At 42.3% G+C, this 55781-nt stretch overlaps 1 protein-coding gene across 1 annotated transcript; it reads right to left on the bottom strand.

Moving 5' to 3' along the window:
* Nucleotides 1-16557: 16557 nt before the first annotated feature.
* On the bottom strand, nucleotides 16558-38797 carry LOC139471186 (cyclin-dependent kinase 11B-like). Its single transcript, XM_071253472.1, has 16 exons — nucleotides 38701-38797; nucleotides 37253-37416; nucleotides 35670-35821; nucleotides 34830-35088; nucleotides 29442-29560; nucleotides 28386-28514; nucleotides 27729-27938; nucleotides 26487-26555; nucleotides 26135-26298; nucleotides 23537-23749; nucleotides 21963-22068; nucleotides 20805-21034; nucleotides 20230-20346; nucleotides 19378-19526; nucleotides 18720-18909; nucleotides 16558-16744 (listed from the first exon to the last, which is right to left on the bottom strand). The coding sequence occupies exons 2-16, from the start codon at nucleotides 37414-37416 to the stop codon at nucleotides 16649-16651; spliced, it is 2367 nt and encodes a 788-aa protein (XP_071109573.1). The 5' UTR covers nucleotides 38701-38797; the 3' UTR covers nucleotides 16558-16648.
* Nucleotides 38798-55781: the final 16984 nt, after the last annotated feature.

Below are 55781 nucleotides of genomic sequence, written 5' to 3' on the forward strand. Positions count from 1 at the left end.
GTTGGAAGAAAATATTTCGAGCTGAGTTACGCTACGTGGAGGCATAGCGAGAGTAAACCAAAGAACCGTTTTAACTTTCAGAGTGATAATTGTTTATTTGTCTTAAGACGGCATATACAAATAAAAACATACAAGACATAAACACAATGCCAACTTCCGGCCTTCTTGGGCTTATAAAACATGAACATTAAAATACAAATCATAAGACATGAAATAAAAATAAAATAAAAAAATGATAATGATAACGATAATATACACAACACAATAAATACTAAAAAGACACATACACACACACACACACACACACACACACACACACACACACACACACATACACACACACACTCACACAAACACACACTCGCACGCATACAAAGCATACACAGGCACATACCAAATGCACAGGTGTGCGTAATAAAATGCACGCGTGCGCTCACGTGGTATCGTACAAATCCTTGTACAAGCTCATGCACGCATTTACATACAAAACAACTTCCTGTGGGCAATCATTTTTACACACATTTTGCCAAGGGTAGGAATGAGACTGTCATCTTGAAGCAGACTTGGTAGGTCGCACTGGTCACGGAGTTCTGGGAAGAGGCTGGGCAAAAATTGGTTTCTGGTGTCATCATAAAAATGACAGTATAGGAGGAAATGACTTTCATCTTCGACACGAGAGTCGTGACAGAGTTTACAGATTCTCAGAAGACAAATTATACAATTAGCATCGCTACGGATATCTAACCCCCTGGCATTGTGTCTGTCTGCTAATAACTTGCCCTTGTGATTTTCACGAGCCCCGGGGTAGCATTTTTATCACACGCTGTAGTCTGAAATAATATCGTAAACAATATCAGTTGAATGATATCACTGTGCAACATTTAGACAAGTTTGTTTGTTGTTGAACGCCGCAATCAGCAATATTCCACCTATATGACGACGGTCTGTAAATAATCGAGCCTGGACCAGACAATCCAGTGATTGACATCATGAGCATCGATCCACACAATTGGGGTGCGATGACATGCATCAACCAAGTGAAAAGAACATCGCAATGTGTACGAACCGATTAATGTGCTCAACGCGTATGGAAGCTCTACGTCTTTTACTGTCAGCAATCGCCCAAGAATGTTTAATCACTAAAATCCTTTCGAAAACAGCACCAGATTCGTCAAAGTGTTCTAAGCGCTACAACTGTTGTAACTTTCATTTACATGTTTAGAAAAACAGCATAGCTCTCTCAATTGTGTTCACAGACATTTATACAGAATTGCAAATTATTACACATCTTCAAACTTTACAAATATATCATGTGACTGTAATTATCTTTATCACACAACCTACACGTTATCTTTGACAGGTTGCCACTAAAACAAAGGGGGCGATTATCGTCGCCAGTAGGAATGTTTCGAAGACATACGGTTCATGGAAGATTTAAAGCCACCACGCTACTTGCATATAAGTCTTTCCCAGCCATGATATGTTCCCGTTATGTGAGTTTTATCCGATTCTTGGAAATTTTGCAAATAGCGCCCCCTCCCCTCCCCTCCCCACCCCCCAAAACAAACAAACAAACAACAAAACAAAAAAACAACCCCCAAACCACCATTCATTCATTCAAAACCCACCAACTCAGTAACTAACCCAAACTCACTCACCCACTCACAAACCCATCCACCCACCCACTCACTCACTCATCCACACACCTTCAAACCCATCCACTCACTCACCCACACACCTTCAAACCCATCCATTCACTCACTCACTCACACACCTACAAACCTATCCACTCACTCTATCACCCACACACCTACAAACCCATCCACTCACTCACTCACCCACACACCTTCAAACCCATCCACTTACTCACTCACCCACACACCTACAAACCCATACACTCACTCTCACTCACACACCTACACACCCATCCACTCACTCACTCACTCACACACCTTCAAACCCATCCACTCACTCACTCACTCACACACTTACAAACCCATCCACTCACTCACCCCCACACTTACACACCAATCCACTCACTCACTCACTCACACACCTTCAAACCCATCCACTCACTCACTCACTCACCCACACACCTTCAAACCCATCCACTCACTCACTCACCCACACACCTTCAAACCCATCCGCTCACTCACCCACACACTTACACACCCATCCACTCACTCACTCACCCACACACATACAAACCCATCCACTCACCCACTCACTCACTCCAGGAAAACTTTGTAACATACAGACAAACACATCTTTGAATTCTGGTTTTAAGAAACATCTGGTGTGGACTTGAGTTAGATCACTGCCGGTTTCCCCAGCCTGGTGCTGTTAGCTATTCATGATTTGTATCATTGATGACCCGATGTCGTGCTGCACGCAGGGTATCCGACAGCCATGCCCCGACGATCGATTGTCGAAACCCAGAACTTCACAAGCTAACAAGCTTAGGCCACTGTCTGCTTGTCCATCGTCCGTCTGTCCCTCCCGTCCGTCTGTCCCTCCCAACCCTTTTTACACATAGCAATGACATTAACCGACACACTATTCCTTGGTATTATTGAAACAATCAATCATCGGTATTTGTGTTAGGTTTTAAAAACAATTGAACTTACAGCAGTATAATTTACATATTAATATAAGAAATAGCAAACATAAGTGATCTTTTTAAGAAAAAACTAACCATGACAAAATCCTGGAACCAAGATGAATACATATTTACATTCCTGTTTCTCGTAAAAGGCGACTAACGGGATTGGGTGGTCAGGCTCGCTGACTTGGTTGATGCATGTCATCGTATCCCAATTGCAGGAATGTTTTGTTGCTGTTGCTTGACGCCGAACTCAGCAATATTCCAGCCATATGACGGCCGTCTTTAATAATCGAGTCTGAACCAGACAATCCAGTGATTGACACCATAAGCATCGATCCACGTAATTGAGATACGATGACAAGCATCAACCAAGTCAGAGAGCCTGACCACCCGATCCCGTTAGTCGATTCTAACGCTCTCCTTATGTGAAACGTTAATATTTGGATCAATGCATGGTGTAATATTTTACGGGAAATCTGACTAGAAGAAGAAATGAGTAAATATATGTGATGCTGTTAATGTGTAGCCACCCCACAAAACATATTATACCAACTTTCAACACAAGTCATATTTGCTGTTTGCAGCCTCTGTTTGAACCAATTAATAGAGAAGTTAGGGTTGGTAGAATATGCATGACGTTCCCGTTTTAATTACAGATAGCATGAACAAACTGAATAGAATTGTCTGGCCAGGTGTATAAATGTCTTCCTTATTCTAACCGCCTCCGTGTTCAAGTGGATAGAGCGTCTGTCAGGAGAGCGGAGGTCGTGGGTTCGATTCCCGGCCGCGTCATACCAACAGACGTTAAAAGATGGTACTTGTTGTTACCCTGTCTGGCGCTCTGTATTAAGGGGCTAAAGTCGGCTCGGAGTCAGTTTTCTGTGTCTGAGTGGTGTATCCGTGTTAAACTGCGGCTTGGTATCAGTGGGCTAGCACTATAAATCGACATCAGTCCGGACTAGTACACACACACACACACACACACACACAGCCACACAGCCACACACACAGCCACACACACACACACACACACACACACACACACACACACACACACACACACACACACACACACACACACACACACACACACACACACTGTATAAATGCAATAATCTTAAACACCACGTTAAACCCCATTTCACCTCACCTCACCTTCCGTACTATATTGACAGACATCTTGCTGAATAGGAAGTCATGAAACTTAGTCGTCAAGTAGAAATTTAAATTTAAAATGTGCAGTGTGGAAATTAAAATGTCTGTCCCCAAGACCACGCAGACACCCCGAGGACAGTGTACCCTCACGCTTAGCCAACTGTCAAGTTCTGGGTTAGAATTGGTCTTCAGTAGCCTATGCTTGTTATAAGAGGCGACCTACAGGATCGGTGGTCAGGCTCGCTGACTTGGTTGATGCTTAGATGGAATACTGCTGAGTGCGACGTTAAACAACAACAACAACAACAACAACATCAACAACAACAAAACATTTATGCAATAGGGATCGATGACATGCATCAACCCAGCCAGCGAGCCAGACCACCCGATCCCGTTAGTTGCCTCTTACGAGAAACAGGAATGTAAATATGTATATATTATTAGAATAAGAGTACTTACATTTTGGGCTTCTTGCTCAACAGAATATTCCAAAGATACCACATTTCAATTGTGAGCTTAATGTTAAAAGATATGTACGCAAAAACTTGGAACGATCTTATTTTCTCCTCACCCAAATATACCACTGTCATGATTTTTATAACTACGTTTGTCATAGAAAATTATCTGATACAGCTTCCAGAACCATTATATATCCAGTTAATTAAGATATTCTGCCTAGAGAATGTCCGCTTTACAACTTAGAGACAGCGAAGACAATTTTGCTTACCTTTTAAATGTTCATAATGAACGTAACTTAACATCAGCAATAGACTCATTACTAGACCAACACCATCCAATTCTGGAAACTATTTGTTTGTAATAAGTTCAGTGTTAGAAACGCTTTGTATGTTCATTAAGATAATCAATAATGTATTATATACTATTTACAAAACATAATCTGTGTTCATTAACATTTTTTAAGCCAATTTTCCGTTTGTCACCGTGAACCCCTCCTGTGGCGCAGCTTGGTGATTTATGAGCGAAAAAAGATGTCAGTCAAACCACCCTTATCAGGTATAGTTTATTCTGGAACTAGAGACCGACATACAATATGGGGGTTGGTATATGTTAGGTCAAGCATAAGCTGAACTATATATATTAAGGACTGTGTTAATATTTGGTTTACGGAATTGTATAAAATACCAGTGGGCCTTTGTCACAAAAAGAAATATGAAATCAATAATGAACGAAAGAAACTTGCAAATTGCATTTTTGTGGTAAAAAGCTAGTAAAAAAGTTACCGCCTTTCCAAAATGTTCTTTTGTATACCTGAACACGGTGCAGGCTTCTATTGACTTTAAGATGCTATTGAAAAAGTACATTTATATGTTTTTAAGAACTTGTTGGGAGTCAAATCTAGCACACATAATATCAATGGCCTATGGTGAATGCAGGAGATATCCGAAGCACATATATAGTGATAAAATAAAATATTAGATAATATTGCTATACATTCCGTTTCTTAGATACACTAGAATATGTCACTATGTGATGCTGAATCGTCGCCAGGACGGGCTTTAACACAAACATTAAAAAATGCTCTTTCAGAAATGGCCTCATACTCTCTTTATTTAAAAGACCACCCATGTTTATTAATCTATTGTAATGTTATCACCGAGCAGTATTCCTTACAAAAATAAGGCTCGGCGGTGCAGCCTAGAGGTTACATCGTTCGCTCGTCACGCCGAAGACTAGGTTTGATTCCCCAAATGGGTACAATGTGTGAAGCCCATTTCTGGTGTCCCCCGCCGTGATATTGCTAAAGCCGTCGTAAAACCATACTCACTCTTCAATGAAAGTGCTATTCAAATCCTGTCAATAATAATAACAGCTAAAACATATTTCATCTCTGGGTGTGGGTGTGTGGGTTGTGTCCCTTAACAATGCCAGGATCTAGTGGTTGTGTTAAGCTAGTCCACTCCCAAAAATGATTGACTGAGTCTGATTTTCAGACAGCAAGTAGGATTTGCTAGATGTTAATAGATTATTTAAAAAAACATAATCTTGACATGTGCTGTTTTATTTTTATGAATTTGTGAAGAAAAGGTAAAAAGGAGGTTATCCTTAATTCCTTACTGCTGATGTACATACGACATATACACATGCACAAAAGTTAAGCGCCACCCACCATATTTGTGAGCTGTTACTTTTGGCACTTAATGATGACATGATGCATATAACTTGTTTTCTCCTCCAGGACCTAGGGCTACTGGAGGATCGTCAGTGTTGGTGAGACAGGGTGTTACACATAGCGCTGTTCCACTTAATACACCACTTCAAGCTGTTGCAGTCCGTTTAAGCCTCAACATTATTTTCACATTGTGTTCGCTTTATGTACCTCCATCTTCTACTCTTCAACAAACTGATCTTCAGGCACTCTATGACCAGCTCCCCAAGCCCTGTATCATTATGGGCGATTTGAATGGGCATAGTCCACTTTGGGGTAGTGCTGATACGAACAGTAAAGGTAAGATATTAGAAGATTTCATTTCGAACAACGATTTATGCATCTTTAATGATAACTCTAAAACATATTTACATCCTGGGACAGGCACATAGTCTTCTCTCGATTTATCACTTAATAACTCTGATCTGTTCAATGAATTCGAATGGCCAGTCCACGACGACCTTTGTGGAAGTGACCATTTTCCGACCATTCTTCAAACAATAATTCCAACTGATGTTCCTCCATCATCACGAAGGAACTTAACAAAGGCTAACTGGCCTTTGTTCAAATTACTCTGTATGAACATATTAAATCCTGCTCCTTTTATTGATGTTCCTGATTTTTTTAAGGTGTTCACTGATGAACTGTACAAAATAGCTGATGAATGTATTCCAAAGTCCTCTGCAAATCCACACATCCGTAAGCCATGGTTTGCCAATGAGTGCAAACAAACTAGAAAGGCGCGGAAAAAGGCTGAGCGCTATTTCCGTCGCCATCCCATGGTCCATAATTTGAATCAATTTAAAATTTTAAATGCCAAAGCCAGGCGTACTTTTAAACATAAAAAACGCCAATCTTGGCGAGATTATGTTTCAAAAATAAATTCACGAACGCCCATGTCCAAGGTATGGAACATGATACAGAAAATTAAAGGTAAGGGTTCTAAATGTAGCGTCCACCACCTTAAGAATGGGGATGAACTATTAACTAACAAATCGGATATTGCAAATAAACTCGATGAAACGTTAGCAAAACATTCTTCCTCCTCAAACTATGTCCCTCAATTCCAAATATACCCAAAACAGCAGGAAAAGAAATCTATTAATTTTAAATCAGATAATGGGGAAGATTATAATGAAGTATTTTCAATCCATGAGCTTCATACTGCTCTTGATCAGGCTCACGATACTGCTACAGGAGCTGATCATATACATCATCAACTCCTGAAGCACTTACCAGAATCGAGTTTAGAAACCCTTTTGTTCATTTTTGATGATATCTGGACATCAGGTAAATTTCCTTCTTCATGGCGTGATGCCATAGTTATACCCATACCGAAACCTGGACGGGATCACAGTGATCCCTCAAATTATAGGCCAATTTCATTCACCAGTTGCGTTGCAAAACCATGGAACGCATGGTCAACAATAGATTAACATGGTACTTAGAATCTAATAATTTACATACAAATATTCAGTGTGGTTTTAGAAAGAATCGGAATACTGTTGAATATTTAGTCCGGTTAGAGTCATTTGTAAAAAATGCAATAATTAATAACCAGCATGCAGTGTCTATCTTTTTCGACTTAGAAAAAGCATATGACACTACCTGGAAACACGGGATTTTAAAAGATTTTCATGATTTTGGATTGAGAGGCCGTTTGCCTCAATTCATATCCAGATTTTTAACTGACAGACAATTTCAAGTCCACGTGGACTCAACCCTGTCTGATCATTATAATCAGGATCAGGGTGTCCTACAGGGCAGTATTTTGTCTGTTACACTATTTAGTATTAAGATAAATAGTCTCTCTAAGGTTTTAAATGATTCTATAGACGGATCGCTTTTTGTGGATGATTTTAACATATCTTGTGGTAAAAATATGCATTCAATAGAAAGACAATTACAACTATGTCTAAATAAAATTCAAAAATGGTCGCTAGAAAATGGCTTTAAATTTTCTAAAGCCAAGACAAATTCTTTACATTTTTGTCGAAAATATAGGCCACATCAAGATCCTGAACTATATCTGGATGGCGCACCTATCAAGATTGTAAAGGAAGCCAAATTCTTGGGTCTTATTTTTGATAGCCATTTGACATTTAAACCCCATTTAAACTACCTGAAAGCAAAGTGCCTAAAGGCGCTCGACTTATTAAAAGTCGTTTCAAATTCAAAGTGGGGAGGTGATCAGAAGACCCTCCTCCAACTGTATAGAGCTCGCATACGTTCAAAACCTCGATTACGGCTCCATCGTTTATGGAGGAGCATGCAGAAGTAATCTGAAAATACTTGATTCTATTCATCATCAAGGACTAAGACTCTGCCCGGGATCCTTCAGAACGTCTCCAATAAATAGTCTCTATGTAGAGGCTGACGAGCCATCGCTTGACCTCCGCCGTATAACATTATCTTTACAGTATATCACTAAATTATCTTCAAAGCGATCTAATCCTGCATACGACTGCGTTTTTAATCCCCTCTATGAGAAACTTTATCAGAAGAAATCCACTCTCATTCCCCCTCTTGGAATACGAATAAAACCTGCCATTTCTGCTGCATCTATAAACCTTGCTAATATTTCTCCTCATCGTCTTTTGTCTTCATCTCCTTGGCAACTGATAAAGCCAGAGGTAGACCTGACTTTAACAACACTAAAGAAATCACAAACCAATCCACTAATTTATCAACAAGAATACAACCAACTGCGAAATAAATATTAAACATATAAATCTGTTTTTACTGATGGATCCAAGGATGGTGACGCAGTTTCTAGCACTACTATCATTGGATCCAGAACCATATCGTCCAGGTTATCACATGACAGTTCAATTTTCACCGCAGAATCACATGCCATCTTAACAGCTCTTAAATACATTCAAAATCAATCATAAGCAGTCCATAATATTTTCCCACTCTCTTTCGTGTCTTCAGGCTATCAAAAATATGTCATGTACGCATCCACTGTTAATCGACGTCGTTGAATTATATAATGATCTTGCTACTGGCCAATACGACATCATTTTCTGTTGGTTACCAAGCCATGTTGGTATTATTGGTAACACAATGGCTGATGCTGCTGCAAAGGCAGCACTCAACAAATCTGTGACACCACTTCTAATCCCATATAGTGATTATAAGCCTGCTATTAGATATTACATCAGAGATCTAATGCAAATGGAGTGGGACACCCAAGTAGGTATCAATAAGTTCCATGAAATTAAACCAACTATAGGTTACACCTACCTGGGCTGTCAGTCCAGATTTGAAGAGGTCATTCTAAGACGATGCCGTATTGGCCATCCCCGATACACCCACGAGTATTTATTGAAAGGTGAGGATCCTCCGTTTTGCATCCCTTGTGATGAGAGAATCACGGTCAAGCATGTCCTGCTTGACTGTATTGATTTTGCCATCACAAGGGATCAATATTTCAACGTTTCATCACTCAAGGATCTTTTTAACTCTCATTTAATTCTTGGATTTTTAAAAGAAATTGAAATTTTGATGTAGAAAGTTATATATTCTATAAATTGGTAGTATATGATTATGAACTGAGATTGTTGGTGGTTGTACCCTTGATGGGGATTGAAGTAGCGAAAATTATTGTCCCCCTTAGAGGGTGCGTAAACCCACTTCATTCAAAGTATTTTATATATACCAGGTTTTTAATCGTAATTTTTGTTTGTTTTAATTTTTGCTAAACTTCTCCATAATCACCAGTAACTAAAGGGATGGTATAAATCCTGCCGGGGTCCATGCAGGTAGCAAAGGTACTGTAAGTCCCCATGGTCCCCAGTATGGTGGCCTACCTTTCGGTTGCTGGTGATATATAGCCCAGTTTTACATTGTATTGTAGTGGATGAATTGTAAAGTTTTATGGTCATTTACTAGTTTTAAACCGACATCTGAGATAATCTAGTACTTATACTGTCCTTTGTCGACAGGTTTATATTCTAAATTGATGTATTGTATAATTTGTATAATTTCACTATATGGCTGAAATATTGCCGATGTGACTTTAAATATTAACTCACTCACTATTTCTGATTCCCACACGTGAAATCAAGAGACTATGAATGTGGTGGCGCTTAACTTTTGTGCATGTGTATACAATACAACCTCACTCAAGCGTGATGTCAGTGGACCGAACACAGTAAATATTTCATACCTTTGTAAATCATTGTTACAGGTCATTTTCTGTAAATAACCATTAAACATTTCATGAACTTCGTACTGTTATAGTGTCTTGTTAAATTTGACAATGCCTAGAGCGTTTGAGTGCCGTGTAGAGGGCAAAGGGGTCACTGACCTACTTGTAATGGGCATGATGCCATTCACCAGACCCGTGAAGATCCAGGGTGGAATAGGTCTTCAGTAACCCATGCTTGCCATCAAAGGCGACTATGCTTGTAAGGGGCGTCTAACGGGATCAGGTGGTCAGGCTCGCTGACTTGGTTCATGCATGTCATCGATCCGAATTGCGTGGATCGATGCTCATGATATCAATCACTGGATTGTCTAGTCCAGACTCGATTATTTACAGACCGCCGTCATATAGCTGTAATAATGCTGAGTACACCGTTAAACTACAAACAAATAAACGTTATACAATAATGCATTTTTTACATAACAGAATAGTAGAAATATACGATGCATAATTTGAGTATGGTTTGCTTAACGCCGCTTTGATGCAAGTGATGCAGGTTATGATCATCACAGTGTCATTATTGTATGGCAGTAAATGCCAACTCATCCTTATGAAACAGGGGAATTCCGTTCTTACCATATCTTCAAGAAACTGCACGGTCCAGTAATGGACCAGTAATCAGTGTCAACGTGACAACGAGATAAGGGTCGTTTCACATACCACTGACAGCATCTTTAGTCCAAAAGCATCAGACCGACAAGGTGTGGCGACCCCGAGAAATAAAATGTGTAACAGTAGATGCTGAGCATGAACTGGGTCAGTGTTTGTACTGGTGGGCTGAAGCTACCGACTTTCACCTTAAGCCCAGTAGCATCAGTTATCTTGAGTAAACTACAAAAGAAATATTTGGGCCGTGACATGAAAACTTTGACGCAAATCTTAAAGGGATATCAAAGCCTACATTACTGTGTCACAGACATCCAGATTATCTTATGGTCAGACCAGTGTTCTTCTAAAGTTGGTCAATAACACACACACACACACACACACACACACACACACACGCGCGCGCGCGCACGCACGCACTCAACACACACAGACACACGCACACACACACACACACACACACACTGGACAAAGTATATAGCTGACTTATTTTTTATTTGCCAACATATCAAGTTAATTAAGTATTATGTGTTCAATATTTTAAAAAAAACAACCAATCATCAAAGGGCACCAGTTCATCACGTCACTGATCTGTAGAGCAAGTTTCATCTAGTAAGATGACAGAGTGATCTGTATAGCAAGCCTCGTAAAACACATTCAATATTTTGGAGTTCTGCTCCGGAAACGAGCACTACCCTCATTTTCAGATTTAATCCAACTTGTCATGAAAATAATAAAATAGAAATATCCCAAATCGTCAAAATGCACCAGTCACACTAATCTGTATAGCAAGTTTCAACAAGAAATATTCAACGGTTTTGAAGTTTTGCTCCGGAAACGGGAAACGGAAGGAGGACAGATGGACGGACATGCTATACGCCCCCGTTTTTCAAACTGGGGAAATACAAATTCAAACAGAATACATAAAATCATCACTCACTATTTTTCTTACATCTTTGCCATTCCGTTTAAAATAGGATATATAGGATTGTTATTTTTGACATCAGACAAATGCTGCACTTATGCTTCTGAAGACATCTGGCTCCTTAAATTATGCGCTCAGCTGTTATGAGCAATACACGCTATCGTCATCTTACGCGATAAGTTTGTTTGTTTGTTAAACGCCGCACTCGGCAAAATTCCAGGTATATGACGAGTCTGGACCAGAGAATCCAGTTATCAATATCCAGTTATCAATATCATCAGCCAATTCAGCGAGCCTGACTACCCGATCCCGTTAGTCGCCTCTTACGACAAGCTGGGTTGCTGAAGACCTATTCTAACCCGGATCTTCACGGGTTCCGCGATAAGTACCTGTGAGGTAATGACGATCGTTTCTCGCCCCAGTTGTCTAAATCTTGGAGCGAATGTTTAAGTACCACAATATTTTCAGTAAACATTTCACAGTTAATTTGAGATTTCCCTCCACCTTGTGCAACAGCCGCCCACTGAGGCAGACAGGGAAAGTTACGATAGTGATTTATTGCCTCGGGAAAATCCTATGCTGTATTAGTTTTGATACAGACTCAAATTGTACAAAGAGAATTCCACAGATCGTAAATCCTTTACCCGTAGTTGTTTTTGTTTAAGTAAATCCACCCATCACGACCTTTTGTACTTGTCCAGCAGCTGGCCAAAGGATAATCTCCATCCTGTTTGTTTATTTATTCGTCACCACTCGCCCCTTTCCATAACCTGCATGAAGACTCGTTCCCCTATCGATGAATGTTATGTGCGAAAATACGACAAACCAATCAAAATGCGCGTATGATTTCAAGTTCTTCGTCAAAGAATCCCTCAGAAATAGTTTTTGATTTTACATATGTCTTGCATCTAAAAATATATCCAAGACACAGTTGAATGTGTTCAACCATACTGTATAACTTCGCATGTCCCGATGTGCTTTAAATTGCATCTGAAATATATATAATATATGGGGAAAGATAAGTGAACCATCACGCAACGAGTTAATTGTTTTAGGTGTGCCCGTTTGCGCTAAGACGGAACCCGGTCGCAAAAATGTCAACGAGAGGGGCACGAGTCGCTATTCGGCTTGTCCCGGAATAACACGAGTTGGTCACGAATGTAGATCCCCAAGATATGCCAGCGGAAAGAGCCGACCACACAGATCGGGTGGGCAGACTCGGAGACTTTATTGATGGCATGTCATGGTATCCAAAAATCAATCACTGGTTTATCTGGTCAAGACTTCATTATTTATAGACCACCGTCAAATTGCTGAAATGTTGCTGACATGTGTTGAACAAATGAACACAAGGTTAAAGCAGTTTACTGGCTACCCACAAGAAATGTTTGGCTAATAATTATGCCAACATGTATTTGTTTAACAATACTCTCAGCAATAGCTAAAGGATAAACGGTGGCGGCCTGTTAAAAATCGAGGCTTGACGAAACAATCAAATGGTTGATACCATGTGCATCGATCTACACAATTGGGATACGATGACATGCATCCACCACCAATTTGACTTTTGATTATATTTTAAAACTACAGCATCTTCGGAACGCAAAAACATAATTCACAAACATAGATACATGACATCAAACCCTTGGACTCATTTTCCGGAGTTATTACAGTTTATGTAATAATTGCAGTTTTTAGACATAATATCTGATGAATTGAAAGTAGACATGTATGCTGAAAGGTTGGAAATAATGTTTTCATTACTAACGAGAGAAAACTAATATTGTTTTTACAGTCCGCACTTTCAAGACAATAACCCTTATGTCAGCCGTAGCTAACTCCAGCAGCAAGCCATCATCACGATGCAATGAGTCCTGTCCTTCCCCACACAGAGACTTGTGAAGATCCGGGGTAGAATAGGTCTTCAGCAACCAATACTTGTCGTAAAAGGCGACTATGCTTGTCGTAAGAGGCGACTAACGGGAACGGGTAGTCAGGCTCGCTGACTTGGTTGATGCATGTCATCGATCCCAATTACATGGATAGATGCTCATGATATTAATCACAGGATTGTCTGGTCCAGACTTGATTATTTACAGACTGCCGTCATATAGCTGGAATATTGCTGAGTGCGGCGTTAAACAACAAACCAACCAACCCCACACAGAGGACATATGGGAAGAAATCGGGAGGCGTTTTGAAAGACAAATGGAGGACCAGCATGAGGCAAACAGTATGTTGTCTTGATAATGATAGTACTGCCCAGTGACACTTCGTTGACAATAAGTAGTGGACTTATGGCAGCCAAAGTGATCCCAAGCCTAAATTTGCCATGTTGCTTTACCTTAAGCTGTCATGAGTTCGGGATTTACTCCACCATGACGTGTTATATCCATTGCTGTGCTTTGTAGCTACCCGACGTGCACATACGGAGGTTAGATTTGCTTTAGATGTGAGGGGAGCAAGTCTTGGTTAAGGCTTATGCATTACTGTTCACAGTGTTTGTCGACCATTGTGTAGACCATGTTGTGGAAGTGGGTTAGTCTGTTTCCCAGAATACAGTGCTTCTACATCTTGTAACAATCTACCAACAGAACTTAAGGTCTCACCATCACTCCTATCCTTCAAGGCAAATCCGGACACATACCTTTTCAAGCAGTCTAAATTCAACAAAAGGCGTTGTGCGCCAAAAGGCGATTATGCTTGTCGTAAGAGGTGACTACCCTATGGGTGGATTGAAAGGTCAGACTCGCTGACTTGGTTGATGCATGTCATCGAATATCACCATTGCGTAGAATGATCTCATGATATCAATCACTGGATTGTCTGTTCCAGATTCGATTATTTACAGACCGCCGTCATATGGCTGCAATATTGGTGAGTGCAGCAAACAAACAACCTGCTTCAATGTAGCGCCATGAGTAATAACTTGGTGAATGGTTAGTTTGGTTGATTTGTTGTTTTACGCTGCACTCAGCAATATTCCAGCTATATGACAGCGGTCTGTAAATACATGTAATCAAGTCTGGACCCGACATTCCAGTGATTGATATCATGAGCATCAATCCACACAATAATTGGAATTGATGACATGCATGAACCAAGTTAGCGAGCCTGACCACCCGATCCTGTTAGTTGCCCCTTACAAGCATAGTCCCCTTTGATGGCAAGCATGGGTTACTGAAGACCTATTCCACCCCGGATCTTCACGGGTCTGGTGAATGGCATCATGCCCATTACAAGTAGGTCAGTGACCCCTTTGCCCATGACACGGCACTCAAACACTCAAGGCATTGTCAAAATTAACAAGACACTATAACAGTACGAAGTTCATCATGTTCATGAAATGTTTAATGGTTATTTACAGAAAATGACCTGTAACAATGATTTACAAAGGTATGAAATATTTACAGTGTTCAGTCCACTGACATCACGCTTGAGTGAGGTTGTGTTGTATGTTGTATATACAGCAGCAGTTAGGAATGAAGGATAACATGTTTTTAATTTTTTCTTCACAAATTCATGAAAATAAAACAGCACATGTCCAAATAATGGTTTTTGAAATAATCTGTTAACAGCTTGCAAATCCTACTTGCTGTCTGAAAAGCAGTCTCAGTCAATCATTTTTGATACAGATGACAGTGAGTGGACTGGCTTAACACAACCACTAGATCCTGGCATATTAAAGGGACACAACCCATGCACCCACAAGCAGAGATGAAATATTTTGTAGCTGTTAATATTATTGGTAGGATTTGAATAGCATTTTCATTGAAGAGTGAGTATGGTTTTACACCGTTTATAGCAATATTCCAGCAATATCACGCCGAGGGACACCAGAAATCGGTTTCACACATTGTACCCATGTCGGGAGTCGAACCCAGGTCTTCGGCGTGACAAGCGAACGCTTTAACCACTAGGCTACCCGACCGCCCCCTTTCCCCCTTTCATTGAAGACATATGTCTGTCTGAATTCAGTGTTGTAACATGTGATATTATACAAGCCTTTGAAAGGCATGCATTGTTTCAGTCGCTCACATAAGAAGCAGCACTGCAGGAATATGACCGAGGTTGGTCTCATGCCATTCTAGCAGCCCATAAGCTTTAGGTTGGAGAAAAGCCTGGAGTGATGCTGGTCTTGGATGTTGACCACACTGGTGAAACCCACGGTCACAGGTATGGTGCTGACATACCTACAAACTTAATTAAGGCGAACCTTGGATTGGAACTGAGATTGTTTCTGGCATCCCTAATGTGTAACATGAGCGCAGGTATGGTGCTGACGAACCTAAAAACCAAAGCAAGCCAAATCCGGGATTCAAACTGAGATCCTTTCTGGCACACCTAAGGGCCATAACTCTGCACAGACTGCCTTTGCAGGCGTATGGTGGCAAAGACTCGCATGTATACTGTACAAATGGTCCCTCACGTTTTAATCATGTCATGAAAATCAGGAGAGGGTAGGCTCTCAGTATGAACTTGTACCCTCCAATATTTATGGTTGGTTTGGAGCAGATCACGCCGCGATGATGTGAGGTTCACTGAAGGCACATTGTTGATGTTCAGTATCCTACAGCCTGTGCTGGAATGACTAAAGAGGCTCAATGACGTGGGACTCTTGTTCTCAAAATTAAACCAAACAGCCTCTTTCATAAAGCTGCAACTGACTTTACATCAAGGCGTTCACCAATGGCATCAATCGATTCAAATGCTGATTCAAATGCAGATTCAAACCCAGGACTCAAGTTTCAAAGGCAATACTCTACCTACTGGGCCACCCAAAAGATAAAGACACTTAAACCATGCCTATAAACCTTGTTCAATGTGTCTGTTCTGGCATGTCAGAAACTGCCAAGAGGATCTTGGTGCTTGTTAACTTCTTAGTGGTACCAGGTACCGTTGAAGGAAATCGTGGTGCCCATTGTTGAGCCTGTGTTTTTGGGTACGTGATGTTGTCATCGCTGTCACAAACTTAAATCCCTAGTGTCCAAACTTAAGGAGGAATCCTGGTCCCTGTGCTGAGGCCCCCTTGACTGGGTTGGCCATGTGGAAGCCGAGGGATTCGTCATCATCACCCTGAAACAATCAATACAGATTACTGAGTGAGTGAGTGAGTGAGTGAGTGAGTGAGTGAGTGAGTGACCTGGTTTAACGCCACTTTTAGTGGCATTTCATTTTAATGTGGGAGAAAGTGTTGACTAATATGTCTCCATCTTCCTGATGCAAGGGAATTAACTAACTATAAAAGTCCAGTTTCTACCCTTGCGGAACTAGGCCAAAGTTTCTGGGATCAATTGTAGGGCTATTACAAGTTATGTCACTTCTATATCCCTCCTATTGCCCAATCCGATTTTGCCTCTCATATCACTTGCATTAGTTTTAATCAAAATGGCGGCACTGAGTCAGGACGATCTGATCCATAATAAAAATCTATATTGTGATGAAACAGGTCTTACTTTGCGAAGTGCATCAAATCATGTGATCACCTTGATTATAAACATGAAAGATTTGGAAAATGTCTGTTGACACCGAGTTGGCGGTACACGCTGTTTCAAATCCTGCAATTGACTGAAATCTGAATGCTAGTTTATGACCCGGATGTCGATTTTGTCACATGATTTTGATTTGACTATGCATAACCCCGTTCGTCCAGCCAAAACGTAACTAAATAATTCCAGGCTTGTTCAGCAAGGCCGAAATTGGACTTTTACAGTCATTTAACTCCCTTGCCTCTGGAAGATGTATGTCTCAGATGTCTACCAATGTGCGACAACCAACATGTACGAGTATGGACCTGAGAAAACATGATAGATCTACATTAATACCTCGATCAACGGATCAGTGTGAGCTTGATTTTCATTCTCCCAGCTCCTGGGGAGTACACAACTCAAGCTCTAGAAAGCTAACAGTCTCATTTCCAGTTCATACTACTGGGTACCCATTCACTGCTGGGTGAACAGAGGCCTAAGGCGACACCACATGTGCCACAGTGAGGGGCCCTAGAATCTCTCGGGTGTCAGGCTGCCGAACGCGGTCACCCATCCAACTAATCACGACCAATGTTTCCTGGACTTTGCCTGAGTTCTGACCTTTGTGCTTCATATTTGCCACCACATGAGTGATATGCAACTTTTCTAACCCTTACACCACAGGGTCCTCACTTGCGTCAACTCTAAGGACAAACTTATATTTTTTACATTTGGATACTTATCCTCCATTACTACCCTTATGGTTTTATTGCTGTTTTTCGACTAGAGTGAGCGAGTGAGTATGGTTTTACGCAGCTTTTAGCAATATTTCAGCACTATCTCGGTGGGGGACACCAGAAATGGGCTTCACACATTGTACCCATGTCGGGAATCGAACCACGGTCTTCGGCATGACGAGCAAACGCTTTAACCACTAGGCTACCCGACCGCCCCTTTTTCGACTAGAAAGACGGAGCTGTTGTGTGGCAAAAGCCCTCCCACTGCTACCACATGACCGGAAGTGGCGGTATCATGTGTAATCACATTACTGCTAGTACGAACAGCTGAAATTCGTGGAGTGGGCAGGCACTTTAACCGTAGTAATGCAGGATAAGTATCCAAATGTGAAAAATATTAAGATTTTGATTGGAACAACAACTTCACACAGCTCGCCTTTCTAGTAAAAAAACAGCAGTAAAAGCATTCAGGTAGTAATGGGTTTTTTTGGTTTTGGTTTGTTGTTTAACGCCGCATTCAGCAATATTCCAGCTATATGACGGCGGTCTGTAAATAATCGAGTCTGGACCAGACAATCCAGTGATTAATATCGATCCACGCAATTGGGATCGATGGCATGCAGCAACCAAGTCAGCGAGCCTGACCACCCGATCCCGTTAGTCGCCTTTTACGACAAGCATAGTCACCTTTTACGGCAAGCATGGGTTGCTGAAGACCTCTTCTACCCCAGATCTTCAGGTGTCTCAGGTAGTAATGCAGGATAAGTAAATAATATGAGAAACTGCTGTTGTCACACGAGGGACCTGCTCCTGACTCCTGACAAATGGGGCCATGAGTTGACCTACCAGCAGCTTGGAGTATGCCTTGCCTCCTGACGGGGGTTTGGGGGAGCTCTGGTGTTTGCGCGGCTGCTCGCTCTTGGCTGGCCAGGTGGGGAACATGGAGGGATCAACTGGCTGCGGAGACTCCTTGAAGTAGTCATGTGACAGTGCCTCCTCCGACGTGATGCGCTTTGTCGGGTTGTACGTCAGGAATCTGTCGAGAAAGTATGAAATACAGGCATTTCCTCAGATATAGTGAACCAATTGAAATGTTATACTATTATTGCGACTTACTAGTTGACAATCCAGCAAGCAGTACGAGAAAGACATTTCATCATTTTGGCATTATTATTCCGCAGAAGAAGCCGATGGCAGAATAATATCAATACAGTGTGTGTAGTAGACATTACAAAAGTCACCGGTGGTGGACAAATTCCAACAGAACCCAGTCCTGTTTCCCCGGGCTGCTAACAAGGGAATGCAGCCAAGTGAGTGAGTGAGTCTATGGTTTTACGTCGCTTTTAGCAATATTCCAGCAATATCACGGCGGGGGACACCAGAAATGGTCTTGACACATTGTACCCATGTCGGGAATCGAACCCGGGTCTTCGGTGTGACGAGCGAACGCTTTAACCACTAGGCTACCCCACCGCCCCTAATGCAGCCAAGTGCCACTACTCACCTGTTCATGAGGTCGAAGCCCACGTCGGTGAAATAGGAGCCGAATCTATTGCGGAGGGTGTTGTAGGGGTAGTCGGTGAAGGTGCACTTCTTCATCCCCGGCAACTCCTCCACTCCTGGCCAGATCTTTTTGTTGGGAGTTCCCAGGTCCTGCAACACACAGAACTTACAGCTCTGGCTTCGTCTTTTGGTTTGTTTGTTTGTTTGTTGGTTGACGCAGCACTCAGCAATATTCCAACTATATGATGGCAGTCCGTAAATAATCGAGTCTGGACTAGACGATCCATTGATTGATATCATGAGCATCGATCCACGCAATTGGGATCGATGACATGCATGAACCAAGTCAGTGAGCCTGACCACCCGATCCCGTTAGTCGCCTTTTACGACAAGCATAGTCGTCTTTTACGACAAGCGAGGGTCGTTGAAGACCTATTGATTGACATCATGGGTATTGATCTATGCACTTGGGATACAATGACATGCATCAACCAAGTCAGCAAGAATGATCACCCATTCCGTTAGTCACCTCTAAAAGCTGGATATTGCTGAGTGCTGCATTAAACAACAAACAAATAAACAAACAGAAGTGAAAAAATTGCAAAAGACTTTTTCTTTCTTGTTAATTATTCTAAGTTCATCACAAATACAAAGCCAAAATGATGCAAACAGCTGATATGTTAGTACAAAATATGTTTTGTATTGTCATGTATTGCGATACAGGTCTGCATGTATTGTGTATTGAATCGAAGGTGATGTATCGTGGTGCGTCAGAGTTTCGCCCTTATTGAATACAAGAAGTCTCAATGCTGTCACCAGAAGATCCCATGAAGTGCTGTCATGACAACCATACCTTGAATATCCTGTTGAGCTGATCAATCTCAGACTTGCCGGGCCACAGTGCTTTCATTGTAAGGAACTCGGCAAATATACACCCCACCGACCACATGTCTATAGCACAGGTGTATAACTGAAATAGAGCATACCTCACTGAATATATTGTCCATTACTGTCCATGCTTGAATAAACACATACAGAATTGAACAAACAAATGTTTATGCTATTAAAAGAATGATTAAAAATACGAAAGCAACTTTAAATTTGGAGAATTTCTTGAAAGAACTTCCCTTCTTACATCCATACAATTCAAAGTGAATTTACATTGCAAGATTCGTTGTGAAGAAAACTGACTTTAAATATACAACTGAATTTTTGGATAGGGATAATCAGATATGACAGATCTATTCAAATATACACACAACATATTATCACTGATTATGAGAATCGGTTTTGTTTATCATCGAAAGCTAAAAATATCCCCATCGAAAGTGAAGTAGGATATTTCAAATTTTATTCCTCAATCAAAATTTGTGAAAAACATAAAAAATGAGTGAGAAGAAAGAACTGATGAACAAACAAATAAATAACCTTTGTTCCCAGGAGAAGTTCAGGAGCTCTGTACCACAGCGTGACCACAATAGGTGTGTACTGCTTTAACGGGGACCCGTACTCTCGCGCCAGGCCGAAGTCTCCAACCTTCAAGATGCCCTTGTGACTGAGGAGGAGGTTGGAGGTCTTCAGGTCACGATGGAGGATCCAGTTGTCATGGAGATGGGCCACCGCCCGAAGTAGTTGCTGCATCAGTGTCTTCACTTCCCCTGGAAACCATCCTCAGAGTTAGTGAGGTTTTACGATGCTCCTAGCAGTTTTCCTTCCATATTATGGCCAGGGGACCCGTGAATCGACATTACATGTTTTCATTTTTGCTATACATTCATGGTGTTAGATTTTACAGTAGGGATCAGATTATGTATGGTTAAGAGTTGGTGGTGAGGTGAAATGGGGTTTAACGTCCTGTTGAAGATTATTGCACTTATATAGCTACGTGCATGTACGTGTGTGTGTTTGTGTGGTTGCTTGTACTAGTCTGGACTGATGCCGATTTTATAGTGCTAGCACATTGAGATACCATGCTGCAGTTTAACATGAATACCCCACTCAGACACAGTATACTGACTCCGAGCCGACCAGTCCTTGTTTTAGCCCCTTAATGCCGAGCGCCAGACATGGTCACAGCAAGTACTATCTTTTAACATCTTTTGGTATGACGCGGCCGGGGATCGAACCCAGGACCTTCTGCTCTCCGGGCGGACGCTCTACCACTAGACCACGGAGGTGGTCGTCAAGAGTAGGACTACACTGTATTACTGGCATACATGTACACTTCAAAACATTTTTCAAACAATACGTATTGCAATATTTTTTCTGTGCTCTGGTATACATGGTACATTGGGTAAAAATATATGTAATAAGTTCCGTTATTATTTGTATTGTTCAAACTAAAATAGACACGGACATTTATTCACAAATGAATCTGTTTTAAACTGAATGACAAAACGACAGAAACCATTGAAACGAGAACATGATTTTTCACTCTCCCCTGTATCCATGACAACTGACCATGCTGCCTCTGACATTGTAATATACATTTACTTTAATATGTAGAAAATAGGATCTGCATGTTCAATCAGTGTCAGTCAATGTTCCTGTTAGGCAGACAAGGGAGATAACCCTGTATGTACTCACCAACAAGGAATGGTTGTTTCATGGTCTCCATCAGACTTTTGAGGTCGTGTTCGACGTAGTCCATCACAATGTAGATCTTGTCCATGTTGCTACCGACAACAATTTCCTGGCAACAAAAACATAGAAGCTGTCAAGAAAAAGGCCTACCCTGACCTAATTAATCCACTACCCTAACCTAAAACCCTCCTAACCTGGCCAATACTGACCCATCCTGAACTACCCTGTAACACCCTGGAGCTACCCTGGACCATGATAACACCCAGGCAGACCATTTAACACCCTGGAGCCAACCGGGACCACAATGACACCCTGGCCGACCATTTAACACCCTGGAGCTACCCTACCCTGAAGCATAATGACACCCTGACCTACCCTTAAAAACCCTAGAGCTAACCGGGACCACAATGACACCCTGGCAGACCATTTAACACCCTGGACCTACCCTGGACAACAATGACACCCTGGACCTACCCTGGACCACAATAACACCCTGGACCTACCCAATAACACCCTGGACCTACCCAATAACACCCTGCATCACAATAATACCCTGGACCTACCCAACAACACCCTGGACCTACCCAATAACACCCTGGACCTACCCAATAACACCCTGCATCACAATAATACCCTGGACCTACTCAATAACACCCTGGACCTACCCAATAACACCCTGGACCTACCCAATAACACCCTGCATCACAATAATACCCTGGACCTACTCAATAACACCCTGGACCTACCCAATAACACCCTGGACCACAATGACACCCTAGACCTACCCAATACCACCCTGGACCTACTCAATAATACCCTGGAGCTATCCAATAACACCCTGGACCACAATAACACCCTGGACCTACTCAATAACACCTTGGATCTATCAGACAACACCCTGGACCACAATGACACCCTGGACCTACCCAATACCACCCTGGACCTACTCAATAATACCCTGGAGCTATCCAATAACACCCTGGACCACAATAACACCTTGGACCTACTCAATAACACCTTGGATCTATCAGACAACACCCTGGACCACAATGACACCCTGGACCTACCCAATACCACCCTGGACCTATTCAATAATGCCCTGGACCACAATAACACCCTGGACCTATTCAATAATACCCTGGACCACAATAACACCCTGGACCTACTCAGTAACACCTTGGACCACAATAACACCCTGGACCTATTCAATAATACCCTGGACCACAATAACACCCTGGACCTACTCAATAACACCTTCCACCACAATAACATCCTGAACCTACTCAGTAACACCTTGGACCACAATAACACCCTGGACCACAATAACACCCTGGACCTACTCAGTAACACCCTGGACCACAATAACACCCTGGACCTATTCAATAATACCCTGGACCACAATAACACCCTGGACCTATTCAATAACACCTTCCACCACAATAACATCCTGGACCTACTCAATAACACCTTCCACCACAATAACATCCTGAACCTACTCAATAACACCTTGGACCACAATAACACCCTGGACCTACTCAATAACACCTTGGCCCTATCAGACAACACCGTGGACCTACCCTGACTGTGACAATGTTGTAGTGTTGAGCCTTCAGCAGTGTGTTGATCTCCCTCAGGGATGTGATGGGGAAGCCCTCCTTCTCCTTCTCCATCTTCAGTCGCTTCAGAGCCACGATCTCGTTCGTTTTCTTGTCCTTGGCGCGGTACACCACGCCGTACGTTCCCTCCTCGATCCTGTTCAAGCAGCTAAACTCCTCCACACTGCGACAGCCCTGAAACACCACAGTCACGTCAATATTCCAGCTATATGACGGCGGTCTGTAAATAATCAAGTCTGGACCAGACAATCCAGTGATTAATATCATGAGCATCGATCCACACAATTGGAATAGATGACATGCATCAACCAAGTCAGCATCTCTGCAATTGGGATACGATGATATGCATTATCTGCGAGCCTGACCACGTGATCCTGTAAGTCGCCTCTTACGACAAGCATAGTCGCCTTTAACGGCAAGCATGGGTTACTGAAGACCTGTTCTAGCCCCGATCTTCATGGGTCAGTGGGGAGGGAGTCAGTATGGTTTTACGCTGCTTCTAGCAAGATCACAGTGGGGGACACAAGAAATACGCTTCACACAGCATTGCAAAAATACTTTGACAAACCTTAGTTGCAATTCAAACTTATACATCTTGGCAACTTTATACATTTTTCAAATTCTAGCATCCGTATTTTAGTCCTATCATGTCATCAGCTTTAAACAGCTAAGTCCCGTTAATCCCACATCGATGGTTGCATATGATTATGTCGGATAAACGAGTATGTCGGATGAACAAAATGGTAGTATCAACTTTCGTGATCGAAAATCGGACAACTACACCATAGATAACGATTCAAACGAAATAAAAAAATATAAAATAAATATTCATATTGTTATGTTACATTGTTAGCGGAATATGTTTTCTAATCATGCAACCTCTAAAGCTCAACACAAAACAACTGTCTAGACTGTATGACTTATTCAAAATACTTTTAAAAGCATAGTCTGGAATGGAAGTTGCCAGTTTGAAACTGGTACCGCAAAGCTTAGGAAAGCTGCTTTCTATGTCGCTAACGTTGACTTCCTGTTAGTCATTTCATTGGTAGGTTGTTCTGACGTGACCTGTAATGGGATGTCCTCGCTGATAGCGAGGACTTGTATCTGATTTTAATGAGATTGAGGTAATCTAAGCATGTGAGTAATCCTGTTTTCTTTATTTAAATTGTTTATTGTTAAGCAAGTTTATCTCTGCATCCATTGTAATATTCAGCTCCAAGCTGATTCGTCTCGCATCAAAACACAGGCTGTGTACTCGCGGACAGATGACCACTGAGTACACTGATCACTGTATCGGATTAACGAGACTGATTAATGAGTGATTTCGGTAATTCGTTGCAAATTAGGTGTGTCGGAATCGGACTGCAAGACAGTCTGTTTAAAAGGTCTAAACAGCACTGGTTTAATCGGTTCCCATCATTAGTGTCGGATAAAGCCGATTGTCAGATTAACGAGTGTCGGATTAATGAGAATTGACTGTATGGGATGACTAAAGTGATGCAAGTTGGACCATCATCGAAGAGTTTTTTTAAGACCTTGAGTGAGTGAGTAAGTTATTCTAATACTGCTTTGAACACTGTTTCAGTAACATCACTGTGTGTCAGTTTGAAGGAGGTAAATCCGAAGTGATGCAGGTCTTGGTGAAACACACGAGCACGGGTATGATGCTGACAAACCTAGAAACATCATCATAACAAATCTGGATTTCAAACCCAATCATACGTTTCTGTCACAACAAAGGAAGGCAAGAAAGAATGGGCCACCTATGCTGCCATGAAACCAATGATGCCTAAAATCTGGCGAAAATATATAGTCAGGATCACGGATCTGGAAACCAGTCTGTGCACTGGACTTGTCTGGTTGGGACTGCAAAATGTTCAATTTGAAAAAAGTGCAAACCGGACATTTTAAACTTTGTCAACTGGAATTTATTTAGAAAGTACTTGCAGGACAACAACCTGAGACCGGATATCATAACAAAGGATATTAAAAAAAGAGAGCCAGCCAGACTGACATGTGTTTCTGTTGTGGATGAGTGCATACACAACTTGCAGGGGTGTCCCAGCACTATCAGTCATTGCAAGAACTTGCATTGTTCAAGGATTTCAGATGAGAACGAACTTAAATTGATTTTCCATATAAATTGTATTTCCAGCTCTGCTAGGCATTTTCATATGCAGAAATCATGATATCTCAAAAACAAAGCCGGAAACGGTAATCACGTGTAGACACGTTTCTAACAATCTACTGGTGATCCGGTTAAAAAACACACAATAACTTCAAAGAATTTTGATACAACAATCAGAAGAATTGTATTTTAAACTATTATTTATCAGAATAATTTATTCCAATATCAAGTTATTTTAGTTGCAGTATTATTTAAAATAATAATAACCATAAAAGTAGCACTTTGGAACAGCTGATTGCTATTGCTGGCTATTTTTTTAACAATTTGACCCGAGACTTCCTGGGGAGTTGTGAGAGAGAAACATGAGAGAGAAACATGAGAGAGAAACATGAGAGAGAAACAGAGAATGAGAAGTTCAGAGCATCCAGTACCTGCAATGCAGGGAAGTAGGGAGGGAGTTTAATCTCTAGTTCCAGCGGTGATGGCGGTGGGGAGTCTGCGATGTAGCCCACGTCGTTGTTGGAGTTGAGCATATCAACGCTCTCCGTCTCACTCTCATTCTCAGACTGGTCATCAAACTTGGAGCGTACTTTCTCTGGAAATTCAATTCAGGAAAATTCATATAGTTATCAAGACATTTTAACTGCTACTAACTTCTACTTAGATTGCGAGGAACAAAAATTAATGACTGCCATCTGAGATTGAGATTTGAACAAAGTTGGTTTATGTGATGTCAGATGACATCGACATTGTGACGTAGATGTCTAATGTTGACAACTGTACCGTGGTGGCCGTTGCTGGCGACGCCCTCGCTGACCTTACTGCTGGAGGTGCTGCTACTGTTGTCACTCTCTGAAACAGACACATTGAATACAGGCACATTGCATACAGACAGATTGTATACGGACACATTGAATACAGACACATTGTATACACAGAGATTGTATATGGACACATTGTATACACAGAGATTGTATACGGACACATTGTATACAGACACATTGTATACAGGCAGATTGTATACGGACACATTGTATACAGACAGATTGTATACAGACACATTGTATACAGACAGATTGTATACAGATTGTATACGGACACATTGTATACAGACACATTGTATACAGACAGATTGTAAACAGACACATTGTATACAGACACAATGTATACAGACACATTGTACACAGACAGATTGTATACGGACACATTGTATACAGACACACTGTATACAGACAGATTGTATACGGACACATTGTATACAGACAGATTGTATATGGACACATTGTATACAGACACATTGCATACGGACACATTGTATACAGACACATTGTATACGGAGAGATTGTATACAGACAGATTGTATACAGACACATTGTATACAGACAGATTGTATACAGACACATTGCATCGGACAGATTGTATACAGACACATTGTATACGGACATATTTTATATGGACACATTGTATACAAACACATTGTATACAGACATATTTTATATGGACACATTGTATAGACACATTGTATACGAACATATTGTATACAGACACATTGTATATGGACACATTGTATACAAACACATTGTATATGGACACATTGTATACAGACAGATTGTATACAGACACATTGTATACAGACACATTGTATACAGATGGTACACAGACAGAGTGTATACAGACACATTGTATACGGACACATTGTATACAGGGACATATTATACAGACACTTTGTATACAGACAGAGTGTATACAGACACATTGTATACGGACATATTGTATATGGACACATTGTATACGGACACATTGTATACACGGACATTGTTTCAGAATAACATACTAAGATGCCCAAATACATTTTATCAAAAACATAAAATTAACAAACTGAAATCCTTGGACAGAAAGGGGTACATCATTTTGCAAGCCATAAGTGTTTCTTTTCAGTTATACAGGGGCTACACCCTTACCCAAAGTGTCTGATCGAATTTCACCACAAACGTGATCAATCTCTCGGCCTGTCTGTTTGCTCACCTGTCTCCTGGGATTCCACCGACTCGGCATATTCCTCCTCCGAGTGATCTACTTCCTTTTCTTCCTCCTCCTCTTCCTCCACCTCCTCTTCTTCTTCTTCCTCCTCCTCTTCCTCGTCAGTCATGTATTCCTCGTGAGCCTCGATGTGAACCTCTCTGTGATCCTCTTCCTCATCTTCTTCCTCTGGGGTGTGGGGGCCCACCATTCGACCTGCAGGGCAAACAGACACATTACAGCCAGGACTCGACATGGGAATCACCCAAACAATGCACAACACTAGTGTAACTAACATCCTAATACACCTCACCTCACCTCTGCTATGCATTCAATACGGCCACCAGAGCAGAACTTCACCAGAACGGTTGAAGCTTGTTATTCATGAGTGAGTGAGAATGGTTTTATGCCGCTTTTAGCAAAATTCCGGCTATATCACAGCAGGGGACACCAGAAATTGGCTTCACACACCCATGTAAATGAACCTGGGTCTTCAGGGTGACGAGCGAACGCTTAAACCACTAGGCTACCCCACCGTCCTATTCGTGAGCAAGCAATGATGTCATAGTTGGTGTGGCAAGCCATTGCTGCTTACTATGTTAAGGTATCATATAAAAACAATTGAAATGAAAATATTCATTAATTTCAACACACAGCACCCACCTCGGTGGTCACCCTCTTTCCGGTGGGATCTTCCCTTGTTTTCTACCTCACGCTGATGCCGCCGATCTCGACTGCGACTACGGACACGCTCACCATCTGTGCGGACAACCTTTTGCCTCTTTATGTGATCTGGGGAGAAACAATCCATCAATCTAACTCTTGTATTATCACACAGTCAGAAAGGAAACGATTCATGTCAAAGTCAGCAATAGTCTAGCTACATCTTAGTGGCATGTAAATGATGAAGTCTGGACTTGATAAAATAGTTGTTCACAGAATAAGACCAGTCCCTGTCATCGGAATATGACAGACTTTTCCCACATCACCCAATTCCCACTTGAGCGAATGTTGTTTAATGCCACAGTCAAAAATATTCCAGATACATGACTCAAAATAAGTTAAGGACCACTCGATTCTTTCATATGACTCAAGTCAATCTGCATGCCATGCCTGTAGTAATATGAAAGAATCAGGTCGTACTCAACTTCCCTTTAGTAGTATATCACAGCTGGCTGTAAATATTCAAGTCTGGACCACGCAACCAGATCCATGCTTGCTGTAAAAGGCGACTATGCTTGTCGTAAAAGGCGACTAACGGGATCGGTGGTCAGGTCCGCTGACTTGGTTGATGCACATCATCGTATCCCAACTGCGTGGATCGATGCTCATGATGTCAATCATGGATTGTCTGGTCAAATCACCCCACTCAGCAATATTCCAGCTATATGATGACGGTCTGTAAATAATTAAGTCTGGACCAGGCAATTGATGTTGTTAACAATATGCTACATCGTTTTGGGTACAATACTACGCAATCAGCTACGTCACCGAGTCTGACCCCCTGAACCATTTGGCTGCTTCTTACAATCAGCATAAAACTACTGTGGACCAATTTTAACCTTGAATACCCATGGGGTAGAATCCCCCTTAACATGCTTCAGCCAAAGATGTGAATGCTAGTATTTGACATGTCAAATTATTTCGGTCATCTCGGTTTACAGAAATGACGTCAACTGCATTCTTATACCCGTAGTCATGGTAACACGTTATTCTTACTCTCTGATCGTGCTTGTTGGGCTTGACGTCTCTCTTCCTCCTTCCTGCGAGCTCTCTCCCTCTCTTCTCGGATTCTTCTCGCTCTCTGCTTTTCTCGCTCAAGCTGTTCAAGTCTCTCTCTGTAAAGGAAGGAATCATCACTTTACAGTGACAGGGTCAGTCAGTCAGTTGGGTTAACGTCACTTTGAACAGGAGTTCAGTTATATCATAGTGTTTCAGTTTGATATGGGAGGAAAGCCCAAATTGATGCATTTCTTGGTGTGATTGAGTTGGGTTTAACGCAACTTTTAACAGTATTCCCGTCATATCACAGTTTGTAGGCTTAATGTGGGTTGAATGCCCAAAGTGATGCAGGTCTCAGACATTTTTTCACTTTATTGAAACCCACGATCACAGGTATAACATAATCACGTCAAACCAGCCTTCAAACCAACAATCATGGGTTTCTGGCATGCTAAGAGACTCACAAGGAAGAATTAAGAAGTTAACCGCAATTTGTCACCCCAGAGAAGAAGTCTAGTGATATCTAAATATTTTTTACATTTTTATACCTATTCTGCATTACTCCTTAATGCATTTACTGCTGTTTTTTGATAGAAAGAAGAAAACTGTGTGAGGTCCAGCTGAAAAAGAAGTTGTTCCAATTAGTTGTGTGGCTAATCCCATCACACAGCACCAGTGGAAGTGATGACATCACGCAATTTCTCATTACTGCTTGATCGTAACATCTGAAGACATTGTGGGGAGACAGCTCTGCGACAGGTGGGTGGGCAACTTTAGGCATAGTAATGCAGGATAAGGATACATATGTAAAACATATTTAGATTTTACTACATTTTTTAACTTATCCTGCATTATACCTGAATGAGATGGTACAGAGGTTGGCATACCGTCAGATGATATTCTCAGAAGACCCTTGTCAAAAAGTCCTGGCAACCGTCACGGCATCCTTTTGTGATGACCGGAACCCAGGCAACTAATCCAGCCAGAGGAAATACGAGAGTGTGAGGAATGTAGGAAGTCCAGGTGAAAGAACAGTAGTAGAAAACAGCGGATACTGGAGTCTAAGACTGACTTACCGAGCCAATGCTTGCAGCATGTAAGCCTTATCTGGGATGCAAGCACCAGAGGGTTTGAAATGTCATTTGGGTTTGGTGACATGCTGGGCAACGACCAGAGAACCAAAACTGTGGATGCCCTTGACATATTCCAAGGCCAAGTCCCTCAGGTAGGGGCTGACAAAGACTGTGCTGGATCTACACAAGCATCCTTTCATGAGCGATCTGATGGAGCAGTTGTTGTGTAGAGCCATGGTGGAGGTTTATTGGCCCTTGGAGGATCTAGGCCAGCATCCTCAAAAGCCTGAAGGATGATCGTGCATAGCCACAAAGATTTTGTATTACGGCTAACTCTTGCCTGAGCGCCAGACAGGGTAACAACAAGTACCATCTTTTAACGTCTTTTGGTATGACGCGGTTTGGGATTGAACCCCGGACCTTCCACTCTCTCCGGGCGGACGCTCTACCATTAGACCACGGAGACGGTCCATCCACGTTGAGCCTCAGACCGTCGGATGAAACCCCTAAGTGCCTGAATCTGGCAGAAGTGGAGTTCCTCCTCATCACCTGATTGGTTGGATGGTGAAGGCCCTGTCAGGCTATCCTAGGAGTTGATTCTTGGCCATGAAGTCCCAGCACAGCTACTTGCGCCCTGCGCTAAAACCGGATACAGGCAATGTCGAGTGCGTTCAACTCGCTTACCCACCAGTCCAGGGACAAGAGGAACGCTGTCTTCTTGGCGAGGTTAAAAAAGGAGGCTGAGTGGTTAGACTCAAATTGAGCAATTTGAGAACCATGTTCAGATCCCAGACAGGAGGTCTGAACTTGGCCTTCTGATCCTCTAGTCTGGAATTAATATGAATTTGGAATTCCGGAATCTTTATCATTTTGCGATCTTCTGGAGCAGCAAATACCAAGTTGAGGGCCACCACGTTGTCAGTCATGGTGCTGTCCTTGAGGTGTTGTTTGCTGCGCAAAAACAGAAGGAATTCTGTCAAGAATTAGGGAGACGCAGAAGTAGGATCCTGGTGCTTCTCATTACAAAAGGTCTCATAGTATCGCCACTTGTTGTTGTAGTCACCGGGTATAAGGTCTGTGCGTCATGGCTATGGCTTTGGCTGCTCTGGTTGACCAGCCCTTGGCGCCTAAGGCCTTTTGAAGATGTACCAGGCATGCCCGGAGATGGGTGTGGTATCAGAAGGTTCGATCACACTGGTAGTTCAAGTGGATCCTATGTGGCCAGATCTTTGAGATCCACGAACCAGCCCCTTGCCAGCCACCAAGGCGTGATCAAAATCAGAGCTAGGACCTTGGATAGATGCTGGGGGTGGGAGATTCCAGTCGTTGAAAGTCCAGGACTTCAGTGCTTCCCTCTGAGGTCACCATCCCGGTACTTGTTCCGGCAAGGTTGGTAGTTGTCTTCTCGTCTTCCCCTACCCTTCCTTTGCAACAAACAGACGGGGTGACCTGGGCAAGGTCATTGAGAGAGAGAGGCCCGTTGTGGATGATAGTTTCCAGCCTTTGAGGACTTGTGGGACGTCTGCCGAGACACATGGTCTAAAGCGTTGAGGGCTTAGCTAGAAACATGGAAGTGAGTCTCAGATACCTCTCCACTGAAAAGGGGAGATGCTAAACTCAGAATCCCAATCAGCTAAAGCCAGATAGCCAAGGCGATCAGTCGCAGTGATCTCAGCCAGGGCAACCTTGAGATGATTACACACGTGATCTATCTGATGCTGCTGGTAGATCCATCCGATTAGGATTAGTGTTCATCAGGTCCTGATCAAAGGCGCGAGATAAAGACGCTAGAGCAGATAAAGGATTAAGAGATCGCCGAATCTCCATCTTTATAAAAGCAAACCGCCTGTCTGGGACTCGACGGTTGCAGGCTTGGAGGAGCCAGTCATGTGATGGAGATCCTGATCCAAAGCGTGAGCAACATACGCCACCTTAAATGTGTGGATGGGGAAATCATTGTTCAGGAAGTCCTGGTCCAATGCCGTGACCATGTCCGGCAGAATGGAGGTAGGCAGCCAAGCTATTAGCCATCCTGTCCGACACCTGGCTGATGCTCAGATGGGTGCCTTCTCCAGCAAGAAACCCTCATAGATAGGCACAAAGGAGCCCTCTGATGAGTAATAGTTGTACCAATGGCTCCTGGACCTTGATGACTTGGAGCTTCGTCTAGATTCTGGAGATGGCGACCCGTGAAACAACGCAGCTTTGGAGGTAGAGATGCTTCCTGTGGGATGCAAGCACCAGAGGGTTTGAAATGTCATTTGGGTTTGGTGACCTGCTGGGCAACGCATACCGGAGCAATAGGCACAGGAGGCGTTGGCAGAGGCGCCGGCAGGAATGGAGGTGCTACAGGTCTAGGAACCAGCTGATTGATGAACCACGGACTGCTTAAAAGTCCAAGTAGGGCGCCATTAGAGGCGGAGGCGGAGCCTGCTGGAACGGCATCTGCGTTGATGGGAGGCCAGGTGGTACCCTAAACCCTGGAGGAATTTGGGGGAAATTGATGGTGTCTGTGTGGTCATCAGTGCCTGACTAGTCATTGGGGTCAGAGGAGGTGTAAGAGAGGTAGTGCTCTTAGAAGTAGATGACAAGGACGACTTCTACCCAGAAGTGGATGGCATGGAGTGAGTGAGTGAGTATGGTTTTACGCCATTTTTAGCAATATTCCAGCAATATCACGGCGGGGACACCAGAAACGGGCTTCACACATTGTACCCATGTCGGGAATCGAACCCGGGTCTTCGGCGTGACGAGCGAACGCTTTAACCACTAGCCTACCCGACCACCCCTGGATGGCATGGATAAGTTCTAGGTGTGGCAGGGTCTCGAACAGGATCTCTCGAGAGTCTGACATCCTAGTGTGTCTGAGGGCCTGCTGAGTAAGGTGCTTCTGAGATACTGGAAGGTACTGGACAAAGCCTGGAGAGGAGAGGGGTGAGCAGAAGCTACACTTTGTAACCACGAGCAAGGGTTAGTACAGTCCGAACACAAGGGGTGGGGATTCCTGCTTGACTTCTTACCATAGCAGTGATTATACACGGCATAAATCTGCAACTAAGTGGAGGGTATAATCAAAAGGTGTACAAACATACAGAACATCAAGGCAGTTCTTAACCCAGAATCACAGAGGTCAAAGTATAAAATTATGCAGTATAAAAGTATGAATCACTTTAATTACCAAACAGTGAGTGAGTTGGGCTTATCGCTGCTTTTAACAGTATTCCAGGTCTATCACGACAAGTCAGCTTCATGTGGGTGGAAAGCCCGAAGTGATGCAGGTCTCAGACGTTTACCACTTCAGTCAAAACCCACAAGCACAGGTAGGGCGCTGACAAACCTAGAAACATAATCGGGGCAAACTGGGATTCGAACCCACAATCATAGGTTTCTGGCGTGCCCAAGGGACGCAACTCTGCACAGCGAATTGCAGCGCCAATTACCAAACAGGAAGCATTAGGTAAGACAACATAAAAGAGAACAAAAATAATATTCAGGCAGATTACAACCCAGAAGGTGGTCAAAGAAAAAAATTATGCAGTTTAGAAGTAAAACATCACATAAAAGAATTCAAAGCAACCATAAAGAATAAGGGGCGTAAGACACAAGAACGTGACCACAGGGTAAATTAAAAATGCCTAATTGGAACAACAAAGCACATGACTATTACAGTCACTTGTAGCCAACTTCATGCACAATATATCAATGCAACAGCACAAATGTATGGCAAGACGTGAAGACACAAACCACAAGAATGATATAAATTGCAAATGAACGCTGAATACAGAACAAGCATTAGGAAGCCAGAAGATTTGCTGGAGCTTTATCATGAAGGACTTGTCTGTCAGTAATGTGACGTGCCATCACGTCATCACTTTCGTGGTGAGGTGGGCGCTGTGTGATGGGATTAGCCGCACAACTAGTTGGAACAACTTCTTTTTTAGCTGCACCCCACACAGCTTCATCTTTCTGTCAGAAAACAGCAGTAGATGCATTAAGGAATAATGCAGGAAAAGTTAAAGAAATTCTGGATGACCAAAACATATTTTATCCTACCTATCTCAACTTTTGTTGAATGTCTATACACTTTGTTTTATATCACATACAGTGAGTGAGTGAGTGAGTGAGTATGGTTTTACGCCACTTTTAGCAACATTCCAGCAATTTCATGGCGGGGGACACCAGAAATGGGCTTCAAACATTGTATCCATGTCAGGAATCGTACCCGGGTCTTCGGCGTGACAAGCGAACGCTTTAACCACTAGGCTACCCGACCGCCCCAACATACAGTGATAAAGAAAAGAAGATCATTTACCTTTCATCTTGGGATTCCTGTCTCTTTCTCATTTCACGAGCCTCGCGTGATTCCAATTTCATTCGCCTTTCCTTTTCCTTTTCTTTTCTTTCTCTCTCAGCCTCTCTTGCTTTCTGTCGTTCCCGCTCCAGTTCTCGTTCCCGCTGCCACTCCCTGTCCATCTCTCGCACCTGCATCTCCTTCTGTTCCCGGTGTTCCCGTCGGTCTCGCATCTGAACCACTCGGTGACGTTCTGGTTCTTGCCGACCTGAGTGGCCCCCTGACAACAAACATGTGTGAATTTCATGAATGTGTAAACAACTTCAAATATATTCTGGAAGGTAATTTAAGGTACTGACGTTTACTACAATATCTGAAAAACTATTGGACCTACTCCAGTCAAAATTGGTATGAGATTATTAAACAGTAATACATAACTGAATATTACATTTAAAGACAATCGGTGCATGAATAATCTGTCTATTCAGCTATCACTATATTTCATTAACAAGCAGACCTGTTTGTCACGGTTGGAACGAGCATTCATTGAAACAGCCATCTGCATAATGCTACCCCTGCGTCACAAGGCCATATGACACAGTTGAACCAATCAAGTCAACTCGAAAGGGTGCACGGGAATCATGCACGCACTAATACGGTGTTAGCGTTGGGCGTCTCAACGTGTGTGATTCCCGTGCACCCTTTTGAGTTGACGAAATTACCTTCCGGACTATACTTACCATGCTTACAGTAGATTTCATGACTTTACGTAACATGATATCACCACCCACCATTTTCAAACCAATCGATAATAAGGGAGATAACTCAGTTATTTGCAGGGCTGCACGGCTAAGCACTCACTCTCTCGGTCTCTGTATTCTCGCTCCCGGTCCCGTCTGTCCCTCTCTCGTCGCCTTTCCTCCTTGTGTTTGTGTTTGCGTGACTTCTCCTTGCGTCCTGCGTGGGTTTGAGGAGGTTTGATGTCCAGTCCATCCCCATCTTCTCCCCCACTCCTGTAACCATGGCAACAAGAGATCACATTAATACATCCACTACAGCATATGTTATGTCAAACCCATCTGTAGCAGAGCACCAGATAAGCAGCTTATTTGCCCCCCCCCCAAATATTCAAAACCCAATTTAACTTACGTATAGAAACGCAAAATGAAAAACTCAAACATATCAAAACAGTACGTGTTAATACCCAGTGAAGTTTTTTCAGCATGTGTACAAAGTAGCTAATTTCCGAAACACAATTACGAGCTAATTTACTTTCTGAGTCAAGCCTATATATGTATAACAGTTATGGTTATATATACATCTAAAACATTATTTCAATTTTTTAAATCTTAAAATGTTCACTAGTTTTAGGAAAACCCCGAAAGAGGGATGAATAGATGAGTGAAAAAATATTGGTTACCCAATGGAAAATGTAATAACCCAAATAAGATAGTGAGTGAGTGAGTGAGTAAGTTTGGTTTTACGCCGCTTTTAGCAATATTCCAGCAATATCACGGCAGGGGTCACCAGAAATGGGCTTCACACATTGTACCCATGTCGGAATTTGAACCTGGGTCTTCGGGGTGACGAGCGAATGCTTTAACCACTAGGCTACCCGACCGCCCCCAATTAAGATAGAAACCCTTGAGTAAAAATTCAATTGCTCAAAAAGGATATCTTGAGATCTGCAGTAGTCATGGTAGTATAGCACTACAGTGTCTCATTAACAAAACCAAAACTGTTTCTGTCCCTATTAGAGAGTGAGTTGGGTTTAACGCCGCTTTTAACATTATTCTAGTTATATCACTGCGAGTCAGCTTAATGTGGGAGGAAAGCCTGAAGTGATGCAGGTCTCTGACGTTTACCACTTCGGTGAAACCCACGAGCACAGATATGGTGCTGACAAACCTAGAAACATAATCGGGGCAAACCGGGATTCGAACCCACAATCATAGGTTTCCTGCGTGCCTAAGGGACGCAACTCTGCACAGCAAATTGTGACACCTTAGTCAACTGGGCCACCCGTGTTTCATGGTACACTACATCAAATAGTAAGAATTTGTGAAATCACTGAAATACAGCTCTAAAATCTCTTTCTTCACACACATGATACACTTATCAATTGTTATCTCAAAAATTGGACTAAAGAAACCCACAAGAACAAAACAGTTTTAAATGAAGGGATGGTCGTTTAATGCAACAGTTGGTCGGCGCGTCCTCAGCTACAACGTCCTTGTGTTCTGCCATGCTTACAGGTGGTGTATGCTACTGCTGTTGTTATGGGAGGTAACACTAATGGTTCATGTTCTCTTTATAGCATATCGCGATCCCACAAAGTGACAATTCAAGTATTCATGTGTACCCAAGTATCGATGATATCATAGGTATCGCTGAATCGTTACAGCCCTAGTAAACAAGATTTGAAATGAGGAGCATCCGAATACCTGTCCTTGTCTGAGAAGTCCTGATCCTCTGGGTCATCAATAACAATAGCCTCCTGGGACTGCGGAGACAGAGACAGCTGACGTTCATTGTCCGAGGCTCGGTGGTGATCTGGACTTGGTTCGAGCTCACCTTGCTCATACGAGCTGTCTGCGTCATCGGACATCTGTCAACACAATATAGGAGTCTCAGTACTCCTGTAGTATGACACTTTGGCCACCAGTCGGAAGCCACAAAACTATCTAGAGTTAGGCCCCCCAAAATATGTTTCCTGACCAGCCCTAATCTGATCAGAGTGCCCATCACCACAATTACAGAACATTGCCTTTGAAGAATGGGTCACCTGTGCCCCAGTGAACACAAAAGAAATAATACATTGTCAATATCATTGTGATGAAAGGACTATGTATGCCATAAGAGGCGACTATGCTTGCCGTAAGTGGAGATTATGCTTGTCGTAAGAGGCGACTATGCTTGTTGTAAGAGGTGAATATGTATGCCGTAAGAGGCGATTGTGCTTGTCTAAGAGGCAGACTAACAGGATCGGGTGGTCAGACTTGCTGACTTGGTTGATGCATGTCATCATATCCCAATTACGTAGATCAATGCTCATGATGTTAATCACTGGATTGTCTGGTCCAAACTTGATTATTTACAGACAGCTGTCAGCTGTCATATAGCTTGAATATTGCTGAGTGCGGCGTTAAACAACAAACAAACAAACAAACAAACTTGTCTTCAGACCCCATCACAGCTCCCTCCTGAGGGCTGGCCACGCTATGTTGACGATAACCACAGATTGGTGAATAATCATGACAATATGTCAACCACAGCACAACACCCCAAACTATCATCATCATGATCATGATAATGTATTATTTGTACTATCTGTGCAACATCATGAGAATTATTGTTTACTGGTGCATATTGATGAGGGCTGTTTCCAGTGAAGTAACTACTCACTGCTTATTATTTGGGACAGCACCTGTGGTACCATGGCAATGTGTTGGCTAATTAGATTAACTTGTTAACAAGCTGGCAACAAGAGTTTGATCCTCGCTGTGGCGCTAATTGAAATCCGAAAGAGTGTGACCGGTAAAGTACACAACTCCCACGTTCTGTTTTCCATGATATCATGTACCTAGCAGTGATAAACTTTCATCCATGTAAACATGGAAAAACAAATGTAAACTGTTAGACACAACATTCTTCAATCATGTCAATTTTAAACAATATAAACCCAAATTGTTCATTTTGACAACACAACAAGGAGCACAGATGCACACACGAAACAATATGCGGTACATCTTCCGTTTTTAATCCTTTTCGTCGTATTTGTTTTTTTAAATAACCACTCCAACATGTTTTGATTCATCAGCTGCTCATGCATCTATGATCCTGCATTCTATCTTGGAAAAAAAGCTTAATAAATCATAAACTGACAGCTTACCTTGTTTCTTGTGTATGTTTGGAGTAAACTGCCTTTATAGAGAGTCAGATATTTCTCACTAAGAGATACACATTCGAAAACGTTTTTGTTTTCGGTGTGAACCGGAACCGGAAATGTTGGGTAAGGGACATAACCCTTGAAAGCTTATAAATATTTGAAACATTCGTATAATCCCTATAATTACCAACACATTTAGTTTCGCGCTTAGTTTCTGCAGCTGGCAATTTGTAATGCGAGCATCTACTTTGGCAGAACAAAAACCTTTGGATGAATGCAGTTAATACTTATATGTCACTGAACGTTTTAGGGTCTTCCGCGCATCCCCCACTCAAAATATCTAATTTTCCACTTCGAGTCTCATTTCCTCATCCCTGATTGCCGAATACAAATCACAAAAGCACATGTCATAATTCACTCCACAAAGACGGAATGAAACCCGAGAGAATACCTCCGTAGGTCATAAAAGGTGAGATTTAAGTTAAATCACTGAACAAATATCGAAAAGATAAAATATATAAAGGAAATATTTATGCGTAAACCATCATGTTTTTTTAAAAAAAGTTGTGTCTGCGTACGAAATACGACATTAGAGAAAATGTGTGGATTGATGCTCATGATGTCAATCCCTGGATTGTCTGGTCCAAACTCAAATATTTACAGACCGCCATCATATAGCTGGAATATTGCTGAGTGCGGCGTTAAACAACAAACATGCAAACAAACAAACAAAAAACAACAAAGAGTGAGTGAGTGAGTGAGTCTGGTTTAACGCCGCTTTTAACAGTATTCCAGTCATATCACGGCGTGTCAGCTTAATGTGGGAGGAGAGCCCGAAGTGATGAAGGTCTTAGACAACAACAAAGAAACAAACAAACGATATCAGTGTGAGTTCCCCGTACCATACTGCAAACTCTCGAACACCCTCTAAATAGATTCGGGGCGGTCGGGTAGCCTAGTGGTTAAAGCGTTCGCTCGTCACTCCGAAGACCCGGGTTCGATTCCCGACATGGGTACAAAGTTTGAAGCCCTTTTGTGGTGTCCCCCGCCGTGATATTGCTGGAATATTGCTAAAAGCGGCGTAAAACCATACTCACTCACTCTAAATAGATTCCCGATTCCCGCACACCATAGCCCCGTTCCACAAAGCGATCTTAGCGCTACGACTGTCGTAAGTCTATGTTAAGGTATGAAAGTTACGCTCACCTAAGGTGATGTTAGAGCTATATGGAGGTGATTGCGACGTAAGATGTTTTCTTTCTGGCGTTTTTTCAATGGCAATGAGGAGTTTATTTGATGAGAGCTTAAGAAGATTAGACCCCTGATATATACTGGCTAAATAAATCCATAAAATATTTTTTAGAGATATTTGAAAGCATGGCATTTCCTTTAATCTCTAAAAATACGCCTTTCGTCTAGAACATATCCTCACCAAAACAAGTCGACAAGAAACTGGTGGAATACAGGATAACGTACGGAACGCCCTTTTCTCACTGGCTGGTTGGCCTGGGTTAGTCTCTGAAAATATATAATATTTATAGAAGCAAATAACTCCATATAAATTGAAGAGGAGCCCGGTGAGATGGGAGATTCAGAACGTGAACATATGGAAAATCTAGACTTGCTTCATATAGGGCTTTTGCATCACAGAAAGTGAGTGAGTGAGTGAGATTGGTTTAACGCCGCTTTTAACATTATTTCAGTTATATCACGGCGTGTCAGCTTAATTTGGGAGAAAAGCCCGAAAGTGATGCAGGTCTAAGTCGTTTATTACTTCGGTGAAACCCACGAGCACGGGTATGGTGCTGACAAACCTAGAAACATAATCGGGCGAACCGGGATTCGAACCCAAAATCATAGGTTTCTGGCGTGCTCAAGGGACGCAACTCTGCACAGCGAATCGCGGCGCCTTAGACGACTGGGCCACCCGTGCCCCATATCATAACAGAAAGGACTGTGAGACAGACTAGCCGTTTAGCACTTCGCGAACGCCGCGAACATTTGGACACATGTTGTCAACACTTCACGGGTTTTTAAACGCTACGTACCTCCATCACCCAGAACGCAGTATCAACAAAGCCACGAAGTGATGCTGTCGGACATTCGTTCCGCAGGGTCAGTGCTGAAAACGAACAGACCTGCAGGTACAGTAGCCTATGGTCTCACTGAAGCTATCGGGGGCACGGGTGGCCCAGTCGTCCAAGCCGCCACAGTTCGCTGTACAGAGTTGCGTCCCTTGGGTACTCCAGGAACCTATAATAGTGGGTTCGAGTCCCGGCTCGCCACGATTATGTTTCTATGTTTGTCAACACCATACCAACTATTCTATATGCGTGGATAGACCGATGTAAACACGGCTGTCATGCTGTACACCACAATAAACACCAGTCAGTGGCTGTAATAAGACCTAACGTGATATAAAGTGTATAATACCCAAAAATATAAGACACAGCCGACACGGGTGGTGGGGTAGCCTAGTGGTAGAGCTCGTCACACCGAAGACCCAGGTTCGATTCCCCACATGGGTACAATGTGTGAAACCAATTTCTGGTGACCCCCGCCTTTATAATTCTGGAATATTGCTAAAAGCAGCGTAAAACCAAAACTCACTCACTCACACAACCCACACCACAGGGAAGGCGATGTTCTAAAGGTCTTCTCCGAAATGGGTTGCTGAAGACCTATTCCAACCCGGATGTTCACGCTAAGCAGGCAGAGTGAGTGAGTGAGTGAGTGAGAGAGTATGGTTTTATGCCGCTTTCAGCAATATTCCAGCAATATCATGGCGGGGGACACCAGAAATGGGCTTCACACATCGTACCCATGTCGGAAATCGAACCCGGTCTTCGGCTTGACGAGCGAACGCTTTAACCACTAGGCTACCCCCACCGCCCCTCAAACAGGGAGATAATTTATCACATAAAAAACAATCTGATGATAAACGGGGAACGGACGAGTGGATAAGGTAAACATAGGTACCGAGTAACGGTTATGATATGTAGGGATCGCATGTGCTTACATCACCCGGGTCAACACGCCATTTTCAAATTTTGCAAAATCGGGGGACAAGGGGAAGATAACTCGGGACGGATAATATGTTTAAAATGGCTTGTTTGTTTGCTTGCATAGTGAGGGCGGCTTCCTTAATTACCCACGCATGATCGTATACCGTTAATGGTGTCCAGGATCCGCTGGTCGTGGGTTCGAATCCCACATTGACCCGGAATGTTTGTACCAAAGCAGGACTATTAACTACATGAATCACTTAATTAGACTTTCCGACCTCATTAAACGGATTTTAAGTGAAAACAAATAGATATGCCAGTAATTGCTTGACGAAAAAATAATTATTCAAAAGAGTGTTCAAAAATGCAATTGTCTGCCACAATAAAATAAAATTTTGCAAGATTTAAAAAAAATATACATATTTAGGCTCAACTTTTTAATTAAAAAAATAGATCTGGTTTTGTAACTGTAGCTGACCACTCCACTTCCCGAGTATCAAATGGTCAGTCCCTGGTTGAGCGAATTCTGGATTAATCTTTTCGCAGTTTTTTACGACCGTTAGCTTAGGTAACGGTCATAATGACAGAATGAACTCTGCCCTGAGAACATAAGGATTGTCGTGTCTTGATAAATTGGCACTGAGTACACACACTCACAGCGGTCATGGCGAGCACGTGCCAGCTGCAACATGCGCGAACCAAACTGTGAGTTCATTAAACTGGGAAAGACGTCATGCCATTTAATACTTATTTACAAAACGTCGTATGTATTTAATGACCCCTGGACTGGACTAACGTTGACAAAGAATATATGTGCACGATGTTGTCCCACAAATCTGAGTTTGTGTTTGTTCATCTCATATCTCGTCGTTGTTTTTTTTTCCAGTTTTCCAAGAGTTGCACAGAAATAGACAAGACAAGAGTGTTAAGAACGGTGCATATATCACTTATGGCCTTGTATGTTTTAAGATGAGTATAAACAAGCTTGATAACATTGACATGTTGCTATTAGCAGTTGCAATAAAGTGTGCACGAGGGTTGTAAACACGGGGACTGTGTGTCATGAAGCCTTTAAAGAAGCAAGATCGCCTCAAAACTGGGCGTGATGTCTACATTTCGATGGAGGTGGTATGGATCACCAGTGCCCCACCTTGTAACACTAGTTGTCCATCTTGTAGCATTAGTGGCCCATCTTGTAGCATTAGTGGCCCATCTTGTAGCATTAGTGGCCCATCTTGTAACATTAGTGGCCCATCTTGTAACACTAGTTGTCCATCTTATAACACTAGTTGTCCATCTTATAACACTAGTTGTCCATCTTGTAACACTAGTTGTCCATCTTGTAACACTAGTGGTCCATCTTGTAGCATTAGTGGCCCATCTTGTAGCATTAGTGGCCCATCTTGTAGCATTAGTGGTCCATCTTGTAACACTAGTTGTCCATCTTATAACACTAGTTGTCCATCTTATAACACTAGTTGACCATCTTGTAACACTAGTTGTCCATCTTGTAACACTAGTTGTCCATCTTGTAACATTAGTGGTCCATCTTGTAGCATTAGTGGCCCATCTTGTAACATTAGTGGCCCATCTTGTAGCATTAGTGGTCCATCTTGTAACACTAGTTGACCATCTTATAACACTAGTTGTCCATCTTGTAACACTAGTTGTCCATCTTGTAACACTAGTGGTCCATCTTGTAGCATTAGTGTGCCCATCTTGTAGCATTAGTGGTCCATCTTGTAGCATTAGTGGTCCATCTTGTAGCATTAGTGGCCCATCTTGTAACACTAGTTGTCCATCTTATAACATTAGTTGTCCAACTTGCAACACTAGTGGCCCATCTTGTAACACTAGTTGTCCATCTTGTAACATTAGTTGTCCACCTTGCAACACTAGTTGTAACACTAATTGTCCATCTTGTAACACTAGTTGTCCATCTTGTAACACTAGTTGTCCATCTTGTAACACTAGTTGTCCATCTTGTAACACTAATTGTCCATCTTGTAACACTAGTTGTCCATCTTGTAACACTAGTTGTCCATCTTGTAACACTAGTTGTCCATCTTGTAACACTAGTTGTCCATCTTGTAACACTAGTTGTAACACTAATTGTCCATCTTGTAACACTAGTTGACCATCTTGTAACACTAGTTGTCCATCTTGTAACACTAGTTGTCCATCTTGTAACACTAGTTGTAACACTAATTGTCCATCTTGTAACACTAGCTGTCCATCTTGTAACACTAGTTGTCCATCTTATAACACTAGTTGACCATCTTGTAACACTAGTTGTAACACTAGTTGTCCATCTTGTAACACTAGTTGACCATCTTGTAACACTAGTTGTAACACTAGTTGTCCATCTTGTAACACTAGCTGTCCATCTTGTAACACTAGCTGTGCATCTTGTAACACTAGTTGTAACACTAATTGTCCATCTTGTAACACTAGTTGTAACACTAATTGTCCATCTTGTAGCACTAGTTGTCCATCTTGTACCACTAGTTGTCCATCTTGTAACACTAGTTGTCCATCTTGTAACACTAGCTGTCCATCTTGTAACACTAGTTGTCCATCTTGTAACACTAGCTGTCCATCTTGTAACACTAGTTGTCCATCTTATAGCACTAGTTGTGCATCTTGTAAAACTAATTGTCCATCTTGTAACACTAGTTGTCCATCTTGTAACACTAGTTGACCATCTTGTAACACTAGTTGTGCATCTTGTGACACTAGTTGTAACACTAGTTGACCATCTTGTAACACTAGTTGTCCATCTTGTACCACTAGTTGACCATCTTGTAATACTAGTTGTGCATCTTGTAACACTAGTTGTCCATCTTGTAACACTAGTTGTGCATCTTATGCATGGTCGCCCATATGCATCTTGTACCCCCATGTACTGCTGAGAGTCCCCTGTACTTGAAAATAGATAGACCCTATATTCACACCTAGTGTCCCCATGTACTGCTGACAGTCCCTTGTACTTGAAAATAGATAGACCCTATATTCACACCTTGTGTCCCCATGTACTGCTGAGCGTCCCCTTCACTTGAAAATTGATAGACCCTATATTCACGCCTTGTGTCCCCATGTACTGCTGACAGTCCCCTGTACTTGAAAATAGATAGACCCTATATTCACACCTTGTGTCCCCATGTACTACTGAGCGTCCCCTTCACTTGAAAATAGATAGATCCTATATTCGGCCAACGTCGGTGGCGGAGAGTCCGTGGATGGGTTGCCGTGTTCGGCAGCTTGGCTCCTGAGAGTTTCGAGGGCTTCGGTCCTGCCTCACACTGAAGTCACATGTACCACATGTGGTGTCTCCTTGGGCAATTGGCTTTGTTCTAATTGTGCCCCTGTTCACGTAGCAGTGAATGGGTTGTTAACCTTCTAGCGCAGGCAGTTTGGGTTGTATACTCCCCAGGGAGCTGAGAATGATAGAATGATTGTTGAGTACACACTGATCCATTAAGCAGGGTAATAAATGTCAAAGCGCTTAGAACATGCTTATGTATTGAGAGCAGGGCCATATGAATGGACTATGGATGATGATGATGATGATGATGATGATGATGATGATGATGATGATGTACACGTTAAAATAAAATATGCAGCAAAGAGGGTTTGGGTGATCCAGGCACAGTCAGACTGGTTAGGCTCATCATCAGCTCAGGGCCCTTGCCCCCTCAACACGCAGCCCAGACAGCGAATGGGACTTCCCCCAGGAAGTGCTGCCTAGTCAACCCCACCCAGAACGTTTCAGAGAATGTGAAGCCTCCCCAACACTGCAGCCTTCTGCATTACCCAGATTGTCAGATGGGCTGTATTCATGGTAGCAAACCCGGGTACTCTCCAAATGTCAGTAACAGATTGGGAGGAACCAAACCTAAGGCACCGAGAACAATGGGGAGTCGGACAACTTGGTACTTGGGATGCAAGCGTGACATTTCGAAAGCGAGGTCCGCATATTTGCCATGTTTTTCCTGAATCTTGTCAATCACATTAGTGTCGAAGGGGACAGAAAATTCAATGATATAAATGATTTCATTGGACTTATCAAAAAGGACGAGATCAGGTTTGTTGGCTTGGATATGTCTGAGGCTTTATACGGGCCTAGTCCAAAGGATTTTGTATTTACTATTTTCCATGACGCCCTCTACTATTCCCATGGGTGGACCTCTGTGTCAATACAACCATGGCGAAGACGGTAATAAAATGATCGAGCTACACCTTCATGTCGTTTAAGATACTGTGTTTGTGCCAAAGCTGGGCATCCACTGACAATGTGTTTGACAGTCTCATTAAATTCATTACATAATCTACATTTCATATTCACATTTTGATGCAAAATCACAAATTGACGGTTTCGAGTTGGAAGTGACTTCTGTTTCACTTTTCAGGCCAGACAACTTCATCCAAGCAAAGGACTCTGCAGAATTGCGATCTTCTCAACACACTGCACATAAACTCGATGCAGTGGTCGTTCAGATAGCCTCTCCTTTAAAAACTGAGTCAGGGCCGACTTGATATGGCACTTCGTTTGGTTGACACTCATTTCTGTACCGTCCAGCAGTACAGAACCATCAACAAAATCAACACCGACATTGAGATTATGTCGAAAAAAAGGCACGCAGGTAAATGCCTGCCAAAGTCTGTCGGTCTTAACTCAGTATTCAGAAGGAATCGAGCCGAGATTTAAATCATGTGCGCGATGATTTAGCAAGAATCAAACAGAGCTCTAATATGCGCCATGAGCGAACATCTCCGACAACCCACCCACTCCTTGGCCTTGGCACGACCTGGCCCTGTTTAATTTAGGTTATTTAAATGACAGAATCTGTCATCCCGCTGAAGCCCTGTCGTTTCTCAACACACAAGATGCCTGAGGGCAGTGCGCGATCCTGGCTAACCTGGTATGATGGCCCATAACCCCCCAGAGGCGATGGAGGTTATTGAAATTGTGTAACTCGACTAGAAGTTGGATTATACAAGTAACAAAGGCTGGCCCTGATCACTAGAAACATAACGATACAGAAAAGCACTGTGGTAGAACTGGGCAGCCTGAACATCACATATTTATCCTTTCGCGTCGATAGTTAATAAAACTATTTGGAAATATGTATGATGGTCATTGTTAACTGTTGATGGTTTAACTTTTCATCGATATGTCGCCTCGGGCCCAACGATAGTCTGTACTGTGTGTTCAAACAAGAAATTGGGTGGAAGTTTTTAGGTTCAGTTTTTCGGGTCTGCTGCTGTTGGAACTGGGGGTTCGCGCAAAGGCGTCTGACGAGCGTTGGCAGTTAGCTCACCAGACTCATGGCGCATATACAATTTCAGTCGCCGGAGCTGGTCGAGAATCAATCTCATTAAAATTAGATCTTAGTTCTCGCTGCCGCTAAACAAAGATCTGAGGACATCCCATTACAGGTCACGTCAGACCGACCTTTCGAGAACTCTGACCGACCAGTTGAATTACTGACAAGAAGTTGATATTAGCCAATCAGAAGGAAGCGTTCTCCTGCTTAACGACACTAATTTCAAATTGGCGACTACGCTTCGAAACATATTTTGACAAATTCTCGCTTAAAAATTTGAAACCTGAGCAAAAGAACATTCTCGAATGGCTAATACATGGTCTAGATTGTATAGATTCAGTTGTTAAGCCCGTAACTATCGTTCGGAATACCCCGTTTTAAAGTTTTCGAGGCTGCATGATTAGAAGTCACATTCCGACTGTCACTTTCATGATCTGGTAAGCGACGCTCTGATTGGTCGGATGAAAGGTCGTTCTAACGTAAACCCTAATGGGATGTCCTCAGATCTTTGTTTAGCGGTAGCGAGAACTAAGATCTGATTTTAATGAGATTGGTCGCGAATATTCTGCTCTGTCAGGTATGCATACATTGGCATGGTTTTGTCCCCATGTTGCTTCAGTAATTTGCCATTTATACGTCGTATGTCTGGCCATCCTGTTGCTTTCGCACACTCAAGAAGTGTGGACTTGAGTTGGTACGTCCAAGATAGTCTCCCCCTGGGGCAAGTCCCATCTCCAGTTTGGTTGGTTTGTATACCGGAGGGAGGCTGACTGGGCTGCGGGGTTGAACAATGTAATTTTTCTTGGCGTTCTGTAACCCAGTTGTTGACCAGCTTCGAGGGGTTAGCCCTAACTGGGTGATGTACGTTTAGTTCAAGAGAATAAATCCTCCCTATCTAGCCCCACCACGGGGAAACGTACACCATCAGGCCCTTATTATTAAAATACAGTAAACTACGGTTATAACGAACACGCTTATAACGAACTGACGGATATAACGAACTTTTTGGTCCCGACTTAATGCTGTAGTTATGCTGTATATATGATTATAACGAACTACGGTTATAACGAACTAAAATTAGTAGTCCCTTTGAGTTCGTTATAACCGTAGTTTACTGTAGTACAGTCGTTAAACTTCTATGTCAGACATCTAACGCGTAGCTGATTCTTACAATAGTTTGCACATCGGTTTTTCGATTCATACCCCAAAGGATCGGGAAAAATCAATCCAATAAATAAATTCTACAACGAAAACATGTGTTATCTACAATAGTTTAACTAAACAGTTGAAAATATCAAAGCAGAAAAAAATGACGAGATTGATAAACATTCCAGGTGCAGGAATACATACTGTGGCGTGACATGAATCAGGTGATTTATAGATAATTTATGCACATAACATGACACGCCCACAAAGTCGGTAGCTAAGCAACGGAGAGTAGGATCAAAACAAACTTAATATGACCTCCAAACGAAAATTCTTACAAAGTTTTGCACATATACCTCAATGAACCGGAAAAAACTCCACAGCCAGTCCTTAACAAAAACAATTCTATCTTGAGAGCATTCGTCACTACTCGCCCCTTTCCGTAACCTGCAAGAAGACTCGTACACCTATCGATCAATGTTATGTGCCAAAATACGACAAACCAATCCGACTGCGAGTATGATTTCAAGTACTTCGGTCAAAGAATCCTTTAGGAATAAGTTCGTCTTGCATCTAGAAATAAACCCAACATACAGTTAAATATGTTCAAACATGCTGTACAATACCGTAAGTCCCGCTGTGTTTTGAATAGCACCTGGAAATTATACATATGGGGAAATCATACGTGTATCATTACGCAACGAGTTGTCAGTTCTTTGCGCTTAGACGTAACCCGGTCGCAAATATGGCCACGAGAGGGGCACGAGTCGCTATTCGGCTTGTCCCGGAATAACACGAGTTGGTCACGAATGCTTTGAGAGATGGCGCCTGGGACCTGTGAACATCCGGGTTAGAACAGGTCTTCAGCAACCCATGCTTGTCGTAAGAGGCGACTAACGGGATCGGGTGGTCATGCTCGTTGACTTGGTTGATGCATGTCATCGTATCCCAATTGCGTGAATCGATGCACACGATGGCTATCACTGGATTGTCTGGCCCAGACTCGATTATTTACTGACTACCGTCATATAGCTGGAATATTAAAAAACAAACACATAAAACGACTGGAAGTGATCCTAGGTCTGACAAACCCACATCTTCCAGAGGCAAGGGAGTTAACTACGTTGAAACTGGAATTTACTCAGGTAAACTCCCTTGACTCGGGAAGATGGGCAAACCAGTGGTTGATAGCATGAGCAACGAGCCATGCCATCACACATTGTAACCACTCGATATGTGATCATAATGTGCATAGTTATAACGCGCCAAACCCACACCATAACGCATGCTCAAAGTGCTACATTAATACGCCGGTCAGTGGATCAGTGCACACTCGATTTTCATTCTCAGCTCCCTGGGGAGGATACAACCCAAGCTGCGTGTGAGGCGCTAGAAAGGTTAACAGTCATATCATCTCATCCAACCGGGTACCCGTTCACTGTAGGATGAACAGAGGCATATTTCCATCAAAGCCATTTGCCTAAAGAGACACTATATGCGTTACATGTGCTTCTGTGTGGGACAGGGTCGAAGCCCTAGAAACTTACCGGAGTCAAGCTGCCGAACGCAGTCAGCTATCTAAATAGGCTCCGCGACCAATTTGATTTGATTTCGGCATTAAGTATGGAGTTCTGAGTACGTTTTCTGGTCCGGAATCCCAAATGGGCAAATCGACACATCAAAATATAATTATTTTGTTAGACTTCCTTTTGCAGGCCTTAATCAATATAAAACATCTACTTTTGGTCAATCTCCATTCGTTTCTGTGTACGTGTATTTCAAAAAGGGTGTTAATTTTGGAACCTGCGCGCATGCGCACTTAGCTCCACATGCTTGTATGTCATGGAAACAAGGAAAGGTTGCGTCGAAGGGGAGGGGGGATTGGAGGGGGGATTAAATTTGTGGGAATGTATTATCGCCTCGACTGGTTATTGATCTGGACAGAGAGCAGCATGCAGTGTTGACAGAAATCCATTTTGCCAAATGTTATTATAGGTCTCCAACGAGTGTGACCTCTCCAGCTGCACGTGCAATATAAATGGCATATGACAGTCGCAGACAGGTTACATGAAGGATCTCTAAATCTAACCGTTAGCCTTTTGTGCTAATCCGACTGTCTTGAAGGGGGATGCATGAAGCTTATAGAGGTCAACCTCACTGGGCTGCTGCTGCCATTACGGCTAGCATATTAACACACGTATAAACCTAGACTCTGACTAGACAAACTCTGTTGATAGGCGAATCATTTTCACATTATCCGTTCACGATTAGATGTTTGTGTATATGATGACGAATATATATACTGTGTTGGGGAATTAAAGGAAGCCATCGACTGACACACAAAGGCCGGAAGATTTAAAGTAACACGTGGACTAAAACGTCATATAATTCCCTTTATAGAGAGAGAGAGAGAGAGAGAGAGAGAGAGAGAGAGAGAGAGAGAGAGAGAGAGAGAGAGAGAGAGAGAGAGAGACCCAACCGCTCCTATAGACTACCATACTAACATCTAGTCTCTGAAATGAACATATCGTACATAAAAAACAGTTGTTCAGTTATCTTAATAAAAATATAATAAAAAGGAGCCCAGTGACTCTCTTCATTTTCAGATACTGCAGTGATCTAGACTTGCCAAACATTATAGACTTGCATGGGCTGTTTTTGATATATATTTGTATCAGGGTCTGTAAGACAGACTACCGCTCCTAATCAAAGTGACGTTTTCTTCTTTTAAACAAGGCAGCATATCATTGTTCTTTTAGGCAAATGTTTACACTAATACCTCATCTGTTTTCTATCGTATGTTACTAATTTCAATTTGTTTTCTTATTTCAGAGACGTTTTCACAAGCCCCCTATCGGCGATGAAGATAACTACGTAGCCAAGAGGCAGCCATGCTGGGGAGCAACAAGGGTGTCGGTAGAGGAATTAAAATGCAAACAGACAAGTAACAGTTGGTGATTTTCTTAAACATTTATGTTCGTGTCATAGAAGTTCGATCACTTATGAAAAGTCGTTGAATATTCATAAAAATATTCATATCAGCTAATTTTCAAACGGTTTACCTCTGCACTTGTTTATTTATGTCAACATTTCCGAAATCCAGCTATTTCCACTGAAACTGACACTCGCGGCATGGCCACCATCTTACTGTCAAGAGATTTGACCCAGAAAGCAACGTCACGCAAGGTCGATCATTTGATTGGCTGGCTTGTCGCGTAACAGGGATGACAGGTATGGACGATCACTTGTGACAAAATCCCAGTTTGAGCTGTCCACAGTAGTTTTGTGATATTTTGGTCCATAAAACGTTCATTTTATGTTTTAATATTTAAAAAACCCAATGAAAAGTCACAAAACTTATTTAGAAGTAGGATGCAGGGAGTTACTGGGGCACCAAAACTCAGAATGTCGGCGCCCACCAACTGGCGTCCAGTGCTGGCATGTTGGGTGGGTGCATTGTGCCCAGGTTTTACTTATCAATGAGACACCAGCTCGAGCCTCATCAGGTGTAAATAGGCTACATTTGCAGCGGAGTTCGACATAACTTGTCCCATCACTATCTTACGAATCCAAACTGTCGTCGACCCGTGAAGATTCCGGGGTAGAATAGGTCTTCAGCAACCCATGCTTGCCGCAAGAGGTGACTCTGCTTGTCGTAAAAGGCGACTAACAGGATCGGGTGGTCAGGCTCGCTGACTTGGTTGATGCATGTAATCGATCCCAATTGCGTGGATCGATGCTCATGATATTAATCACTGGATTGTCTGGTCCAGACTCGATTATTTATAGACCTCCGTCATATAGCTGGAATATTGCTGAGTGCGGCGTTAAACAACAAACAAACAAACAAACAAACTGTCGTCCTGATGCGTGTGGTCCGTTAAGTTCCACAAGAACTTGCATTCTTTGCAAAGACCGTAGTATTTTCCGAAGATTTACAAGGTTTAGGTGTCTGATTTTTTTCTTGGGGAGGCGACTTCACAGTCTGGAGGGAAATAAGTTTATTCAGAATGACGTTTTCGGTGATAGCCTTGCCCCCGACAACAGAGCTCAGAACGTTCCTCTTTTAGTAGCCATAGCTTTCTTAAAATGCACAGCCGTCTTGTCTTTAAAGATAACCATTGCCCTCAGTAGGTGAAGTGACATCCTTGTCTCCAACTGGCACACTTGAATCAATAACACCAGTATCAGGATGCAGCAAACGTTCAGTCGACTTAAAAACTGTTGATGGCGCAAGGTTGATATCGGCGATGGTAGACTTGTCAAATGGGTAGACTTCTCAGGTAGTGGTAGCTTTCCTAATTGCCATCCCATCCAAAACAGCATTTTATGCCTTGTCTAGGGCTGCAGACAAATATTGCCTATATTGGCGTCTTCTGGTTGGTTCACCATTGGTCAAAACCCGTAAACATGAAGTTTTATCTTTCATATCATCAAAACTCCAGACAGAGGTTCTCAAAAAGTATAAAGTTTTCTCTAGGAATTTACCCTTACTTGTCTCCAGAGTTTTAAATTTTCACGAGGACATCACGTATATGGTCATGTGACATTTACCCCCTGAAAGTAAACAAGCAGACGATAGGTGTCGTCGATTTACAACTTGTGAATTTATAACCATTGACATTTTATTTCAGCTGATAAGTTACAATAGTGATTTAGGGTTAAAACGTTGTTGTTTGCTGAATATGAGCTATAACGTAGATTGGTAACTTGATACCAAGCATTTTCGGGTCCGAGCGAACGAAAACGGTGTTGCCAGAAGATCAAAGCTACAGGTACCGTAATTTCTCGTTACATATCGCGAGAATTATCATTCAATATGGCCGTCGAACTTGTGTGACTTGACGATATAATGCTTATCACAGACCAAACACAAGCAGGATCGCACAGTACGTCTAAAAGTAGAATGTATATCTAAACCAGAGATGTAAAACATATATTCCTACCACGTTCTGGGCAGTTTTGTTTGTTTGTTTTTTGTTTAACGCCGCACTCAGCCATATTCCAGCTATATGAAGGCAGTCTGTAAATAATCGAATCTGGACCAGACAATCCACTGACATCATGAACATCGATTTACGCTATTGGGAAACGATGACATGCATCAACCAAGTCAGCGAGGCTGGCCACCCGATCCCGTTAGTCTCCTCTTATTATTTACTAAGCTTGTAGTGAGGTGTATTACACTTTAATAAATGTTCATTTCTTGGTCCTTCTGCGCTCCATGTTGAATATAATATATATCATTTGCGTCCATTGTCAATGAGTAAGTTAGATGACGCAATATTTTGCGTCCGGGTATAACCCTTTTCTCACATTTACGTTAAGAACATGACGATTTATATGCAATACCTCCCAGAAACAATTATCACCTGATCAGACACTGGATGGTTGTAAAAAACCCTACGTCGTACCTGACGCCGCCGTTACTATATCCTCCTAGCCTCTATACATCATTGGGACCGCATCCGTGGTCTAGTGGTAGAGCGTCCGCCCGGAGACTTGCTCGTGGACAAATACCAAAAGCCGTTAAAAGATGGCACTTGTTACCCTGGCGCTCTTCATTAAGGGGCTAAAACAAGGCTCGGCGTCAGTATACTGTGAATAGTGGGGTATTCATGTTAAACTGCGGCATGATATCTCAGTGAGCTAGCACGAAAGATCGGCATCCGTCCGGACTTGTACAGCAGTCACACACACACACGCACGCATGCACGCACGCGTGCATGCACGTCGCGACACAAGTGCACTAATCTTGGACACAATGTTAAACCCCATTTCGACTCACCACCTCACCACATCATTGGGTTAGCAACACATCTTTGACATACTGGACGGATATACAACTTTGTCCTTAATTTAGAAGCCGCTGCATCACGATCTCCAGCTACACATCAAACTACGAATTGGAGACGACGTTCAGTGAACACCGCAGTGTAATTGGCTGTTAGTGTCCGTAGGCCTGTTGTGATACTTTGTCATGTCAGCTATTGTATAACCATTGACACATCTCCTCTATCAGTGATGGTACCTTCTCGTGATACAGACTTTAGGGAACCAGCTAACTACCGATAATGGTTCTCCTATCAGCGTTAATCAATCGAATCACATACTGATGCGCACGTCACTGTAGGTTCCACGTCTTGTAATATGTTATGCTGTGTTTGTTTCGTTATAATGAGGCCTCTCACCCGCTCCTCTCCACTCTAATTATTCACATGTTGAGAAATTGAATAAATACTATTTTTGGTTCAATGTTTTCAAACATATCAGAACACCAACATAACAAGAACAGTTTTTGATAATAATAATGATGATGATGATGATGATAATAATAATAATAATAATAATAATAATAATAATAATAATAAAATAAATAAAATAAATAAAAAACTAATAATCATAATAAAATAAAAATAATGATGATGATGATGATGATGATGATGATGATATAACATTTCTTACCCCGGTCAATGGATCAGATTCAAGATTCTTTGACCGAAGTACTTGAAGTCATACGCCCATTCTGATTGGTCTGTTGTGTTTTCGCATACAACATTTGTCGATAGGGGGACGACTCTTCTTGCAGGTTACGGAAAGGTGCGAGTAGTGATGATGACGAATGATGGTATTATAACTTATCAAAGTAACAATTTTGCAGAAACTCATTCTACACAATCTATACACAAAAACACATTCCTTTCTTCAACGACCTTCACGATACATAGCCGTAGCTTATCATATAGCTTAACGATATCTGAGTGAGAGAGTGAGTTGGGTATAACGCCGCTTTGAATAGTTGTTTAGTTATATCACGGCGTGTCATTTTGCTATGTGAGTAAAACCAGAAGTGATGCCGGTCTTAGACGTTTACCATTTCAGTGAGACCACGAGCACGGGTATGGAGCTGAAAAACCCAGAAACACAGGTTGGACGAACCAAGATTCGAACACAGGTCTCTGACCTGCCTTAGGGATACAGCGATTGTGGAGCCTTAGCAACTAGGCCACCTGTCCTCCGTAATGTATCTATTATTTGTTGTTGAACTCCGCAATGTTACAGTTAAATGACGGCGGTCTGTATATAATTGAGTCTGGACCGGGAACAACGGTTGACATGATAAGCATCGATTCACGCAAATGGGATTCAATGACGTACACCAACCAAGTATTCCAATTGCGTAGATGGACTAATGTATACACGACTGTCATGTAGTACAGCACAATAAACACCAATTAATGGCACCAATAAGACGTAAACGTGGTATAAAGATGTATATTACTCTGGATTGTAAGACACAGCCCACACAACGGGGAAGACGAGGCTCTAAAGGGCTTCTCTGAAGTGGACGTCGTTACAATGAGCATCCGTAGCCAATATGGCTGCAGATACATGGTTTTCCTCTGTAACCTTTCAATTATTGCTACATGAGAATCCATTTAGTCTGAGGATATTTGTAGACTGCCTTAACACGTTATGTTGTTATTTTGTTGTAGAGTTACATGTTCTTGTGTATATTGATAATATCACCATTAACATGCGGTCTTTGACTCCGACACAAAGACACGTGAACATCCGGGGTAGAATAGGTCTTCAGCAACTCATG

This window comes from Haliotis cracherodii, unplaced genomic scaffold, assembly GCF_022045235.1.
Source record: "Haliotis cracherodii isolate W230 unplaced genomic scaffold, xgHalCrac1.p SCAF_22, whole genome shotgun sequence".
Taxonomy (NCBI): domain Eukaryota; kingdom Metazoa; phylum Mollusca; class Gastropoda; order Lepetellida; family Haliotidae; genus Haliotis; species Haliotis cracherodii.

Excerpts from the sequence above, each read along its gene's own strand:
- LOC139471186 (XM_071253472.1), bottom strand. The coding sequence starts at position 37,416 with ATGTCCGATGACGCAGACAGCTCGTATGAGCAAGGTGAGCTCGAACCA. Across the intron at positions 35,089-35,669 it reads AGAATACAGAGACCGAGAGA|GGGGCCACTCAGGTCGGCAA; the intron begins GTGAGTGCTTAG and ends GTTTGTTGTCAG. Across the intron at positions 20,347-20,804 it reads AACTTCTCCTGGGAACAAAG|TTATACACCTGTGCTATAGA; the intron begins GTTATTTATTTG and ends GCTCTATTTCAG.